General features: G+C 38.3%; 1 protein-coding gene and 1 long non-coding RNA gene across 3 annotated transcripts; one reads left to right on the forward strand and one right to left on the reverse strand.

Annotated features, from left to right (window-relative positions):
• Positions 1-19,088: 19,088 nt before the first annotated feature.
• Positions 19,089-20,419, reverse strand: LOC149788973 (uncharacterized). The gene is made up of 2 exons (XR_016424281.1): positions 19,798-20,419; positions 19,089-19,619 (listed from the first exon to the last, which is right to left on the reverse strand). It is a non-coding gene; the product is annotated as an uncharacterized LOC149788973 (long non-coding RNA).
• A 46-nt stretch (positions 20,420-20,465) lies between these two features.
• Positions 20,466-45,622, forward strand: LOC149788974 (ras-like GTP-binding protein RHO). 2 transcript variants are annotated; one of them, XM_089975130.1, is made up of 3 exons: positions 20,466-20,609; positions 25,489-25,658; positions 38,466-45,622. In XM_089975130.1, exons 2-3 carry the CDS (start codon positions 25,503-25,505, stop codon positions 38,886-38,888), a joined length of 579 nt encoding a protein of 192 aa, XP_089831256.1. In that variant the 5' UTR covers positions 20,466-20,609; positions 25,489-25,502; the 3' UTR covers positions 38,889-45,622. The 2 variants fall into 2 exon arrangements, with proteins under 2 accessions (XP_089831256.1, XP_089831255.1); XM_089975129.1 differs by lacking the exon at positions 38,466-45,622 and adding an exon at positions 29,036-32,796.
• Positions 45,623-72,089: the final 26,467 nt, after the last annotated feature.

Consider the following 72,089-nt stretch of genomic DNA (forward strand, 5'->3'; position numbering starts at 1 on the left):
TGTACCCATATCATCAATAATATTTGAGAGAGAGGGTGGGGGCTGTGCTCACGACGGCAAAGGACATGCATATCCGTACTCATATTTTCAGTATACATGCAAGTTTGTCCCCCAAAATCGATATAAACAATTCCGTATATTAAATGAGAAAATTCACATTCAGCCGTTACTAAAATGAAAAAATAAATAAATGGCGTGATCAAATTTTCATAGTAAAACGTAGTTCCCTCCAAATGCATGTCTCGTTAAAGCATGGTTCTGTTCACGAGCACTTCCATCTATCGGAAGTCAGATGAACTAGATCAAAATATTCCAGAGGCATTTACAACAACAGAACTTGTACCGGCGCTATTCAGCATAAAATCAGGCAAAGCAGCAGGATATGACAACATCCTGCCTGAGTTCCTGAAGCATCTTGGCCCGAAGGAAAGGAATGGTTTGCCACTTTTTACACTCAGGTTGTTTTGGAAAAGTGCATGCAGACTTTGTGTCGACAGGAAAACATTACTGCAATCCCAAAAGCCTGGCAAAGATCCCAACAATGCGGGGAGTTATGGGCCAATATCTTTTCTTTCATTCTGTTTTAAGGTCCTAGAGCACCTGATTCTCCAAAGATTTGGTTCTGATTTGGAGAACATCATAACTGTTGAGCAGGCAGGCTTCAGGCATGATGGCCATAGCACTTGAGATCATGTCCTTGCCATGATTACATTTGTTGGAAACGGGTTTCAGAGGAATCTTAAAACTAGAGTTGTTTTTCTGAACTAACAGCGGCATATGACACGGTCTGGCATGCAGGACTGCTGTTGAAAATTTCCAGAGCATTGCCGTGCTGGATAGTTGAGACTATTGAACTTTTCCTTCGCAACAGGCGCTTCAAAGTACACATCAGAGAGAACTTCAGATCGTGGAGGTATCAGACTAATGGACTCCCACAAGGGTCTGTTTCTTCGCCAAGTTTGCTGAATGTCTATATCAATGATTTACCTGTAGCACAGTCACACAAGTTTATGTATGCAGATGACATTACTCTCATGACCCAAAGTCGCTCATTTGCTGAGCTTGAGGGGGTACTGAACAAGGACCTGGAACACATGACGGGCTTCTTCAAGAAATGGCGCCTACAGCCAAGCACAAGAAAGTCTGCAGCGTCTTCCACCTTAACAATGCAAATGCGAACCGTAAGCTTTGCATCCTCCTCAATGGGCAGCAAATAAAAAACGACCCGATACCAACATACCTTGCTGTTAACCTGGACATATCACTGAATTCTAAAACCGGCTGAAGAAAACTTCAGCAAAATTTAGCACTCAAAGGAACCAACAAACTGGCTGGATCAACCTGGGGCGCTAGTGCTCAGACACTGAAGACGTCAGAACTGGCCCTCTGTTATTCGACAGCCGAGTATTACGCTCCTGTCTGGACTCGATCATCACACACTAGGTTAATCGATGTCCAGCTCAACACAACAATGTGCATAATCTCTGGAATACTACGTCCTACTCCTTCACAATGGCTGCCGGTACTCAGCAACATCAGTAGTGAAGTGGGGCACCCTAGCCTCAATGGAAATTAGCATTACAGGACCCCTTGGGCAACTCTAGCCTCAATGGAAATATGGAAATTTAACATGGGAAAAAATCATGGGCAACTCTAGCCTCAAGGGGAATTTAACATGGGAAAAAATCATGGGTCACTCTAGCCTCAAGGGGAATTGAACATGGGGAAAAATCATGGGTCACTCTAGCCTCAAGGGGAATTGAACATGGAAAAAAAAATCTTGGGTCTGTTGAGCGACAAGGGAAAATGGAACAGGGTCGGGACCCTATTTTAATATGGTCCCCACCTGATGGGTCTATGGAAATGAAACATACGAAAATTGAAACAGGGAGGGGTCTCTATTTTTTTTAAACAAAAAAAAAAATAAAAAAAATGGGATAGGCAATTGAAAGTCTATCTCTTTTCGAGAGATTAGAGTGGTCCTGAAAGGGCCTTTGGGTTTCTTCTTCTTCTTCTAACTCCTTAACTTCTTTATCCAATCCCTTATTTTTTCCATCATTCCTTTCTTCTTCTTCTTTTCTGTTTCCGGTATCCAGTCCGGGTGATCCATGGCTCGGAACTTCTGTTGGATTTTCATCCAGTTAGCATTTAGTTTCTCTAGTTCTTCCTTTTTCCTTCTATTTTCTTCTTCTTTTCTATCTTTTGCCCACCTGTCCTTTATTTTCTCCACTTCTTCATTTATCACCTTTCTCATCTTTTCTTCCCCTTTTTTCAATTGTTCAACACTCCTTTAGACAAAGGGCCACTCTGACCTTTTTTCTATCTCTTCCAAGAACCTTCTTACTTCTTTTACCTTCTCCATGGCCTCTTTTATTGTCCCCACTCTGACATAAGGGGGATTTATCAGCCCTCTCAATCTCTTCACTTCTTCTTCAATTAATCCCTCTATCATCTCCCTGGCTAATTTTAGTTCGTTCACGTAGTGCAGACTTGTTCTTAACCTCCAATCTCTTTCAATCCTTTCAACTCCATATTCACCATCCACCATCCAAAAATAAACATGCCTTAAATCATTAAACAGTTGGGACACTTCCATCTTCTTTTTTTATTCCTTAGAACTTTGTGGGTTCTTACACGAAAAGCGCGGACGTGATGGAAAACATCCCCCTAAGACAAAAGTTATATTACCTAGATCATAACCAAACAACGCGCGTACGTGAAGGAAAACATCCCCTACTTTTCTCATTTTATATTATCTACTATCCACATACGTGAAGCAGCAATTAACAAACCCCAAATCTACTATCCACACACGCAAAGCATTATAATTAAACCCAATAATCTACTATCCCCACAAACGTACGTGAGCGTTTACAAACACACACACAAACACACACACACACACACGGAAAAAAGAGTAAGTGTTTATATTCACACTACTCTACATACACACATTGGCAAATCGATTGTTATTTCTTTTCTAAAGGTTTGGGTAGCCCTGAAAAGGTCTGTTTGTTTTTGAACTCCAGTGACACCTGGTTAATGATGGCACCTTCCAGGCCTGGCACCGCACACACATCTTCTTCCAAAGTCTCATTTTACTTTTTTTCTTGAGAGCGCAGAGGGAGGATGATTGGCTTCAGCACCCCAATCCTCTGCCTCTGGTATCTTGTAAGCCATCCTCTCTCCTATTTTCTTTTCCTCCTCTTCCCTCTGTCTTCTCTCCTCCTCTTCCTTCTTTATTCTTCCCTCTTCTACTATGCCAGTTCATTTAACAGGCGCCAGACATATTCCAGATGTATCTGGAGTTCAATAAGTTTGCTTATTCTGGTATTCATAGTCTTGTTAACGAATGAACAGGGTAGCTAGACTGCCAAGCGATTTTCAATTTATAGTTAAAGCGCGGACGTGAAGGAAAACATCCCCCTAAAACAAAAGTTATATTACCCAGATCATGACCAAACAACGCGCGGACCTAAAAGAAACACTTACTTTTTTATACTACCTATAACTATTCTAAAAAAATTTCATTAAACAAATAATACTATCCACATACGCAAAGCAGTCAAATCAAACCCCAAATCTACTCTCCACGCACGTCAAACAGCAAAAAAAAAACATTATCATAATCTACTATCCACACAAACACATACACTCACACCACAAAAGAGTCAGTGCTTATATTCACACTACTCTACATACACACATTGGCAAATCGATTGTTATTTCTTTTCTAGAGTATTGGGTAGCCCTAAAAAGGGCTGTTTTTTTTTTTTTGTTTGCTATGGCAATCTTTTAGTTTCTAAGAATGCGACGTCCTGTGACGATAGACTTTCTGACGATAGGTCTGCTTCTTTGGAAAGAGAAGAAGAACTCTTTGGTGTCGATACGACAATCGACAAAGCCTCTGTCAGGCTGCTGCTGCTGTTGTTGATCACTTTCACTTTCAAGTACAGGTAACTGCTATTCAGATCGAAGTAATCTTCGGGCTGTCCTTTGATTTCAAACTCGATGGGAGCGGAATCCGTCAAAGAGGAGGCGGGGTGAAATTCCACCCATTGGGATTCTTGCATCGTCATCATGGTGGGGGGCATGGCAAACAGACCCAGTTCCGACTTGGAACAAGCGCAAGACTCTCGGTGCATCATTTTTCTCTGTGTCTCAATAATTTCTTTGCCTTTCTAGCTTTAGAAGTGTGAAGTGAAAAGGTGTTTTCTTCGTCGTCTCTTTCTGCCTTGTCCTGCTGAATGCCTGACTCGGTAGCGTTCAGGGCATTTATAGGTGTTTCTCGTCGGCCCAAAAGGTCTTTGCCCGTTTGCAGCAAGACATTTTTGCCTGCCCTTATGAAGGCTTCTTTGGGGTTTTGTTTGTCGATGATGACATTTTGGAGAAATTCTTTGCCTTGCGTCAGTGCCGCATCTTTCAAGGCGTGCAATCCGCGTGTCACCATCGGTTTCAACACCGGGGCCACCGAACGAAAGGCCGATTTCAGCATATCTCCTAAACCGTGTCCTCGCTGTCGAGCAACCCCTCGGTACACTGGATACATGACTTACGAATCGTGAGAGAACCGTTTTCGAAAATGGAGTTTCACCGTGACTTTTCCTTTGGTGAATGCAATATTTTGTCCCAGATCTCCTTTTATAGCAATGTTGACCGTGTCCAAATACGACTTGCTGACAGGCAAATAGTGAGGATGTACAAATTCGCGGTGAACGTGGTAAGTGTTTCCCCCTTCCTCGTCAGCGTTCGTGGCAGAATCCACTTTGAAAGGAATGACACGCAGTAACGGCACAGAGGTGTGTCCCACCACGTTGTACTCCACCACATCGGATTACACAAACATCAAATTCAGTCCTTGGTTCAGTTATACCGGGGCACGAAATAACTTGCTAAAAGACTCGTTCTCGTAAATGATTGGTAATTCGTTTTTCCTGAGCATGGCCATTCTCATGTCCATGTCTCCGCCCAACATGTCAAACAATTCAGGACAAAATAAAATGGACTCGATTTTACTCCCGTCAAATTTCATCAAGAAGCGACGACCTAATTTGTGGTATTCCATGGTGACACTTTTTTTTACTCTTTCCAAAGCTTTCAGAAACACGACATTAAACCTGGAGCCTATGGTGCTCACCAAATGTTGACCACTAAAATAATAGCCTGGGGGAATGAACAAGTGATAGGTGGTGTACTTTTGATTTTGTGTGCCAGGGGTTTTTATGTTATATTTGCCATGGGTATCCAAGTACTGTTGCGTTTGCTCGTCATGAACTTCCACATCAAAAAAGTTTTGATTGGGAAGGACATTGAGGACTTGGGTCGGGTGAATGATTTCTACTAAAGCCACTTCCCAATGGGCTTCGTGATCTAACTGGTTGGTCTGAGGTAATTTGACCGTTTAACAGCATAACGTGTTCTTGGGAAACACCTCCATGGAACTGTCAGTGGGTAAGGTTAAGTAAAATTGGTTGTTATTGCTCATAATTTTTTGGCTGTCCGATGGGTTACTGGACGTGAGAGGAGTGTATCCGCCCAAAATAGGGTTGTTGTTCTTATTGGAGTGGCGACTGACACTGGCACTGGACACAAGGTTCCCGTTGTTCCCGTTCGAGGAGAATTTCAGGGAGGGATTGGAAAGCAGGTAACCGATGCAGCTGCTCAATAAAATGGTCCACAATTGTTTGTCTCCTTGTTGCAAACTTAAATTGGCGATGGCTGCCCCGATGACACAATACACCACGAAGATTTGGCAGAAAAAGACGATTTGCGTTTTAGGCACACGTTCTCCACACCACACCCATAAAGGTTGTTTTTTAAATCTTGCAGAGAAGAACTAGGTTAAGGAGTGGTCGACGTAGCTGCGTCTGTGTGAAAGGGCATGATGGTCACTTCTTTTTATAGTCGATGACTTGCGAAGCGTCGATCCAAGAATCAAAATTGGGTGGATATCCTTTCCAACGTACTTTGACTTCTTTGACACGTCGTTTGCCCACTTTACGGGTTCTGCTTTCGACAATGCTTTCGATGTCGTACACGTCGTCTTCTTTTTTGGTGACACGTTGTAACTCGGGTAAGTAAAACGTTCCTTTGAGCACTTCTCCGTTCATGTCTTCCAATTTATAGACGGCAGGATCACGGCCATGCACTCGTCCAGTGACACGAAACAATTCGGTCGTCCAGTTAGGTAAGTAACCTTTGTCGAAAGTGCGTTTGGTTTTGCCAATGCGCACCCAATCTCCTACGGTCAACACTCCACTTTTCTTGGGGGCAGCCATCGTCGGGGAAGTACCAAACAGGCGCTCAAACACCAGCACTTCGTTGTCGGAAGTCACTTCTTGCGGGGTACGTCCGATGCTTCGATGGTAAGATTGGTTGTACGCTTGCACCAGGTGCGGTAAGATGTCGATATACTTCATAGTGTGGTGATACGTAAAATATTTCCACATGCGTTCTTTCAAAGTGCGTTGAAAACGTTCCACGATGCTGGCTTTGGTTTCGGGATTCTCGGTAGTAAAAAAATGAATGTCACGTTTCTTTAATTCTTTTTGGAAAGCTTGGTTCAGAAATTCGGTGCCTTTGTCCGTTTGCCATCGAAGAGGGTGACGACCACTTTGTTTCAACACTCGTTGCAGGGCTCGCACTAACTCGCTGCTCGATTTGGAAGTCAAGGGCACGACCCAGGCAAATTTGGAAAAGACGTCGATGACACAAAACAAATATTTGTAGCCGCGATTGTAGCTGGCCAAATGAGAGACATCGGCTAAATCGGCTTGCCATTGATGATCGATGCCTTCCACTCGGGTGCGACTTCTGGAAAACTTGCGTCGAATGGGTTTGTATAAAGTGTAGGTAGCTTGTTCTTGTAACCATCGTTGCACTTGAGGTAAACGGAGACTTTTCAGTTGCGTTTTGGCAGCACGATACAATTTTTGAACTCCTCCGTAACCTGCAGGATGGGAGGGATCGTAGTAAATGCTGGCTAACACTTTTTCCATTTTTTCTTTGTGTGTTAATAAGACACCCACTCTTGGAGGATGCTACTCTTTTTCTCTTGGGGTATTTTCTTGGATTGCAATGGTTTGCGTGTGCGACCAGCAATAGGTGACGAGGAGGAGGATGTCTGAGCGGGGGATATCGGTTCTTGTTTCACTTCTGTCTTCACTTCTGTCTTCACTTTCTTTTTCTCTTCTGATGAAGAAGGAGTGGTCATCATCTTTTTAATCCATCCAATTCTGGAGGTAGGTGGTGTTGTTAACTTGCGTACTTTTTCTGGAGGAGTTTGAAACCCTTCTTCTTCTTCTCCTTTGGGAGGTAAATGCGGGGTGCGTTGTTCTTGCCAACGATGGTATTCCATCCATCGTTTGTAAGGCACTAAAGCTAGTTTTCGTCCTTCCATGGGATGTCAGGGGTCGATTCTGAGATCTTGGGACTTCAGAGGGCCTTTTTATCTTGCTCCCACCAGTCCTCCCAACATGGTTCCCAAGACTCCTTTCAGCAATGGGCCTAGCAAGAGGGGCAAAATTCCTCCACGTTGGACCAACATCTTCTTCTTTTGACGAATGGGAATTTTCTTTTGAACCATTTGGCGACGAACGTGACGATGTTTGCCTAAGCATTGTTTCTGGTGTTTGGACAAAGGGATCGTACCTTTCAAGACGTTCAAACAACATTCGCACACGGTATCAATGACCTCTCTGGAGGCTGATTGAATGAGTTTTTTTCGTAGGGGTGGAGAAGCTTTGGACAGGACAGATAATATGTCCAAATGTTTGACTAAACGTGGTGGTTACTTTGTAACATACCCGATCTTTCTTGGACTTTGATTTTGGGAGAAGGTACTTTGTGAGCAGTAGCCACTGCCACTAAATTGGAGGGTCCTGCCACTGGAGAAGTTCTTGGGGTTATCAACGGAGAAGTTCTTGGTGTGATCAACGTCTCCAAGTACTCTTCAGTTCTTGGTGACATCAACGGAGAAGTGAATGAACCTGAGGCTACCGGAGACGCGGTTACCGCCGTTGCAGGTCGTGGTTTGCGAGTGTAAAGTTGCGTCCTGGCCGAAGTGCCTCTCTTGCGACTAGTTTTTTGTGGACTTTTCTTTTTCTGGGGACTTTTTCTCTGCTTCTTTTTCTGGGGGCTTTTCTTCTTCTTTTTCCGGAGTGGTGTCTGGTAAGAGGAGGGTCCCGCCACTGGAGAAGTTCTTGGAGACACGGGTCTCCTTGGGGACCTGGTCTTTTTCTTCTTCTTATTGGAGCTTCGTTTGACTTTTTTCTTGGGAAGAACTTTGGGGGCTTTAGGATCCATCTTAAGAGAGAGCGAATGATGACCCCTCCTAGAGTACCGCTCCCTCCAGGTTTCAAAATGATTTGTTTTTTGGTTTGAGTGTCGATGCGAGGATCGGCCAGTTGGGTCGAAGTGACTTTGTTTCGATCAAAAAAGAGTTTAGTTTGATGAGGAATCTGAATGATCCCTTGTAGTAATTGACGCGCTGTCACCTTGAACCATCGTAAGACTTCTTTGAGACTAGCTTCTAAGACACGAGCCCGTATTTGTGGATTTTTTCTCGACTGATGCCATACAAGGCACGAATCAATTTGACGGGAAGATACGACTGAAGGGACGTCATGTTCAAACTGTGTGAGACAGACGAAAAGTGTCTGAGGTTTTTATAGATTTTTTGTTGAGTGAAATTAAGTCGAGGACGGAGACGTGTACAGGACAGGCCCTCCGTCTTGGCCCCAGTGGTGAAACAAGTGGGTACGAAATCGCAAATCCTCGGGGGTCGTAGGTTTCAAATCGACGAGTAAATAGGCGTGTGGAGTTTGAGTGGCATCGTCGTACGCCTGAATCAGCCAAGGCGTCCCTAACTGTTTGGCTAAGACTTGCACTTGCGATTTATCTCGAGGGCTTTTAAACAAGACCACGTAATGCGCATTGAGACTGATGGTGCGATGGGCTTTACTTTGTTGAAACAAATTTTGGGTGATGTAAACGACACTGGCATTACAGTGATGCCCTTTGCGCGTAAACCACAGCTTAATTTCTTCTTCGTCTTCTCCTAACATGTCGTCGAAAATGACCAAATGGGTTTGACGGGAGTCAGAGACGATGCCGTCGTCTTCTTTAGGAATGCCTTCCACAAAAACGATGGAATCCCCTTGACTTTCTCGCAAGAGGCTGTACGCCGATTGCCACTCTTTGTAACACCACACGATCCGCTGAGGTGGTCGATCGATCAAATGATGTTTATGTTCGATCAAACGTTTGACGAATTCGGTTTTGCCTGAACCGCTAGGTCCAGCAATGAGCATGTTAAAGAGATGGCGAAGATACAAAGCCTCCCAACTGGCACGATCTAAGTGTTCGTCGATGACTTTGACAGTGGAGGAAGAGGGAGCAGAGACAGCAGAGGTAGCCATAGTGTTAGGAATGTCACTTGTGACATGAAAACAGACAAGACAAGAGTTTATATACTTTTTCAGAACACGTTTATTGAATGTTTTAAACATGAATACGAAAGACAAAAATACATAAAAGCCAAAGGCTTAAGTACAACGATAAAAGGCACATGATAACCATCAACGTGGAATAAAAACAAGTGTCTGTACAACATGTTTTGGGTAATGTTCTGACCAGTTCTATAGGGGGTAAGGTCACACAAGTGTCCTCCCGAAAGGGTCTATGAGGCATGTCCACGACATTCCTGTCCTGGGTGACGGGTTGTTCTGGTACTATCACTAACACAGGTTGAAAAGTAACTTTTTTCTTTGGACGTTGAAAGGAAGGATCACAACTCTCGAGCATACTGGGCCACTTCTTGGGTCCAAGCCTCAAAATCCCATTTTTTCCAGGAACGGACATCTGTCCAATGGGGGTGTAAGTCACAAGCTACACACACATCGTCATACACGTCTTCGGTAGCTAAAAGTTGACGAATCTTTTTTTCCCGTACAGGTCGAGAAGTATCCAGATGAAAACGTAAGGCTTTGAGCAAAATGAGTCTCTCGTGAACATTTAAAGGCACCACTTTCATGTTGAATGGGGTGGTAAATACTGTTCGTAAAGAGTCGACAAGGAATCGGCTGGTAAACGAAATCCCAGAAAACAAGTCACTAAGACACACACTATGCGTCGTCCCAAATTGATTGGATACAGTTCTTGTAATAATTGATGGTAATGATCCACGGTTTGAATATGGTCATTGAGTTCCTGCCACGGAATCTATTCAATCACATGTGAGAAAAACCTCGGCATGACAGCCTGTTTTTATACTCTCTTTTTTCGGATGCAATACAAGTACTTTCTACCCAGACATCTTCGTTCTTCAGTAGGAAATCTAAATCTTGCATACTGTAACCTACACTTCAGAGTTCGTTTAGGAGTTTCCTCTTCCGCTAAGTAGATTCCACGTAAAATATGTTGGTAATCCTTTAACTTGTCTTCCTCAATGCGTTGCTCTAGGTGAATCTCGAAGTAACCAAAATTATGAACATGTCGATCATTGGCGACCTCGAAGTTTTTAACAATGTCTGACCATTGAAACAATTTCTGACGAATCAGTTCTTTTATACCATTCAGGTACCAGTGGTTCAAACACCGGTGACGTAACGGATGCAACTGTTCTTTACGTTTCACTTGTATTTTGACCAGCTCTCGGTAAATGCGTTCTCTCAACTCCACAGGCAAGCCCAAAATGTTCTCTTGTAAAGTATCCATAAGTATATACACTGTTTTTGGAATCCTTGGGTGGTGGCCAATAGCCTCGTTTACCTTTGTGCCTGATGTAATATCCACTCATAATCAGTCTTCTTATACTTTGGAACAGAGCATAATTTAAAAACGGATGAATAACTTTGCGTTTGGGTTTCACTTGTATTTTGATCAGTTCTCGGTAAATGTGTTCTCTCAGCTCCACAGGCAAAGCACGAATGTTCTCTTGTAAAGATTCCATGAATAGGTCAGTCCGTACAATTCACAATCTTCTCCTAGAGCAAAAGTAATCCACATAGTAAGTAATTTCTGACCACTGCCATTCAGGGTAACGTCCAAGAATCTCACTGAACTCTTTTGATGTAAACGGTCTAGAGTGATATAATAGGATGAATGCACACTTGACCCAGAGAAATCTAACACACTGGTTGACTTTTTTCACTTTCCTCTTGTGAATTTTTCGGCACAAAAGTTCTACAGTTACCCATTGAGATTTCACTCTGGCAAACCCCTGCCAAACTTCCTTATAAATCTTCTCTTGCAGTTCTTTAGGTAATGATTCAATATCGTTTTTGAAATGAAGTTTAAATACTGGTATCGGTGATGTCCAACATTTGACTCCTAGCCAATCTGGTTTCTTCTTCAACGACATGGTAAGTTACTTCAATATCTCGGTCCCACTAAGGGTAAGTAATGACAATTCGGTGACCAACGAGCATGTTCTAGGTAGGCCGAATCTTGCGGTTCCTAGTGGTAAAGTGACACACCGCAACTGAAGCACTTGACTTTATCCCCTTCACCCAAGTAGTAAAATAGGGCTCTGGCTAATTCTTCGGGGGTCGGTTCTCCCAGACACTTAGGCCATTTTCCTTTGAACGATTGAAGACGATTTTCAAAGTAGCAGTATTCCGACAAACGCACAGGGAACGAATATTCGTCTTTCACAGGTTCGTTTCGATGAGGGTTGGGTGACATGGGCAGGAGTTTGCTCAGGGCTGGATGACATGCGTAGGGAGGTAGACGTGAAGGTAGACATCCACCTTTAAAATGAAACCCAGTAAAGTGTCCAAGAGGACGAGTGGCATCGCTTTCGCATCCCTCAGGTTTGACACACACAGCATCACTTTCCATGATAGGGGCAGTGAGAACAAAGTTCCCATGATGCTTTACGGCATCGCTAAGGTCACAGCGTACAGCATCGTTCCCATCGCAAGGCTCACAATTGCATTCCACTTCAGAGCCCCCAAACTTGAATTGTACCCTTCTGAACTTGTTTTGTGTTTCTCTGAAAGTATTCATCTTGTTCGCTTGGTCTTAGTAGTCACAATGAACTATCGATCTTGCCTAGGGTTCCTTTTTATATACAGACCAATTCCGACGTGTCCATATGGTAAGGTGAAATGATTGGGAAGTCGCACTCGCTTCTGGTACACGATTTGATAGACTTTTTCCTGGGATCGACTGACGATGTGGTCAGTGGGTAAACGTACAATCTTGTTGGGTTGGTGAGTGGTCACTTTAAAGTGTTGATCCTCTCCAGATTGCAAGGCTTCTTTCAATACCCCAAAGTTCACCACACGACTGGTACGATAATTCAGAGTCAATATTTTCACTTTGCACGTCGTGTGCACTTCTCCTTGTTTGTCCCGGTATTCGTAGCCGTAATATTTTGGACCGCCACTGACGAAATTTAGAATCTTGTCGTCGGGATGCTCGTCTGTCCAGGCTCCTAAACGGTCTCCTTCGATGTCAGGGTGATGTTGACTCGGGTGATGGATGTAAATGCAACTGTCCGTGTCAAAGTACAGGACACGTTCACCTAACAGTTCTAAAGCTTCGTACAATTTTAAGCGAGCATGAGCTGTCACGTAAACAGCAATGATGACATTTCCAAAGGGGTCATCTTGTACAAAGTCCAGATCTTCATCGTAATTGACCAAGATCAAATTGTCGCGAACGACGTCCACGTGTTTCATGAATTTGGTTTTGTCGTGAATCATCTGGAAGTAGCGGGAAGGTTCTGTCAAATATTCCATCTTGGGTAAACACGGTCGTTGTGCCATTTTTCCCCACAAGCAATTTAACATCACTTTGGCAAACGATTGCCTGCCGTCGTTTTTCTCGATGTGGTCTAAAGAGATGCCTTCTTGTGCCCAGTATTTCTCTTTAAATGTCTTTTGATCTTCGAGAGTGTGACACCAGGAAGGATAGCCACTGGCTTCTTGCTTTAGTTTCAAAAAGGCATCCACGTAGTCTGCGAAAATGCCTTTCTGCGTGGGGTCACCCTTGTGGTATTGTTGTGTCTTGGGAAAGTGACAAATTTCGTACACTTCTAACAGTTGGTACCCCATGTCCAAAGCTTTGAACAATTCTACACTGACCCACGTCCCCGTCAAGGCCCGTTCTTCCTGGGTGTGATGACAAGGTTGGTCTTGGTTGCACGTTTCGGCACAAGTACGGCACAAAGGAAACATCAGTTTGCCTTGGCAATGTTGAGGTAAGACGGAATGGTATAGGTTCGTGGGAGGCAAAACTTTGCACTTGATCAAGCCTTCGTATTGTCGAATGTTTTTCAGGTCGATGTGTTCCGTCAACAATTGTGGGTGTCCTGCAGGAAAGCGACAATATTTGCACACGTAGGGATACAGCGAACACACGTCCAAGTATTTGATTTCTTCTCCTTTCTCTTCGTCAGCTTGGTACAGCAAACAGGTGGCATTGGTCCTTCCTCCGTACAAACTATCCCTCGGGTTCAGGGGGTCCATCAGCTTGTAACTTTCCACGAGGCGTTTAAACTCGGGATCGGTTTTCAAACGGTGATCGTACTCGTGTTCCCACATTTCCACCACTTGGTATCCTTCCTGTTCTAACGTTAGGCGTCGCTGACAAGTGGTCTGGTAAAGTCTTCCATGGTTCGTTGTAAAAACTGATTTTTAGTCGCCACGGTCAGGGTAACAGACGGGACACCCGTGAAATAAGCAACCGTTAAGCTCGTACACGATCTTGGGGTTTTCTAAGTCACAGCCATCGACCGAATGCGTTCCGATGGTCTTTTCGCCCCCTCCGTTGCGGGCATGCTGAATCCACTTGTCTTCCTTGTCGCACAAGTAATGTAACCAGCGTAGGGCTTTGACCGAGTATTGACGTTTGACATAGTTGGTCGTTTGAGGACTGATGACAGCCACGGTGTTTTCAGGCATGAATCGTTGGCGGTACACTAAGGAACACGCTTTGGCAATGGTGCAAGCTTCTTTCAAAGGATCGACCCCTCCGTGTTCCATGAACAGTTCTCGAAATTTTCCACAGCAACGCTGTAAAATGTCCACGTCGGAACGACAATACTTTAGCACTTTTTCCTGAAAGTCGAAAGGGTCTGAGGCGTGAGCCTGGTACCAAGCGTAGAAAGTGTCTCGTTTTTCGGTACGCATGTTGTCAGGGTCGTAGTAGTGAGCCTCAGTCAAATGGGGTAGAACGGCATGTTGATTGGCTTCCGTATTGAAAAAGTGTGGAAAGTACCCTTTAGCCATTTCTGTCATTCCAAACGTTTTAGGCATTCGACTCAAAGGCATGGCCAAATAGCTCATCGAATCTTTAAACTTTACTTGTCCCACTTGCATGAGAATGATTTTGGCTCCGTTCAAAGTGACTTTAGGACGCTCGGTGTCTTGTTCTGTATAGTATCTGAGAAGAAACTGTCATTCGTATCCGGACAAATTGTGAGCCACCACCGTGGCATGACGATGACAATCTCCGTAACGTTCGATGTCCTCTTGGCTCCACGTCTTGTCGATGGGTCTAAGACCCATTGTGCAAAATCGGCTAGCGTGTTCGGTCCCCGAAAGATTTGTTGACGCCCTCCAGGAATCTTACTGCAGTAAGGGCAATGACTCACGATAGGTTCTTGAATGCACTTTTCGCACGCTCGATGAGCCACGCAGAAATTAGGAATGTGAATACCAGTCTCTTGGATGCATTCGATATCGAAAAAGATGAAATTGCCTTTCTTCTTGTGTCCATCCTCTTTCTCTGGTTGGGGTTGGTATTTTTGCACGTAGCATTGGTGTTCCAAGTCCACGATGTGATGACAAATGTGACATTTTTTCTTTCCTGAAAATACGTGCCACTTGGCATTATTGGTACATATGCCTTGTCCACACGTGGGGCACAATTTCAGCAGTTGACAAGCGCATTTCTTCTGTGAACCTTGCGTCTTCAAATGCTGTTGGTAACAGGCAGGGCTGACAAACGTGCGCAGACAAGTGAAACAATGCACTGGTTCTTGTCCTTCGCTCTGACAGGGTGGAGAGGCCAAACATCCTGAGCATTTCGATCCACAATGCTTGTGTTGCTCTCGATTGTTATAGCCATAGTCACATTTCTCACAGTAATAACTGTATCCCAGGAATCCGGTGATAATGGTAATGGTATTGAAATGGTCATCGTGATGATAGACGTGAATGTATTTTCTATCCTTAAAGTCTTTCCCTCGAAACAACAGAGGCCCACGCATTTCTTGAGGGTGCACTTTCAAGGTGTAGCGTGGAGCTAGGGCATCTTGGAATTTTTTGCATTTCAGGAATGCCACAGGGTTTGTCTTTGGGCAAGCCAGCTTGTTGTAACAGGAGTTCTACTTCGTTTCGTTGTTTGGCTTGGTCCGATTGTCGAATAGTTTTCCAGGCTCTTTTCCATTCTACCGTGTCGTTATTGTTGACATAGGTTCGTCCCACCACGATGGCCCTGGCTAAACACATGTGGTCTTCAGGGTTGTTAATTCGGACGAGACTTGTTTTGGTGCTGCGAAGCTCGTCCACCAATAACATCTTTTTGCGTCCAGTCCCTTGAGGAGGAGAGACGTGGGTCATGTCCAGTGTGGCTTTTCCATCGGTGATGTCACACTGGTCATTGGATTGTTGTACGTGTTGAATCTTGTCCATGACTTTGGAAGCGGTCAATTCTGCAGAGCTGCTAAACTCGATCCAAACAGGGGATTTCAAGCCGTCGTGTTGTATGGAAAGTCACAAGCGATCGTCTTCTTTGGGTTGACATTGTCGCTTGAGTGTGGTAAGTAAAGAATCCCACACCCAGTGATGAACCCTTCTGCTTCTCCAGCGGTACTTCGGACTTGAAATCTTTAAACTTCACCGTGTATTTGTAAGCCGTGGTTCTAAATTTTCAAGAGGAGCGCTTTTCTGTCTCTCGAATGTCATAGTACTTTTCAGGGTTAACTAAGGGTGGTGAACTTTGTTTAGAGGGTTTGGATTCTGGTTCACTCATGTCCTCTTCAAAATCACTGGCATGAATTTGTGCCAAGACTTCAGCCCTGGTACGAGGCGATAGATCACGTTTCTGCCTCTTACTTTCTTCTTCATTCTTCTCAAATGAATTGGATCGTTTCATCTTGATAGAAAAACGTCAAATGACTACAGTTTAAACACCATGGACTAATTTATAGTCCTAGCAGACCAGCTTATATAAAAGGGTGTGTGTCTTGTCCTTTCACTATTCATTTCACTCTCAAACCGAGCACAACGATGGAAGAGACTACCCAAATCGAACATTTCATCAGAGCTTTGCGAGGGGTCATTAGAAAATTTTCTTCAGACCAGCCGACGGACTACTCTCCTTCCTTGCGAGATAAAAGTCAAGATACTTGCTATATCTGTCAGAAGAAAGGGCATTGGTCTTCAGAGTGTCCAGACCGTCAAAAAAGAAAAAAAAGGGGCTAAAAGAGACAAAAGTCAAGATACCTGTTATTATTGTCAAGAAAAAGGACATTGGTCTCCAGATTGCCCAAAAAAGAAACAACAGGAGTCAGAAGAAGAGAGGGATTCTTCAGAGGAAGAAGAGAGGGATTCTTCAGAGAAAGAAGAGGAAGAAAGAAGACAATTCTATTTACAAGAGGCAAAGAAAAAGAAACAGGAGAAGAAAAGAAGAAGGGAAGAAAGTGAGGAGGAAGAGGAGGAAAAGACTGTGACGGTGAAGAAATTCAAAAAACAGAGAGAGTGAACAATGAGACAGAAGAAGTCTATGAACTTTTTAAAGTGATTTGTTGTGAATTGTGAATTGGATTGTAAATATTTATAAAAGAATAAATTAGATATAAAGGTAAGTGTCTTTGTGTTTTGATTTTAAAATAAGAACGTACACTCACACACTCATACACAGACACGTACTATAGGGGTAAAATGTTTTTTTTTTTTTAGTTATTGGCAACTGAAAGTCTATATCTTTTCGAGAGACGTGGCCCTGAAAAGGGTCTCTTTTTTGGTGTGGGGTTGAGTTTAAGCAATCAACTTTAACTGTCTTAAGCCTTTGCCACGGCCGAGGCCTACTTCTGGACTGCGTACTGTTGATGATGATGATTTGGTTGAAATCGCTAAGGGTGGTACGGTAGGCTTAGTCACAGGGTTGGAGTGTTTAGCTCGGGAAGGTCGAATTCTCCTCGGTCGTGATAAAGAAGTCTCATACATTTGTTTCAGACTTGTTAACTCCGCTAAAATGTCTAACAGTACCGTGACCGTTTGATTTTCACACCCTTGTTTCTTTGCTGCTACTTCTTCTTGTTGTTGTTTTTTTTTTTTTACCTCTTCTTCTTGCTGTAGGAGAAAAGCTTGTTCCGCTTCCTTTTGCTGTTGTATAAATTTCTCCAATTCTTCTTTCTGTCTCTGTCTAAAATTCTCCACGTGCGGTAATGAAGAAGGTGACGAAGGTTCCGGAACAAATTCTTGCGAGGTAAGAAAATCCACAAAATCCCAATTCACCTCTTCTGAAAGTAAGTCCGGGTTCCTTTGGGTAGTCTCCACCGTCGGTGCACCCCAATTTATCGTTTTCTGAGTTTCCGTCATGTTGAAATAACTGTCGCATGGATTGACAGCGCACAGGCGCTAGCGAATCTATATAGACCACGTGACGTCACAGACTGTTCTCTTGGGATTGGATGCGGGCTGACTGAATTTTGTAACGCGTGTTTGGATTGGTCAATGAACTCAATCCGTTTCAATCCTTCCTCCACCTATAAACAAGCGCAGTTCACTGCATTGATTTACCTGTTCTCGGCGCCTCAAGATGTGGACTGACGTAGAATCTTCCACGCTTGTGTCTTCGATGATGTTCCGGACGGACATACCCATGTATGTCCGATCCAACTGGGCTGTTATCCATAGGACAGACACGAGTCTATGGATACGTAGGATCTATGTAGAACGTCAAGGATGTCTCAAAAGAGTGTTAATGTATGGTCATACAGTGAGACGTAGCCTAAGGACAAGAAGAAGACCAATGCGGTGCCCTTTATGTTAAGGGATACATTAACATAAACCCAAAGGCCCTTTTCATGGCCACTCCAATCTCTCGAAAAGAGATAGACTTTCAATTGCCTACCCCATTTTTTTTATTTATTTTTTTTTTGGTTTAAAAAAAATAGAGACCCCTCCCTGTTTCAATTTTCGTATGTTCCATTTCCATAGACCCATCAGGTCGGGACTTTATTAAAATAGGGTCCCGACCCTGTTCCATTTTCCCTTGTCGCTCAACAGACCCAAGATTTTTTTTTTTTCCATGTTCAATTCCCCTTGAGGCTAGAGTGACCCATGATTTTTTCCCATGTTAAATTCCCCTTGAGGCTAGAGTTGCCCATGATTTTTTCCCATGTTAAATTTCCATTGAGGCTAGAGTTGCCCAAGGGGTCCTGTAATGCTAATTTCCATTGAGGCTAGGGTGCCCCACTTCACTACTAACATCCCCCCACATCTGCATCGCCAGGAAGCAGCCACAAAAGTGTTGGCTAAGGTCTATGCCAATGAGAAACTTCACTGTAATGGAGATCACCTCACATTCAGCAGTTCGCTTGACTTCGAGACGCCCAGTCTGGTTAGGTCCGGTACCGAAGAATATGACAGCTATTTCGGCATGGAGTGTCGAGTGGTCTTCATCTGATGTTGTAAACCGCTCCCTCGTAGCTGAGCCATCTGTCTGCCCTCCTAGCTTCAACATTCCACGTCATCTGCAGACCACACTGAATCGCTTTCGGACAGGAGAGGGTCGTTGTAACTTTGTCCGATGGGGCCAGGCCACTGTTGCCGTGGAGCTCTTCAGACCATGTCACACATGGTGAACATATGTCCACTGACAAAGTTCCCCGGTGGACTGCAGGCTCTGCATCTTTCTGACGATGACGTTAATTTATTTTGTTATTGTCCAAGCGTGTAATCAATAAAAACAGGATTTATTCTTTATTTGGTATCCGGCTATTACTATTATACAACTAGTTTGAACTTTTATTTTAGTTATGAAGAAAATTATCAGGAAATGCAAAATTGTCGTCTTTGTGGCAATTCTGGCAAGATTATGACACGCAAGTCAGCGTAAAAAAACAAACAAAACCGAAACTGTTTAATGACAATGCAAATATTTGTCAGAGATAATGAACCGTACTTAATGGAAATACACATCATTTAAACAAAAAAATGGCAAAACATAAAATAAGTTTTAATGGCACTGTCGTTGCGTGCACACTGTTTACAGTTCCCCCAATCACGTGGCAGGCTCGCGCGTGCGTATCCGGCTGTTTCGAAAAAGTTTCTCGGCTGTTAATGAAAAAGACGCATTTAGGTGGTAATTAGATAGCCGTATCTACTGTCCAAGTAAATGAACACGCATCTGGTCTTTACATTGTACATGAATATTTGAACTGAACCCTTTTGGGGCTGCAGCAGATAGATATTGTTTTACAAGAGCATATCTGATTCATCACCATCACCAATACCACAGTTAGAAGTGCTTACTTCCTTTAAAAGGTATAAATGGGGCTACTATTTTCACTTCCACGCGTTCCCTCACCGGTTTTACACAAAAATCCTCTGAATCTGGACATTGAAATAAATGCTTCATATCCTCATTGTTGGGGCAGCCTGCAAAAGAAAAGAAAAAAAGATAACTGTCTTCTCGCCACAGGAACCTTAACGAAATGTCTAAGCTTTCTAAGGTGTATTTTTTTGCATTTTTATATAATTGATGTCGTTTGTGCTTGAAATCGGCATGGGTGTACAAACAAATGTAAATGTGTTTGAATATTATACTACTACAGACATTAATTATATCCCTTCAAAACAGTTCCCACCACATTCATCCTTACTATGACCGCCATCGCTGACCAGCATTTACTGATATATCATTATTATTTATTGTCTCAAAAGTCTATCTACTATACATGTAACTAACAAACCCAACCCACAAACAATAGTACCTTAATCCACGTTATATTTAGCAGCGAGACTTCAATTCAGTTTTCTATCCAATCAGATTCAGGTACTATTAATAGCAGCCATAAATTATTATAAATGGTTTTCATTCAATGAGCTGTGGGTGTAGTTCTATGTGATTATTTTCTTTGGATATGTAACAATCTGTTTCTGTACATAGCCTGAAAGGAAATAACTCTTCATCAACGAACTAAAATAGTTCATGATATGAATTTGATTTGCTGTCACATACAAAGAGGTAAATATCTTGTTTTTCAGCCCTGAAATACCTTTTTTGGTTTTACATTGTCGGTAAAGCTTAAAATTTTACATATGGAAGGAAAGATATAAACAGTATTTAACTACTTCTTATTTACAGTTTAATATGTAAATTATATGTTGTATCCACATATCCATACGTGATTTAAATTTGCTTTCCTGTAAATCAAAATTGACCGATAACCGGAAGTGATAACCGGAAGTGGTAACACAGAAGTCGACTTCTATATCGAGAAGAGTACCAGTCTGCCAGGCTAAAATACCCCTGAATATCTCAATCGAGAGATCCCCCTCTAGGAAGTAATTGAGGTGTGGTCATACATCTCATGAAAAGTCACGGATAAACGGAAGAGAGCGAGTCATAATATCTTATATACTTAAGTAAGTAACAATGAATTAGAAAAGAGAATGATTGTCGAGAATTCATAAATGGCCCTCATGATCATTTTTAAAGGTTAATAAGCATTTATTGCTAGTTGTGATGCACCCCATGTTTTACGTTCCTTTTGTTCACAAGACGATATCGAATCACATTAACTTCCGAATGGAAGAAAGCTTATATTTGCTTTTGTATCGAGGCAAATGCCAAAAAATGCAAAAATCATGTCAAATAACGTATCGTGATAATTTTATGAATGTATAGGATGGTATATTTTGTGGGCAAAAACAATTCTCAAGTCCCAAGGAGCGTTTGAATTCCTTGTCCGCCATCTTGATGACATCATCGCCTGACCATTTGCTTCCTGGCTGTTCCTTGATGTAATATTGGAAAATGTTGATGTGAAATTTATATTTTAAATTTGATCAGTTCGTGATATATCATATATAAGAACTTTCTGCTTAGATAAGATGCATTCTTACCCAGTTACATTTGGTGCAGTGGCATCCATGCTCATTTTACACTCTTCCCTAGCTTAGACAGTGATCTATTTATTTTGCCCGCACGGCTTTTTCATAATGTATGCGAATCAGTACTGTTGAAGAAAGATTGTTATAGCAACATTAGTAATAATTCACTTTAATGTAATATGTTTACCCTGTTTTTTATGGAATTATTTAAGATTTATTTTGTCAAGTTAGACGATATGACAGTCTGAGTTTCCTCTGACCCCTCCCACCACATTATTTGGACATCTGTGTTGGGGTGTAGGGTCAAAGTCAATAACCTTAGAAATATTGGAATTTAGTTGCCACAGTGGTGGTGGCATAGGGTGGCTGCTTATCAACGATGGTTTTGTTGCTTTTGTATCATATGACTATGTTGACGTATTGTATTGATAAATCTCGCTTTGTCCATGTTGTAGCGATAACATAGTAACTAGACGGTGCTTCAGTCGGGCCAAGTGCCACCATTTTTTCTATTTTTGTACAGAAAGGGTACCCCACTTTACGGGGCTTCCATTCTTTTAGCTTTGATTGGATTATTTCCTGAATAGCAGGAACATTTTACGTCATAGTCTGCGCAAAGGAATCAAGTTGGCTTTTCTTTTAAACTATACATTATTAGTAAGAATTTGATGCATCTCAGAGAAAAGTTTCATGAAAAATCCACAAAACGTGTGGATCATGGAGGGTTTCATGTGGGAGAGGTTTTATCTGTTTCTAAATATAGAATGTGCCAAGAATATTTTGGTACTTATCTTCGTTTGGTGGGAATAGAATTGTATCATAACATGCCCTCCATCTCATCTTTAACCAGAAATGTATCAGTTCTCTCTCTTGAGCACCAGGTAGAGGTAGCAACTACACAGTCTGATATATCAATAAAGTAAAACGAAATCTGTGATAACAAGAAATGACCTTATCTGTTTAAGAAATGTACATTAAGATGATTTATTGTAAGGTACATTAATGACAAAATGTTAAACTCCTTTGGTAGCAACTGTATACTCTGTGAATATAAATATAATTGCTACTGCTGATAGTAACCAGCCATTTGTTTTTATTACTGCTACAAAATAGTAGAAAACCTGTTTGATACCTTTGGATATGAAATTAATGTAGTAGTAAAAAAAAAGATTAATATAAATTTATCTATGTATCTTCACAGATGTGATTGTTTTCTGTTTGAAGAAAAAGAATCTCCCCCCCCCTCCGGCCAATAATAATTTAAAAAGAAACTTGTAAGGTTGCTCAAAGCTCAGGCTGTTGTAGCATCCATACCCCCCTGCATAAACATCTTCATTTGTCTGTGATTTCATTATTATTTTACACTGTTTAAAAAATAAGTTAATATTGTTATGACAAAAAATGCCAGCACAAGCCAACTATGCAATAAAGCAACTGCAAAATAAATAAAAAGTATATACAGTACTGTATTTAACTTTTCATAAGAAATAATACAGAAAAGAAAACTATTTTATGTAAACTTGGCCATAAAAACAGTATTTTTAAATGAATTAGTCTAAACAAATCCTCGTACATATAGGCATTTAAAAGGAATACCTGGATTGTCTTCTAACATTGTCCTTAGATTTCTTTTGAAATAAGGAGGCAGATGCTACCAGATCCTTTTGTTAGTTTGCTTTTGGATTGGTCATATACTCCAGACATGATTCCTTTTTTTTTTTTATTATGTCCAATCCAGGGTTTTAAACGGTCTTCTGTCCCATTCCTTCAATGACCCTTGTAATGTATTCGCTCCATATATTAGTTAGTCCACGAAGCTCGTAAAGAGTATTTTGATTGGTCAAAAGTTTAAATTCATCCAGTGAATCTTCGTGTAAATGAAACTGATGGCAATGGAAAGAAGCGTGCTTACAAAAAATGGCGTCCCAAGTTGTTGAGAGAGACCATGACACGAGAAGTTTAGATAAAGGTTTTAAAAAATGTATGGAAATGGGAATGGTTGGAGCGAAAAGTCGATGGAAATTTAGTTGGTCAGTTTATAAGAAAACTAAACGCTCAATGACTGGCATTTTGTGACCTCTGCAATAAGGATATAAATTATGTGGTTGGAAGAGTCTGGAACAGATGTAGCCCTCTGTCAGAATATGTGCACTGCATGTTGCCAACACAAGCTGGAGCTTGAAAGGAAAAAGGCTCTCGTTGAGAAGGAAAAGAAACGATTGCACATTGAGCCAACAATATCATTGGTGACAAAAAGAGCTCGACTGGCATATCAACAGGTTTTGAACAGTTGACAAAAAGACGTGAATATACGGGATTATATGTATATAGGTGATGTACTTGGGTGTTTATTTTACAGATTTGTTATGAAAAGTGTAATATGTTGGCAGCAAAAAAATGCCTAATTATTGACTTAATTATGATGTGAACACTGACATGTATTGGAGAACAAATTCATGTGACAATAAATATTGTAAAATTATACAAGTTGAAAATTTTTGGTAAGTTAATTTTTCAGATGATTATTTTGTTATATATTATGATCATAAGTTGCACCAGGAGCAGCTTTTCATGAGTATAAAATGCGCTGCCCCTCGAAACCCAGTTGGGGGAGGACCCCCCCCCCCCCCCCGCCCTGTTCAGATTTTCAGCTTTTTTTTTTTAATGGAAGACAAAAATCATGTCTGATACTCATAATTGTAAATTCTGAGTAATTAAAGCTGCAAATTCTGGATTGGCCAAGGCACATTTCCCAAAAATATCCTTTTATATACCACATACATTTGTAAATTATGCTTCAAGAACAGTCTGATTATGTGCTCTAGTGACTGTTTCATTAAATAACCATCAGAAACATACCATTACTGGATTTTTTTTTTGTTTGTTTGCAAAAAAATAGTTCAGCATTCTTCTGCAACGTCCCATCTTCAGTTAACTTTGGCCAAATGTCATTAGATTCAAAAGATTGGAAATTTAATTTATGTTTTATGCCACCATTGGTAGTGATTGTTAGCATAATCTTTTTTCTTGCAAACAGGAAACTGTCGAAGCACAATAAGCATGTTCCAATCACTATGGAAAATGGAACAATCAGATTCCGTTCTTTTATTTAAGTTGGTGCTCACACCATTTGGTGACTACTCTAGTGGCTAGAGCGTCTGCCTCAGATGTGGGTGGTCATGGTTTCAATCCCTGGCCAAGTCATACCAAAGACTTACAAAAATGGTACTAACAGCTGCCTCGCTTGGGACTCAGCATTAAGAGGTTGGTGTTAGGACTGGTTGGCCTGGTATCAGGATAATGTGACTTGGTGGGACATCATGCGCCATGTCTGCTTGATTGCATATTGGGCTAAGCGACCAGATTGTTGGCCAGTCATCACAACTCTCACGATAAAACAGGACTGGTATGATTAATTAGCAGTGTTTTTGCTCAACCCAAATACTTAAGTGGATCAACCTTTGATTTTAGTCAACTGAGTCAATGCAGTTAATGAAATGCACCATACTATCAGAAGTGTTGGTTTCCTTTATGAACTTGACAAAATTATTTGCACCTTGTATATACATTGTTTTTATTCTTTTGCATTCATATAGGATGTGCAGTTTATTTTCCCTTTTCACTATTCCCAAAATGTAAATCAGTTGTTTTGTCTGGAATTGATGAAAGATGTGCACTTTAAGCCTTAAAATGAAGAAACAAAAAATGTATTAAACAAATGCTTGAGAAATAAGTTTTCACACAAATATATTATACATTTTGTTACACTAGAGGTTTTCAGTTTTCTTGCTATGATATGATAGTATCATTATTTACATGAGCAATAATGGAAAGGAATGGACTGGAAATCCAGCCTTCTCAAACTTCTTTCAGGGATTGATTGATTGATAGAACCAAATTTCTTGCCTTGAATCTGTTACAATATTAGCACCAAGTTCAACGCCATTCTTCTCCTGGAGTGCACACATCATTCCCATATCATAAAACTCCAAATTTAGGGATATTATGTAAATGCTGGCTAGTGTCATGCACATTACATTGCTGCACAGGTCCTGAGCTGTCCTGAGACTTGGATTTGTTCAATCCAGAATTTGTCAATAACTAAAACATTTTTGCTATTTGTCTATCCTGCCTTCCCACTTTAATTTGTCCCCAAAAGCTCCCTTAGAAAAAATACCCACAAAAATGGAAAATTATGGAGCTTGACAAAATTTTAATGCATTTATCAGTTGGCGTTAAAGAAATGTAGGAAGTAGGGTGCAAGAAAGCCTGGAGGAAGACGATTTGATAGGCACAGGAAAGTATTTTAGTCTCTGTTAGGCATGAAGGTTGCCACATTAGCATTTAGCCAACTGTAAGTTGAAGGAGAAAAAATGGTGACTGTTCTTTTTCATCCACTTAATACTTTCAGAATTTGATGAACCAATGGCGGCTATACGAAAGAAACTGGTTATAGTTGGTGATGGTGCTTGTGGTAAAACCTGTCTGCTGATAGTCTTCAGTAAAGACCAGTTCCCTGAAGTATATGTGCCAACTGTATTTGAAAACTATGTAGCTGATATTGAAGTAGATGGAAAACAGGTATGTGTGATACAGATTGTAATTTACAGCAATACACATATAGCATCAATAGGTTTAGACACTTGACACAAGAAACATTTTGCTTGTAGCTCGTGTTCATTTATCTAAATAATGGATACATAGTTCAAGTCTATCTGCAATCAGCTGATGGTAGAGCAGTTTATTGAAAATTAAATAGCATTGTTTTCTGGCCTGTATTTCATAACTAGTGATCAAAGGAAATGTGTGACATGTTGAGGTTGGTAACTTGTTTATCTTTTTACGAAACTTACTTATCTTCATCCTGGCTTATTTGCTTGTAACCAGACCCATTTAGTCTGTTATGTGATGTTTTCCAATAACTTGATTGTCTCCCAATAAATGCAACTTTTGACAATAGAGAGTACATTGTTTTGGGCAAGAAAATTGTATAACATACTACACAAGTGAGATGTACTTTCATTATTTATTATTATACACAGAGATAAAGTAAGAAGCTAACAACCTCTGCAAGTTGCACACTTCATGGCTCTATATAAAATAAAGGCTCAGAAATACCCCACCCCCTGTTTTTGTTTGCTGAAAATATTTGGTATATGAACAAACAAGTAATCATTTGAACATGTGGTCTAGCAGTGACTGACAGTCAGTCTTGTATAAGCCTAAACCAGATTTTTAACACACATTAAGCAGGCAAATAGCACTGTTTGGACTCTGTTGCTTTAAATGCAAGGAAGATGGTGACTTTTCTGGTTGGACTACTAGCAATCTTGCAACAGGAGCGGTACTGGCTTAGTTGTACTCATGCCAGGATTGGCTACCATGGTCTGTCTTTGGGTAAGGCACTGCAGATGTCTTAGAAACGCTTAATCGCACATATTTGGATGCATTTTTTTAAAAATCTGCAGCGAAGAAAATCTTGTGTGCAGGAGTCTTCTGTATGCATGCAATAGCTGGGTGGCAAATTCAAGGGCTTGCCAGTCCTGCTTCAACCACTTGCTGAGTGGGAAAATGTTGGTCTTTTAAGTATTTTAGCTGTGCTGATATTTACAATGACCGAATTCAGTGGCTGAAAGATTCCTAGTTGTGCATGTTGTCATTATAAGAATACATCAAAAGAACACAATGCAGTAGCTGGGTAGCAAGATCAGAGACTTTGACCAGCCCCTGACTGGTATGAAAAATGTGCTTTTACTTACAGTGAGTGAATTCAGAGGCAGAAAAACCAAGAGATGTACTTGATGTCATTTTTAAGAGTACATCAAATGAACCACTTTAGTTTTCATTATTTGTGTTCATTTTTTAGTGTAGCTGAATAAGTAGAACATGTGACCTTGAAATCAAGACACATCAAGACTACGACACAGTGCCATTTGCAAATTTGGATAAGTATTTTAGAGTTAAACAGCAAATTGATGAAGATTGTAATGAGATTCAGAATAGTGCTAAAGTTGCTATAATTGATAGCTCGGATGGAGCAGTGTCCACATGTAAGAAAGTTTGTGATGCATGTCTTAGTGTTTGGAATAACCCCATTCCTTGGATTGACTAAATTCAGTCTCACTACGATGGACAAACGACGAGCTGTCAGTGGTGTAAAATATACGGAAAATTAAACTCTGTGGCAACCACATGTTCTTCTCATCTGGACATTTGACCACTTTAGGTATGACCAATATGCTTCTGGGAAAGATTGCTGGTGGGTCTTCAGTTTTTAAAAAAAAAACGAACTAGGAGTCGGGGCCCCCAAGTTTTTAAATCCTATCAAGACCTCAGTACTAAATACCAATGGACTTGGCTCTAAATAAACTACATGTGTTGTTCACTAAAACACCAGTCCAAACCAATCTCACAGCTTGTATACATCAGCATCATCCATCAGAGCAAGTCATATTTATTTATCTTTAAACTGAAAACTCATTTCTTACATGAATCTAGAAACTATCATGCTCATTTTTCCCAAAAAGAGGAGATATAACATTATTTATTTTTATGAAACTTGAGGTGCTGACAATTGGCATTACATTCATTCTCAAAATGGGCAGGTTGGTAGCAATGTATCAATATTATATTGCAGTATAGTCATTTTTGTTGCAATATATTAACAGATATGGTATGCAATATCATCACTATCATGGTTGAATTCAATCCTGAGCGACATTCATTGATAGTTTTCATGTAATCATTCATCTCATTGGCTGAGCTTGTATTGTCAAGCTTTTGGTTGTTAGTTACATATATGCGTATTTTTGAGCATCCAGGTTAATCGGATTATGACAGCTGACCTTGACCACTGATCCACTGCTGTATATTGAATTTTGACACAACAATAAAGATTATTAAATGGTCCACAACAATAAAGAATGTCAAATGGGGATATCACATGTTCCTAATTATCTGTGGCTCTACATTATGTCCAGCCATGACAGTGATAGGGCGTGTTTTCCTTGACACCAGTCAATTGTTTGTCACATCGTTATTACATTTTGCATTTAGATCAGCTTGAGACGCTGTGAACGGTGTTCATGTTACATGTACATGTTTCAAATCCATGAATGGAGAAGGGACTTGTACGTTATATAAAAACATTTCTGATTGAAGTGGGTATTAATGATAGAATATTACTCAATTTGTTTTTGTATTCTGTGTATTATTATCTTTCAAAAGAGTTTAATATTGTTTCTGACATCTTAATAGTGAGCAAAATTTAAGTTCAAAATGATTTAATTCATGTGTTTGATAATGGCAGGTGGTCTATGTGCCTTTTTTAAAAAATTTTGCTTCTGTGCAATTGTTATTTAAATTCTAGACTGAAGATAATGGTAAATGATATATTGAGTTTTTAGATTTATCACATTTCATTATACAGTGGCTAGAATTTGTCTTTGCTTATGGGTCATTGTTGTAGATGTCACTGTTGCTTCATTCATTTAAATGAAGTTTGAATATAGCACAGCACATTATTGTCACATCCCATTCATTCAGTGCTAATCAGTGTAAAGATTTGTTCTTATAGTTTCTTTTTCACGGTACACTCCAATCACCGGTCGCGCAGTTTTTCATCAGCTGAAATGGCTTCCTCCTTCCACTGTGTTAAAATATGTTTGATCACATATTTGGCCAGAAGCGGTGAGTTTAATTTAAAGTGTCCGCATGGAATGCACATTTTTAGTTTATATGGAGCGTCCGTCAAGTCCCCTTTTTGTTGTTTTGTTTAGTCATTGAATGCTTTTATATTCATTTTTTTCTCTCTTCTCTCTTCCTGGGTTTGTTGTCTGTTAGGTGCAGTGCATGCATTTTTAGCTTGCTTGATGTTAGTAAAGCATGTCCATATTGAGTACTAGAGAGTTTATAAATTATTTCATTGTTTCTGATAGTTTTATATTCCTGTGTTATAGGTTGAATTAGCCCTTTGGGATACTGCTGGGCAAGAAGATTATGACCGACTTCGACCCCTCTCTTACCCTGATACTGATGTCATATTGATGTGCTTCTCCATTGACAGCCCAGACAGCTTAGAAAACATCCCAGAAAAGTGGACCCCAGAAGTGAGACACTTCTGTCCAAATGTTCCTATAATCCTTGTTGGAAACAAAAAAGATCTACGAAATGATGAGGGCACAAAAAGAGAACTTGCAAAAATGAAACAAGAACCAGTTAAGGTTGAAGATGGTAGAATAATGGCAGAGAAGATTCAGGCTTTTGCCTATCTTGAGTGTTCAGCTAAAACAAAGGATGGAGTGAGAGAAGTATTTGAAACTGCTACAAGAGCAGCATTGCAGGTCAAAAAGAAGAAGAAAGCTCGGTGCACAATGCTGTAAATGGGCCTCTGTGTGCATGAAGTAGACAGATTAAATCATTTGTGGACCAAATTGTAGACTTAGGGAATAACTGACATGCACTATCCATCTGTTGATAATTGTTGTTTATGGGTTTTGAAAAATCATTTATTTAATGACAAGATTTAACACAAGATGTTGATAAGCTCTGCTAATGTAAACCTTTTGTGTGATGCATTTTTGCGCAGCCATATGTGATACTCTATAAAAAAAATTGTCTTTCCATGCCCTTAGATGTAAACAGGATCATATATTATATTGTTTACAGTACTCAAGAATCATCGAAGAGCTATAATAATAATAAAAAAAAGATCCAGTTTGTCATGCAAGTCAGACCAGTTTTTTTTTTTTCCTTCATCCTTGTTGCAGTGGAAAGCAAAATTGGTCCTTGGTTTAAAATGTCATGAACCTTATTTTTAAAATTCCAGAAATAGTTTAATTCCACAAAGTGTTAAATAGGATGCTTTGTAATTTAACTCGGTAATTTGCATTGTTTATCATGTAAAAAAAAACATGTAAAATGTGTCTCATTCAGTATCCTGTTCAGAAACGTTCATTCTACCTGAGATTGCATCAAAATACATGCAAGTAAAAAAAAATGTCATCAGTATTCAAGGTATCTAAAGTGCTGGCAATCAAATATTCCACCAAAGTTACTGAATTAAATATTTGATTAGAATTTGGAATTATTCCCTTTTTCCTGTAACCTCTTATGCTTACAGTGTCCAATATTATTTTGGAATTAAGAAAGAGATGAGTTTTGAGACATTACCTTTTTTAGTCATAAAACATAAGTTTATTTAATTGCATCAGATACAAACACATAAAATGTCCAGCAAGAATTTGTCAAAAGTCCACAACATGATAACAGAGTTATCTAGCTGTTGTCCTTCTACACTAGGAGACAAACTTTCAGCCTCCAGATATTGGGTTCCTTGGAGGAAATATGGGGTCCAACTGAGAAAAGTGCAAAGTCCATAAGTAGGTATAAAATCATTACATTCAATGCAGAGTAATGAATAACTATAATTCTATCATTATTGCTATTTCTTTGTGTCTTAGTTCTTTTGAATATGGGAATTGTTTTTCTGTCAGCTGGTGGTGTTGTTTTTTTCATTCACGTTACTTTTTTGGGAAGACATAATTCATGTTTTCATAAAACTATTCAGGTCTAGTTATTTAATGTCAACAGGATGCACAGTCTAGACTATTGTGACTCCAAGACTAGCATTTGAAGAGTTTGGACTGTTGGTGCATCCTGATTAAAGGGAAATGGAACCTAACTGCATTAAATTAAATGGAAGGAATTAGTCTGTACATTTTATGCTATTCCCTGTATAGCTTGAGAGTTGTAGATGAGTACTAATACACTTATAAATAAGATTTATATAGAACAAAATTTCCGCACATATATAGGCTTTCTTTTACAGTATTCAAACTGATAAAAAAGAAATTGTTCATGTGAGTGGTGTCTTCAGCTTTGTCATGCTTTTTTGTTATTCATAAACTTGAAATTGGTTGTCATTCATGTAATGCACTCCATTTAAGATGAATGCAGATTTATAATTTGCAAGAAAACTTGTCTCAGTACTGAAACCCTTATTCTTGTCAAATGCTGATTTTGAAGAACCTTTGGCTGAAAAAAATGATTTAACTTTAGTGTACACAAATTAAAAAAAGAATTATTGAAATTGGAGCCTAATAAGCAAACTATGGAAGGTAGGGCTTGAATTGTTCAAAAAGTTACATTGGCAGATCTATCACTTTGGTGTCCATATATGTATGTAGGCACATCTTTCCACTCCACACCAAATGTTAAGCTTCAATATTAGTTTTATAGATTAGGCTCAATGTTACCAAAAAATTGTACTTCCTGCATGTGTATGTCTTTTCTTGGTAAATTAATGGTGAGCTGGACAAAAAGGGGGCTTCTGTGTGTATATAAATGTGCGTGTGTTGGTGTGCATGTGTAAAACACTCATTTTTCATCTCTTTTTTAAAAATTCTTTATATTGCAAATGAAGTCCATTGAAAGATGAAACCCAATGAGATCATTAGTAGTTTTTTAAAAAACAACAGTTGTTAGTGAAACATTGGCACTTAAGGATGTGCTCTTCATGCTCAGTTTTGTTTCTTAATTTTTTTTTATTTAAAATACCTTGGCCTATTGTTGTATTTTGTGATCATCATCTGAAGTTCATCCTTTAAAATGTTTTAACATGGTAATTTCAAATCTTAAAGCAATACCCCATGTAAAATTTAACTATTAACAAAATATAGATAGATGTGGTAGTACATTATTACATTATTATATTTTAAACAGTCTGTTGGTGTCTGTGGTGTTCACACTTGGGTATGTTTGATTAAGGGCAAATACTGTACATGATGTAATTAAAGACACTAAACATTTAACAAATGAAAATCACAGACACACAAGAAATCAATTTTCAGTTGCACCAAATGACTTGGCATCAATAATACACACACACACACACACAAAGATCATTTTCAGTAAATCTCTTGGGGACCCCGAGTGGTCTAAAGCGCTCTCCGTTACGGATCACTGCCATCTCACCTCTGTCTGCGCCAATTCAAGTATTCAGATTCAGCCAGTGTGGGTATGTGAGAAAGCTTGCCAGTAGCTTCTCGTGGGTCGGTGGTTCTCCCGGGTTCTTCCTCCACCATTAATACTGGCCGCCATGGTTAGCCTATCGTGTGCTGAAAAATGGCGTTAAACCCCACAACAACAACAACAGTAAATCTCTAGGAATCTATTGCATGTCATGGGAGCAGAAAATTCTCAAAACACAATGAATTAAGCATTTATAGTACATCATAATATACACTATTATGCATGCTTGATGTGATTTTAATTCGATAATGGCACCCATGGATCAAAAATTAACATAACACCCTATGTGTGTGTTGCATGTTGATGGAAAATTGAATAAAGTGATATTGATTGTAGACTCGATGTTCATTACAAAGTGAAAGGTTGGAATAAATTATGAATGTTTAAGCAGCTATCTTTCTAGCGTCTTTCATGTTTATTTATCACCATAGTTAACAATGTAATAATAAAACATCAAGTTGCAAGCCTACAACACAGAAACTAAGTTTGAACAAAAGTTGCATGGAAACTTTTATATATAATTATTTTTCATTCCTTTGAATACAGATTTTTTAAAACTATAACCTTTTATATACCAGTGTAGCTATGCTAATCTCGACCAACTTGATTATGTAAATGATTGTGATCTTGTGTAGACTGAACGGTGTACCAATGTTTATATCTCAATATTAAAAAGGAGATACTGCTATTAAGTCTTATTGTTTTTGTTCTGTTGTTTCTTAATGTTTAAATTTCATGTATTTTGAGTATACGCAGATTTTGAGCTGTAATGGTCATAGACCAGAAGAGCTTGTGGGGTGGTCTGTTTTTTGTTATCTATTGACACAAGTTTGTTTTCACTACTCTTAAACTATGTATAAGATTATCTTCAAACTTTACACAAACGTCTTGTTGTCTAGTTAGTTGAAAATGGCGCCAGCTATACAACCAATATGGCTGTAATGATGACAGTCTCCTTGTGACTAGTTCCCCTGAATATAACGGGAGATTTTCACCAGAAGTCTTCTAATCATGTCTACTTTATGTTAAATGGCGCCAAGCTGAAAACGTCGTGTACCGCAGCAACTAATTAGAAAATCATGTTACTGCTGAAGAACATCAGAGACAGATTGAACATTTGAAATTTTAATGGGAAAAAAATGATCATGTATTGAATTCATGGATATTCTTTTCTCCCAGTAGAGTGTCAGTCCCTCTAAGGGACTCTTGTTAAATTTTCCCATTCTGCATCTGAAGTTAATTTCTCACATATTCATGATTGTGGTGCATACACATTTTCCATTAAATTGTTTCATAAAGTGTTGGGGGGGGGCCCACTTGTTTAATTGTAGTTTTATACTTGTCAGGGTTTAATTCTTGGTTAATTTAGTATGCATCACTGATTAAAAAAACATTATATGCGCTTTGAAGACTCATTTTGAAAAGAAGCATGCTTTAAATGCTTCTGTTATGTTTGGAGAACTTGCATTTTGTGGTATACCATCTTTAGATAAATTGTGCCAAGATTTGGGGATATTGTTATTCTCAACATTTTTAATGATTATTAGCTCTCTTGGTTGTAAAGCCAAGTGAGCTTGTATGGCCCTGCATCTGTCATTCTGGATCAGTCCATCAACAGTTATTGCCACTCTGGAATCCATATTTTTAATCTGATTTATATCAAACTCTGAACATGGATTATATTCTCAGTCTTTGAAGAGTTTGATAATGAGCTAAATCTATGCCTATTATTGAGGTGTTCTTGCACCTGGTTGACTAATCTTGTTACCATTCTGGTGGTCATATTTATGACTTGATTTTGATCAGACTAGCAATATTTGGTTGTGTCATGAAAATCTTGAATCTAGTAATGAGCTTGATCATCTATTCTAGCAAGGTGCTCTTGTGTCCCATTGCCTGAGCCTTTTTACCCATCTGGAAGCCATATTTCATATCACTGATCAAACTTGATATATTGGCTTATGTGATCATGATCTTGGATGTGTTTGCTACTGAGTTGAAATCCACTCATATTGATGAGATAATCTTGCGTCATTTTGAGCTTTTACCATTCTGGAAACTGCATTTCAAATTCAGTTTTGATCAAGCTTCGATGTTACACTTGTATTATTAAAATCTTGTTTGAGTTCAGTGAGTAAGATGCATGCATGTTCATAAGATGTTCTTGCATCTGATTGACCTAGCTTGTTAGCACTCTGGAAACCATAATTTTTATCAGACTTTGAAATATGCATGCTTCAGTCGTCAAGATTGTAGTTTCAATAATGAGTGATATGCATGCATATTTGTAAGGAAATTGAAGAAATGTATTCTAGTCTAACTACAAAACTGATTCAGAGCATATAATGCTGGAAAATGTATTATTTGTTGCAGATGTTAATAAATCCAAACTGCATGTGTCTGTGATGATTTGTGCTTGAATTTCTTTAATAAAAGTAGAAACAGTTCAAGATGTTTGTGACTTCGATGTTTTACTAATAACCCTGCCTTTATTTCTTTTGGGGGAGAGGCTGTTGGGCCCCACACTTGGACCTCTTATTTGTTGGGGATGCAAAAACTCCCATGTTGATCACCATAAACTTGAGTGTTTCAGTGTCATATACAAATATACTTTATTTTTTAAAATGCTTTTTCCCATGGGAACTTTGATACTTGTTGCCAAACGAAAGACTTCTGATGGACCTGATTCATGTTAGATTGGCTCAAAAATCAGTTAAAGTATCTAATTCTAATAAAGAAAACAATACCTGAAAGATGCAAAAATTTGTAGAAAGAATAGGTAAGTGGTATAATTAAAAGTGAAAAGAATGACTTCCAGTTCATTCTAGGAAAATTACTTGCCAGGATGAGTGGAGGATGTATGTTTGACAGTGTGCAGGAGATACTCTGATTGTGAATATTTAAAACAACAAACTCATGACACTGATGAGGTTGATGGAAGGAAGTCCAGAACGAAGGATTTTGATCCTAAGCCTGCAGTGGAGAAGTTTAAGAAAATGAGTAGGCTGAAAAAGGAATAAAAAAGTGAATGGAGTATAGTCATTACAGCATGTTAGCATATTTTGTTGTTGAACTAGAGTTATTAAAGAAATTAATATATAAAAGAAACTACTTGATTCTCATTAGCTACACACAAAATGAAAGAATGGCAGGATTCTTCTTAATGCTGTGAATTCATAACGATCACAATGAAGGATCGTAGTAGCATCCTTTTTGACTGATCTGGTGGCGTAAGTGGTTAGATCATCCAACTTGGATGCTGGAGGATGCTGGTTCAAACCTTGGTTGAGTCGTACCAAAGACTTTTAAAAATAGTAAGAGCATCTGCCTAGCTTGGTGCTCAGTGTTAAGATGTTGGTATTAGGACTGGTAGGCCTGGTGTCAGGATGATATGACTGGGTGAGACATGATGCCACATGTATGTGGCTTAATGCTAAACATCACTGTAAACTGCCAACCTGCAGACTTCATAGCAATATGACTCCGATTGTTAAAGATACTTGAAAAATCCAAAGTACACACAGCATCCCTTTTGTTTGATAGGTGTCTTTTGCTTTATATAGAAAGAATTGATAACATTATCTTTCTTTAAAAATACCTGTGTCTTATCGATCGTGATATCCTTGCCCAGATGAGTTTAAAAAAAAAACAAGGAGCTAAGTTGTCTAGGAACAATGAGTTTATTGATTGGTAAGCAAACTGAGCATAAATGTTTATGAAGTTGGAAAACCACATATTCTTGCTGTATTTAAAAAATGGAATAAAAATTATTTTCACATAATTACTTTGGTGATTTTTAAAAATTAAACATGTAATTCTCAAAAATGTTATGATCTGTGTACCATTCAATAATTCAAACTTAATTCTTTTGGTATTTAGTGGAAGGGATTATGAAACTATTCAGTTTCAATTTTTAAGAGTTTTCTTGTGAGTATTTGTTCATCAGTTTCTGTCTTTTTTATTCTATAAATATTTAGAATAAAAAGAAGTTGCGCATTGTCAGAGTCCAAAATTGTTGAGATCTACTGTTTTTATTAGGTTAGAAAAAGAAGTGAATGACAATTTTAGTGTCTTACAGTGCCAGGACCACAAAAAAATGTGCATCTGTCCTTTTTTGCCAACCCTAGCACCCCCCATCCCAACCATGGTTTTAACAAAAAAAAATTTTTCCCCATGGTTTAAAAAAAAGTAGTTCCCAAAATTGATTTGTGCATCTAATGGAGCTGGCTTAGACCAGTAATTGATGTGCTTTATAATATATATATATATATATATATATATATATATATATATACTAATCATTATAATATAGATGTTTTATTTTTTTTTAAATCTTACCTACCCTTATTTTAAAACCAGTACCATAAAAAACACATTTATCTTTGGTGTGCCTAATGTTGTATATCCTTTGATTCACCTCAGAAATTTTTAAAAAAAAAGACATTTGGTTTCATTGATACATACATTATGAATCTTGCATTCTCTAGGGTAATACAAGAGCTAAAATTTGTTTTGTCAGACAATAAAATCTGAGGAGGAACCAAATATTGGGACCATTTTTTCAGTGGCTTTGCCTAACGGGAAGATACATTGCTACCATCCATTTTTATCACAGTTCTCAGTTGCTTTAGATTTTCGTTTTTTATTTTATTTTTTATAATAACACGGGGGATCATTTTCATTTTTATATTTTTCTGGTATCAACCTGTTCCAGATCCCAAGGAGGTCATTATTACTTTAAAAATACTGTTTAAACTTTTAGGTGCAAGATAAAGTTTCTGTTGTAAAGGCACTAATGTGATATATTGAATTTATGATGGATATTTTAAAAGTCTCTTATTGATAATCATAACACTCAAGAAATGGTTGTATCTTTGATTCCTGGATTTTTTTTCTTCAATCAGTCGAGTGTCAGACGCTTGGAGGATTCTTGTTAGTTCTGCTGGTCATAGACAGGAAGAGCTTATAGGATGGCCTATTGTCCTTCTGTTTGCATTGTTCATTACCATTACTCCAACTCAGGGTGATTGCCATGAAACTGTACACACCAATTCATCCCAAGGTCTTGTTCTAAATGAAAATAATGTTGAAAATTTTTTGTTTTCGTTGTCCTGAATGGATAGTTTCATCAAAATGGGGTTTTCACTAAAAGACTTTTTGTCATGTCTAATTGTCCTAAATGGTACCACGTTGATGTCCAGTCTTCTTTCCTGAACAAAAAGCTGTTCTGCCATGGCATTTTCACCACAAGACTTTTTATGTTGTCTAGTTTGCACATCCCCTATGAACACTATACCAGCTTAAAAATATTGTTGCTACTCCTGTGGATAGATGGTTGTATCAACATAGGCTTTTTACTAGATGGCTTCTTACGATGTTTAGTTGGTGATAAATGAAAATGGTGCTGATCTGACTTCTAATATGACCACCACATATGTCCATCTTAAAATCATCTTCTAGATGGCTGGTCATATTGACATTGTGCTTTTACCAAAAGGATTCTTATGATAACTGGTTGGGACAAAATGATTTTCATTATGGTCATCAATAGCAGACATCTAAAATGTTTATTATTATTACACCTTCAAAACAGAACGTTGTATCGACATGTTGCTTCTTATGATGTCTTTGTTGGTCCAGAAGTTTAAAATAGTGTCAATCTGACATTATGTCTAACCAAATAGCATATTTGCAAATACTGTTATTACAGAAGAGTATTGGAGATGGGTTTTTTTGTGGCATGGCCAGGAACAATAATAATGAGGCAACATCAAGGAGATTAAATCGACACTCTTTGAGTCTGTGTCAAAACCTGGCTGCAACCTTTTACATGGTTTTTTCATGATAAAAAACAATGTATGTACAATATATACCTGCTTATTTAGATTTTATAGGGAATATTTTGCTAGTTTTATTCAGTATGGTTATGAAATTGAAAATTCAGAATAATTAGTCCATTTACAGTCCAACTGCAAACTGCCGAGACCCAGATCTGCTGTTGTGTAATGTATCAGCAGATCTTGGTCTACAGGTGCATTATGATGCAGCCGATTAGGATCTTTGTTCTTTGCAGTTTGACTTATAAGTGAGTATATATGGTATTGTTTTAAACTTGTATCATGGCACAGGTTTTGAAGAACCATTACTAGATGCTCTCAATGACACTGATGGTGCTGAAAGATGATTTTCAAGGTAGACGAAACCAAAGGACCAAGAAAAAAATAGTTTGGTGTCCATTTATATTTAGACTTGCCTTATGTGGCATTTAACTTGTGATTCTTGAAGTGTGAAGTAGGAACATATAATTTAACTATTGTCCCATCTTCATTTGATCAGTTTCAAATTGTTACTTTTCAGGTTGAATTAGCCCTTTGGGATACTGCAGGGCAGGAAGACTATGACCGACTTCGACCCCTCTCTTACCCTGACACTGATGTTATCTTGATGTGCTTCTCAATTGACAGCCCAGACAGCTTAGAAAACATCCCAGAAAAATGGACCCCAGAAGTCAAGCACTTTTGTCCCAATGTTCCAATAATCTTGGTTGGAAATAAGAAGGATCTCCGCAATGATGAAAACACCAAGCGAGAACTGATGAAAATGAAGCAGGAGCCAGTTCGACCAGAAGAAGGGAGGGCTATGGCAGAAAAAATCAATGCATTTAGTTATTTAGAATGCTCAGCCAAAACCAAAGAGGGAGTTCGAGAGGTTTTTGAAACGGCCACACGTGCTGCCTTGCAGGTCAAGAAAAAGAAAAAGGGTGCTTGTATCCTGTTGTAATGATGCTAGGGAAGTTGTATTTAATTCTTCTTTTTAATTGGTTGGTCAGGGTTACATTTCCAAGACCAGTTTTTTGTATGTGCACATGAGGTACATGCATATTTTGTGTTAATGTCATTCTTTCTGCTGTCAAAGCATAAACTTAAACTGGCCAGAGAGTAAGCACAATCAAGTTGAGTTGAAACTGTATGTACAGAAATACAGCGGCATGTAACTTCCTACTGCAGGTGTAAAAGACACTTTAGAATCCTTTGCATGAATGTCGTTTCAGATCAAACTTTTTGTATTCGTTACATCATTTCTGAAAGGAAAAAGGAAGAATGGCTTGTTTTGTAACAGCATAGCTGTGCAAAACATCTATGGGCACTGCATAAGGAACTTTTAATTTAGTTTTTATTGTCTGCAGTACATTCTGTACTTGCTTATACAGTCTGTACTTGCCTATAGCGTCTGTACTTGATTATAGTCTGTACTTGCTTATACGTAGAGTCCAGTTGCAAACAACAAAGGCCATAATCTGCAGTAGATCAATTCTGTGCTGTTTGTACTACTGATTACCCTAACAAACTGCACAGACCCAGATTTGCTGGCGCATTATGCAAAAACAGATCTGGGTCTCTGCAGTTTTCAGTTGGAATTATATTATTAGCATGTATGTAGGGTGCGTTAGAAATCTACAAGCATTATTTCATCTACAAGTCCACAATAGTCACTCTGCAGCGTGTTGAAAACTTGGCAAATGTTTTCAGCTAGTAAAGTTTTAAATCACAAATGTGTACACTGTTTATCCTTGAAATAAATTAAAATTTTGTAGATTTATAAATAAGACAACACTTTTTTCAGCACATATACAAAAAGTTAATTCAGCTTTGAAAATATTTAGAATAAATATATAAAAGGATGTTTTTTTCAGACATTTGAAACCAAGGACAGTTGCTTATTTCTGCTACCAAAAGAAAATGCATGAAACATAAAGGAATTAAATTAATACAGAAAAAATACCAGTTTTCTTTGACCGTGTGCCCTAGATATTTGTTTATGCATTTCCTGGTCAGTTTAGGTTTTTGTTCTTAGCAGTTGAAATGAAATTGAGACACAGGCATTTGCAGTGGAAACAAAAGAACTCCCCTACAAGTTGATGGAGACAAGCCTATTATATGGATTATGTCTTATATTGCTATGATATTTGTATAGTATCTTGTGAGACTGGAAAAGATAACAAATATTGTTATTGAAAAGCATTTTTCATCCATAATATTTACTATCAGACCCTTGCTGCTGAGTAGCCATGGCAGTGAACAGCATAGTGAAAAGCCTGACCTCATAAATTAATTTTCTTTTTCTTTAAGTTGCTGTAGTCTGATATGTGTTTTTCTATTTCTGATGGTCATAGACCAGAATAGCTTAATTAAGGTATGGTTTGTTGTCCATCATCTATCAGTTAGCACAAATTTTTATCACTAATTTTCCTAAACTTCTTGGAGGATTGCTTCAGCCCGTGGTCTTTGTTCCTACACGATAATGGTGCTGCTCAGGTATCCAATATGGCAGTCATGACAGGCATCTTGAAAATCTTCTGTCACTACTCATCCTGAATGGATGGTCATATCAACATGGGGTTTTCACTGAAAGACTTGTATGATATTTATCTGATTCTAAGTAAAGATGGTGCCATTCTGAAATCCAATATGGCCACCATGGAAGCCATAAAAGATCTTGACTCTCCTTGAACATAAAGTCATTTTTATGTGGAGTTTTCACCAGAAGCTTTCTTATGGTGTCCATTTGGTCTTAAATAAGACTTGCTTGCTGTCTGTCTGATTCTTAATAAAAATTGTTCCGATTTGACATCCAGAATGGCCATCATGCAGTGGCCATCTTGAAAATCATGTTATCGCTGTTCCTTCTGAAAGAATAATTGTATCAACCTGAGGTTTTTAATGAAAAACTATTAATGATATCTGGTTGATCTTAAATGAAAATGGTGCAGATCGGATGTCCAATATGGCCACCATAAGTGGCTACCTTGAAAATCTTATTTCTGCTCCTGAATGAAAAGTTGTATCTTGAAAATAAAAGTCTTGCTGTCACTACTCCAGAATGGATGATCAGTATGACTGGGTGTTTTCACCAAAAGACTTCTAATAATGTCTACTTTGTCCTACGTGAAAATTATGCCAAGCTGACATCCAATATGCAGACAACAGCTGCTAATTTGAAGAAAAAAATGTATTGCAGAAGGGTTTTAGATAGTTCAACAGTTGACAGTTAAAAAGAATAAATAGTCTTAACTTGAATTCCTTGAAATTATTGTCACCAAGTAGAATGTCAGTCCCTTTGAGGAACTTATTTTACATGTGCTTTTAGTCTGTAAAATTGACTCTGCCTGATACAATACTTTGATCAGGCTTAGTACAAATAAGTGAGATGATTCTGCTAAATGAATAAATGTCTCCCAACAAAGTTCCAACTTAATACAGATCTGACTTTGTCTTCTAATTCTGTCTGCCTTGATGTTGATGTTAGATTAGTTGCACTTTAGACTTCACATCTGGTTTGTCAGTTGAAAAATGATTCTGGAATTGCAGTAGTTTTTTGGGGATTGCTTTTTTATGCCTCATACTGACCACCACTCATTTTATAAGTACATGGAAACCATTATTGGAAAAAGAAGCACATATAAATTGATTTTGAGAGAAACATTTTTGGATGTACATGCATGTTCTTTATTTTGTTTACATTGGGGGAGGGGTTATAGACTATTTCCCAGGCTTTTAAGTTATTTTGATGTTGCCCGTCACAAAGACGAGGCTGATTAAAAGCATGGTATCAGGATACTAAAGAGATAACATGCACAGGGTTATAACTGCATTTTTTTTTTGTTGCTGTTGCTGTAAATAGACAACTATAGAATCATGAAAATGTGATTTACCATGTGTTTTCATCCAGTTTTATTTTTAGTATTTTATTTGGAGGTCACCTTAGTGGAAAACTAGACTAAGTCACAGCAATCACTTTTCTTCTGCTGTAAGCATCATCATCAACAGTTAAAGGTTTAAAAGTTTTTAGCAGTGCTTTAATCATGTGCTTGGCATGCAGGCCCATGACTTGTTTTGTAAAATAACCATAGTTCATAATTTGATTAGAAGAGAAATTCTGGTTTGGAGAGCAGTAGATTATTTACCAGGCTTGAATGAACATTGGATAAATACATGCAGTTACAAATAGATGAAACTTTTGTGAACATTGTTTTTGTGTTATATGGGTTTTGACCCATCATGTGTTTACATTATAACAGTTGCATGGTGTAAATGAGCAGTGAGTGCTGTTAAAGTCATTTTTTTGAAACTGCCTCTGAAGGTTTTTTCTTGTATTTCAATTTATTTCAAAGTTGTTACAAAAACATCAATATACCTTAATAAACCAGTGTATTATCAACAATGTTTTATCAGATGCTAAAGCAGTTTTGAGTATCATTCTCCGACATAAAGGCTAATGCAAATAGCTTCATTGAAAAGACATTATTTTAGAGAAGATGCGTTTGAATGAAAAATACTGATTGTGTTTTTGTAAACGGTTTTCATTTCTACATTTTTCTTTCACTAAAACAAGGCACAGAAATATTCAAGTATTTAAGCTGTTTGTACATTATCAGGGTCCAACAGATTTCAAATTGGGTAGTAGCGCATGAAAAGGGTCTGGTAGGCCAGCATGAATTCATTAGCCCAGAGAATGGATATTAATGTGTAATTTGCTATGAAACTTTGTTACATTGTTTCCTAATTTCATTGATAATAGTTGTTTCTACTTATTTTCCAGTATATGTTTTACTGCTTACATTTAAATTGTGAATCAGTTTATTATATCATCTAGCAATGCACTAGGATACCTAAATTCCCCATTGTTCTGGGCACAACATTTGTATGACATCATTAAATTTATGCAGAAGTAATGATGCAATTTAAACTGTGAATGCATGAATGAATCTTACTCTACATCTGCTGGCAAAAGGGATCCTTTAAAAAAACTTTTAGTTATACCTATTGATACTATTAGTCTTGGATTAGATTTACATCAGTCTTTCCAGATGCTATCATCAGGACATCATTAACACCTTTAATTAAAAATTAGGTGACTGAGACCTCATTGTTGAGTATTCTTGGTAGAGGCATGTCTCAGTAATGAAATGTATCTATATTGTTGTAAAGGCTGATTGTGCTGATTAATTCGCCTCCTCTTCCCTCTTCCCCCCCCCCCCATCTTAGCTGTCTGATGGGTTGGTTTTTTTTCCTTCATAATTTCAGGTTAGCTGCAATGGCTGATTTTATTTCTTGTCTTTTGAAGCAAGGATAGTATTATTTCTTGGTTGTACATTGGCAGCTTCTGACCATCTGTTCTTTCATGTATGTTAATTAAAAAGTTTGTCACCCTCAGATTTTAAAGAAGAGATACAGTTTATATTCTGTGAGCACTGAAAAGGTTTTGAAAGATTGTATGATTATCTAGTCTTGAGACAGAGATTTATTTAGTGTAATGAATTAATGTTTGATAAATAATTACATAGGTACATTTTACTAGTACAGTTTAGTGTTGTTAATTTTCTTGTGCATATTATTAGCTGTTTTGGGCATTCGCTATTGCTTATACCATTTGATTTCTTTTGTATTCGCTTTGTAAACTGTAGTGTTATATTTCTGCTGGAATTTGGTGTGTAATATTTTAACACCTAATTCTTGATACAATTTTAGTAATTTTCAAATCCAGTTAAATTCTAGCTTTTTGTTTCATGCATTTCATCATTAGACTCATGGTGCAGTTATAATAATGTCTGAATGGTATGTATGCATTTGATACTTAATTGAACTGTGTAGTTTTTACTTGCATGCTAAATAAGGGTGCTTCAGAATTTCTAGAAACTCCATAAAAGATGATTCTAAGTTTTTGTAATGATCAAACAAAAGTTGAAAACCTGGAAAATTAGTTCAACTGTCATAAGAATTTTTTAGTCCAAAAGTGAACAGTAATGCAAATTTTGCAACTCTTCAGTTTGAAAAAAAGCTTGAACAAATAAAGCCTAATGCAGTCTTTGTATTGGAAGACAGACAAGTGATAACATTTGGTCTTTCAGATGAACTCGAACTCAGATGTTTTAATTAAAGTAACATATTGCATTCACCCTTTACATAATGCACCTTTCTGATAAAGATGTAAGCCTCAACCTTCCATTGCATAAAGTGTCTTCAGATTAAGGTTTACACTGTTGTCTGAAATTACAAGTAGAGTGAATACTGTAAACTCTCATCCACTAGTGCCTTCTTGAATGGCAAGTAGGAGTCATAGGTATACAGGCATTATTTAGAAGCAAATTGGTAACTGACACATGAAAAGACACACTTGCACTGATGCAGATCCATCAGAAAGACTTTTAGAAAGAAACTCTAAATATAGGAGCACTATTAAAAAAAATTCTTATTGTAAGGAAAATGAAAATAAATGATTTACCTGCATAATTAACCTATTGTTTTGTCATACAGGCCCTAATGCACCCCCGTTTCCTGTGATCAGTTAATGAATACTACAATTGCAAAACATGAGAAGCTTTACCTGTTTTTCAGGCACACTGGATGCTTGTTGGATATTTAGGCCTAATGTCCATCATCAAGCTGACTGCCACTGTATTCAAAATGATCGCAACTTGAACATTATTAAGATATTTTTCATGAAATTTTTGTTATATACTAAAATAATAACACAAATTCACATGGGTTAAGTCGAATAAAATGCTCTGATTTTGTATGATATTCGATGCCAGGGAGCTGGCATGGTTATTTTGGCTAAGATGATGGATCATTTCACTGGTGTTTCATCTTCCTCTGAGGAGTCTCTCTGTTCAAAGTTCTTTCTAGCAGTAGGAGCAATTTCCAGCATGTGATTCCTTTTTAGAGTACATTTTTTTGACCCAATAAAGCATAGTTGGCATCAGAAAAGTTGGTACTTTGGTAATATAAAATTGCTGAATTTTCATCTGTGTCATAAGCATCATGTGGTCTGTTGTCAGCTTTATGATTTTAGAAATTGGCAGGAGAGGAATAAAATGTATATACCTCTGCTTGACATGCTCAATGGTAAACACAAATTGTACTAGATCAAATCAATACAGAATGCAAAGAAACTACTTTCTTTTACATTTAACAATTAGCATTCATTCAGTCAATATGAAATTTGTCATTATAATTACTCTTTCAATCAACCAAAACTTTTTGTTAAAAAGATGAGTGTCGTTTAACAGACTGACAATCAACAGACTGGAGTATCCTAGTGCTGTTTGATTTTGTCTAAGTAGTCTACCATTGTCTGAATACTTTGATCGTGTTATACATTAGTTGTTCAAACCTTTATGCAAAGTACTTTAGAAGTATGATTTATTGATTCACTGTTTCATTATGGACTTCTGTTTGATTTTGATAATTTATTTGTAAAAAAAATAACTTTTTATTCCATTTAGAATGTATTTAAATTGATTATTAAACTGCATCATTTACTTTGTAAGGAAATAAATTTCAGATCTGATTTCTATACATTTATGCTTCTGTGGGTTTTTTTAAAGTTTTTTTTCTTTTTCTAAAATAACATAATATATAATAAAATAACATAATAAATATAATTTGAACTTTGGAAAAATACCATTGTAACTTTGGTTTGCTATAAGATGAATAAAGACTTACATGGTAAAATTTTGACTTGAATGATTTCAGCCTAATGTGAAACTGGTTTGTACTCTCCGTGGTGTAATATGGGGGTGGGGCTGGTCGTGGATATAGTTATTATAGCTAATTCTGCAAGTCATCATGAATGATATTAACACTGTTTGAATTGACATAGAGTTTAGAGCATCTCATTAGCACATTATGATTAACCCCTAGCGACGAGTTAACGTGGCAGGAGGTAGTAACCTACTGCCGAGCTCTGTAGCATCATGGTCATGCATGATACACTAAAGTGGGTGGTATTATAGAAAGTTAGACAGATGTAGCTCTACAATGATTCCAAATAATCTGGAATATCTAGTTGCACTACAAAAATAAAGATTTTAAAAAAACCTTATTTTTTGGGCCCAACTTTTTTTCTACCCAAAATTTGCCCATTGTCGTAATCCAATTTTGTGTCTGGATTTTAGACTTTTTGGTCTCAGATCTAAGGCAAACTGGTATGAACTGTAAACACAGATGAACCTTTGCGAAAAGAACTACAACTTTTACCCTTCTGCTCATGCGCAGGCCAAATAGCCAATGAAAAACGACATTTCTAACACAACTAGGCAGTATATTTTTGAAAGTTCACCTGGGATTTGGTGTTTTCGGATCTATTCAGAAATAGCTTTCAAAATGTGTTTCCTACTCGATTTTCAGGCAAAAATGGCAAAAACCTCCAGGGGTTACTGTGTTAAGTACATCCTAAAGGAGGGTGATCTGTTTATCTTGCATCAAAGTTTTTGATGTGCCATGACCTATGAAGGATTTGATTTGTCTATTTAGGAAATAGCTTTCAAAATGTGTTTCCTACTCGATTTTCAGGCGAAAATGACAAAAACTTCCAGGGGTTAATGTGTTAAATACATCCTAAAGGAGGGTGATCTGTTTATCTTCAATCAATGTTTTTGATGTGCCATGACCTATGAAGGATTTGATTTGTCTGTTTAGGAGTGATCAGCTTTATATTCAGCCACAATGTAGTTGCCTTTTGATTTCTATGCAGTTTCAAATATGGACTTGTCCAAAACAAACATGGCAGATTCACTGTATAAAGACAAGTATTTTTCCGCATATATCAAATGAATAGTTTTGTGCAGTATCTCAATACTGTATGAATTATGTTTAAATCATTTGTGCATGAATTGAATATGGTAATTTTAGTTACATTTCAAGATGCTGACTTAAAAATTCAATGAGAAACAGATGCGGATGTAATTCACAATTCTGTGTGGAATTAACTTGTCATATTCCTATTCCATATGTCTGTCTGTAAGCATTTTTATCTCCAGAATATAAATCTCAAAGCTTTAAAAGTATTTCAACCAGATTTGGTACACATGTAAAGCAACTTGTGTAGAGGCACCTTGTAAGAAGAGAACTTTCTGCATCCATTATTATTTACATTACCAGGGAAACAAAGTATAACATAGTTTTAAAATTGACAGTGTTAGACCATATGGTTGTATTTGAGCATTATAAAAAGCAAGAGTAATGTATCATTGGAAACTTCCATTAGGAATTTTAAGTTTGAGACAGGCATTTGTAGATGATTTGTTTGCCTCAAGTGAACAATTGTACCCAGAGAACTGCCTTTTTTAGTGCCCTCCCCAAATCACTCAGAGAAAAAAACAATAAATCAAAAACCCACCATGCCTTCCTAAAAATTTTTATGTGTATTTGAGACATTTTAAAGATGAGAGACTCTTTCAAGGGCATAATCATAGTTCAACTTGAAAAATCCTTGAAATTGATGAGATGCAGTGAAATCTTGAATTTAACATGTTTTATCAATTTCATTTAATGCACTATTTAATATCACTAACAACATAGCCTGTCATGGTTGTTTAGCTTACTCTCTCCACAATGGTAAAACCCTATCTGCACTAGATACACCATTGTCATGTTCTGGAAATTCTTAGAACACGTGTATTGACCCAGTCTGCTTGGCATCATCAGCCCATGTCCTCATTCTTTTATGGATGACATCTTAAGTCAGTACATGGAGAGAAAAAATGCTCACTTATAGAAATGATAAACTGTGATGTTAATGCTATATCATGAACTAATACATGTACAGTGTATTCATATCTGTTTATTTGTGAAATGCTATCCCTCAATCCTTAATTAATCCAAAGGTTAATTTTGGTTGTCCAATGATAATGTTTGAGCACTTCATGCACGACAAGCTATTTACCACCTATTCATCATGGGTTCAAGAATGACTTGTATGAATATGTATAAATTTCTAATGGATTGTCATAATTAATTACATGTACCCATTCATTTTGTGTGAATTAGTTATTTTCTTACAGAAATCTTTTGGATATTTTACTGGAGTGAAATATCAATATCTTTTCACTGCCCATCAATAGATATTGATAACTTTATGGCCAAGAAATAGATGAATGTCTGAATGTCACCATTTTCATTTACAACTATCAAGACATAAGAAGCTGTTTAGTAAAAGAAAAAGAGAAAGAAAAAAACATGTTGATCTGATCATCAATTTAGATGGAGTATTGATAACAATATTTACAAGATAGCCATTGGGGTGGCCATGTTAACCATCAGGTCCGCACCATTTTCATTTGGGACCAACCAGACATCGTAAAAAGTCTTTTTGTGACAACCCCATGTTGATATGGCCATCCATTAAGCAACATTATTTGATGATGTTCATTTCTTTACAACTCATTTACTAAAGAGAAACATGTATAAACTTGTAGGTTTCTTCAATTACAAATAAATATAAAAAGTATAACAATAAGGCTGATGCTACCCATGTTATTATTGTACATCATCAGTTGTTTTGGTCATCAAAAAATCCCTTGGGCATAAGAAGGCCCCATTGGACACTCTTACCACGTGTGTTTCGTATACATGAATGGACAGATGTCCAGTTTGTTGTGATGTTCTAACAATACAGTCATAATAAAAGGAGGAAAGAAATGCGTTCTTCCGCTCCTTCTGAATATGTAAAAATTCTTTTGAGTGTACATACCATAACTGGAATCAACAGTGTCTCCCCGATTAAAAGAGGCAGGCACAGCATATTGTAGGAGAAAACTACTGTTACCACCCTTGAGGATGTGACAGCTACTTATGATTGATTCCACTCTCCTCAATAAAAGAGGATCAGCAGCAGCATTCCTGATAGTGCATCTTGTAAGACATGGCAGCAATTATCGTTTTGGGCTATAAGCTTGCAGGGATCAAGTATCCCTACACACACGCACAATAAGAGGAAGGAAAAGTGTCATCAAGGTCTGGGAACGGATCAACCAACCCAACTCACCCACCTCCCTGCCTACACAGTCTTAAATACGAAACTATAATGTCAGAGTCTGCATTTATGTATGCCACTAGGAAAGAAGATCGAACCTATGTTGCCGACTTCACCAATATCCCTTTCAACCTACAGTATTTGGAATGTGAAGTTTCCCCTTTCAAAGGAGAGATCATCCTGTACCATCATGGACGTATTCTATATATGATTCTTTCAAGCTCAGAAAGACTTTCGAGGGCAATGCCTATAAAATACTGCCCTTGTTTTCTCATTCATCTATGGACAAAGAACTTGTGCAGAGTTTGGGAAAAGGACACGGATTGGCGAGGCAAAATAAGGCGTTGTCAATTCTCCTTTGTGCTTTGAGACTTTTAATATCGGCCAGGATTCGCTTTAATAGCGACTTTTCTCTACCACATCTTGTAGTTGTAACATCATGACAGTATGTTAATGGGAGTTCTGTGCATGTACCGAACTCCACTCATGTCTGTACTTGGACACGCCAGATTCACAGATGGAAGACTTTATTTAGGCCCTCCCCTGTTGGCGGCTAAAAAAAACATATACGGATTCGCTGTCAGATCGAATTTCTCCAGGGTGTCATTCCATGTAGTGATACAGTGGAGACAAGATGCTGATAGGAGTCCTATGCATGTCCATCTCAAGTGATATACCAAGCGAAATCTTCAAGCAAGGATGCCCACTGCATCTTCCAGGTGCTGAGACGATCTACATCTAAGGTCTATTTTGCAAAGTTGAGAGTCTTTTGTGATTTGTGCACTAGGAAACGATAATCCTAGCCCCCCTCCCATGGCTTCTGTAGCAGATTTGTATTCATCCCTTCTTCTTTTTTTAGGAGAGATCTTGTTCGGTCTTCACAACTGAAGTTAGAGGCTGACCTTCAAATATTCTTAAATTTTCCAAAGGTCAGTCCTTTGGCTTAGATCCTCCTTTGACGGAACATTTTAGGTACTTCAAGATTTAGAGACTGGTGATTCCCTCATTGGTACCAAGACTGAATTTCTCGCTTGTTTTGTGGATTTTTACCAACATCAATACCTTTGAACCTCTGAGTGAAGCTTCATTGGAAAATCTTACACTCAAAACAATCTTTCTTCTAGCTTTAGTTTCATCGAGGAGAAGAATAGTAGGTGTTATAAAGGAGTTTCTATTACAGTAACCCTAAAAACCGTCCAAACAAATACAAAGTCACCATCGGCCGCCACCCCCTGCCAGTGTCTGGCTGAGATTTATCATTGTGCTGACTGCACATATGGAGACTTACGCTAAAGTATTTGTTTGGGCGATTTCCAGTGTTACTTCGCCAGAAACACCCCTTTATAACTACTACTGTAACGATATCATCTGATTTTTTATTTAATATTTTTAAAGTTTAGATAAAAATTTATGTTTCTTCTTCTATCGTCAGTGTTTCAACTGTTGATATCAGAAATATTTCATCATCGTGATGATCAAGACAAAACTTTATTGTTCCACTATCTCGTTACCGACCCTAAAATAAATCTTTTATCGCGATCCTGTTCATTCTGTACTTACTATCGGCAGAAAATACTTTTGATCCATCAAAATCTATTGTAAGTTAACTGATCGGATCATGCAGTTATTATATCTCGTTGACAGTTCTGATTGTAACTGCTCGAGATATCTGAAATATTCTGATTCTGCTGATTTTATAAGTGAAAGTTTCATTTTATAAAACTTTGAAAAACAATTTCCGGAAATTTCATTGTTTCAAATGTCAACGGCTTATTGTCAACTATACGATTTTTAATCTTGCGGCTGCTGATATCTATCAACTGTTAATGTTTCGAACATTTTATTTACTATTTTTAAATTGAATTTAATACCTTATCATGACAACAACATATCAAGAAGATTCCATTGACGTGTTTGATAATGTACAAGCGCTAGCGTGTCAATTCCGTTCTCACAGTAACCTTTGTCATCAAAATTTGACAGACCTCGTTTAACAGTAACGTTTGTTTCAAGTTTATGATAATTTATTCTAAATGCCATTGTTCTGATGAAACTAACAGTTCCATCAAGCGCGTATTTATAATCGTCGAAGTTAATACAATTTTTTTTTTTGCATATCCTCGAGGAATGCCTTTTGCTATTTTGGCTAACATTGTTAGTAGCACCGCGTATATTTTACTTAGTAATCCAGCAAACTCGGATATTAAAGCGAAGTTTGTTTCATTTTTTAATTTACCAATTACTTTTTTGTTGGCGCTGTCCTGAAACCCACTGTCACGAGGATAATCTGACAGATCAAGCAGCGGCCGATTATTATAAATTTCTTGATAAATATCTTTACCTGTTACATCGTAAACTAACGAGTCTGTTTCGGTAAACAATAATTTACTTGACGGACATTGTGTCTGGACAAAATTGTAATGAAAATCGTACATCAGCCATTTTGATAAATCAAGTAAAGCCGCACCAACGTAAATTGGCTTATTCAACTTTAGATTTATTTTTCTTCGTAGTATCGCAACAAGGTTTTAATTAAATATTTTCATGCTGACAAAATCATCGTCGGCGACAAGTTTATTTCGCCGATCAACATCATTAACAATTTCGATGTTGACGCGTTTTAGTATATTCTCCATCGTCTTTCCAGAGACAGTTATTCATCAACTTGAATAGTTCTGCAGCTAGTGTTAGAATCAATATAACCTTTCAACCACATAGACTGATTAAATTTTAGCACGCGATGGACTTTGCGTAAAATCAAACTCGCATTTACTGCTTGTTTCAGGTTTGTTTAATGAATAACGTATTTTTCTTATCAAACAAATTAGGTACTAACTTACTTACCATTGAATTCTTTCTGTCACCAGCTATAATTTAATGTTTTTCTGACAATAAATTATAATCGATAACCATTGATTCTGCACAAAAAGGATAATCGTTGTGTAAATCGTGCAAAGAAATCGGATAATCCAAATTGACTTCAATAAAATAACTTACATCGTCGGGTATTTGTTTCTCTGTTTCTCATAGAAATTGATCAACGCCGATCCAATGAAATCCACTTAGCGGCATCGGTTCTAACATTGCGTAGCCATGCAAATTATTTGCGTAAAGGTAAATAATTTATTTTGACGGAATTTTAGGATTAAGTTCACTCATGCACTTGTTATTCGCTTCCGCATGCTCGTTTGTGATAACACTTATTCCGCCGCGGATACCGCGTTCGATAAAGTTAAACATATCAACGTCGGTCAAGAACTCTGGTTTTACCTATGTTTCAGTAAAGCGTTCCAGCTAAAGCCATGCGCAGAGTAATACCAACAAGGATCTAGTCCGTAATTGTTATAACGGACTTTTATAAAACTTTCAGATACATCAGCGAGTAACAGAACATCTGTCATCAAATCATGATAGTCACAAAATGTGTTACAATTGAATTTATTCCAGATTGACTTTGCCTACTCGTTTTCGCTCTTGGTAAAAAAAAAATTTAAGTGTGGATTAAAACGCAAATAGATCAGGTAACTGCGTCTCATCAAACTTTGATCAATCATCGAGATACTTATACGAAAATACGCTCTTTTGTTTGAACAATCTTGCTGATAGACGGAACAATTCGTGGCATTCACAACGCGAAGCTAGAAATCACAAATTGTGCATTAGCTCCACCAAATCGAATCAAACAATTGTTTTGTTCGGCTCGATCTAAAATAAGTGTATGACTGATTCCACGAAATAGTTTGTTGTAATCACGGCAAAATCCAAAGATTGTGCTCAATGGAAGCATCATTGTAATTCTTTTTATTCTGCTCCAAGCGCCTTTCGTTTAGCATAACCTTTGCTGTAGTTTGACCGTCGTGCATTACCAAATGCACTTCTTATTGCTGCTGAAACAAGATCTTGGCCAGCCTGGTTTGATATTAGTGCTCCAACAGTGTGCTGCACTGTTGCATCAGCACCACTTGATGTTATAAATAGGCCATTTCCAACAGCAGCTGCAGTATCGTCTCCTCTTTTAAATTCATTTTCAATGGCAATTCTGGTTCTAGTGTCCTTGAACCACAGACAGATCTCGGAAAATCATCACTGAACGAGACATTGTTAAGAATAGCACTTACAACAGGAAAGTGCATTGAAATATCTTCTACAGTCTGACTGGCTAACATATATATTGCGCTTCTAAACAAGCTTCAGCCATTATTGACCAACGCCACATCACAGCTGCTATATCACCACCAGCCGCGTTTAATATATGTACTTCGAGTACTGCCTTGTGCGGCAACAGAAACACGTCTTCATTTCGTGTGTTAAATGTGCAGACGCCAGTTTTATTTGGTTGGTTGTTTTTTTCGTTAGGATACTCAACGTATTAGAATTCAGTTGATGCGTCATTAGTATCAAATTTCTAACTGACATGTTTTATGGGTAATCAATGGACAAAATTTTGTCTAGAACGACGCAATATCTGACTGAATCGGTTTTGTTGACGATACTAGTTTTCGTTTAATGTGTTCTTCGCGTGACGATAGCAGTTTCTTAGTCGTGTCTATCAACGCCTGCGTTATATCTTCTATTGTTGCGATAGTCGAAATTATATGTGCAATATCCTGCGCTGTCGGAGTTGTCTTTCACTTGATTTTGTCGGCGATCTTTTGGCCAACTGCAGTGCCTGCTGAAGATGCGGCGCCCGTCACAAAGGCTTTTGATGCGTCCACGGCAATTGGTACAAATTTATTTGCGATACCCGGAGCGCTTCAATAAGTTTTGGTAAATATATTTCCAAAGAATCCGCCCACGATCTTTCTTCGATACATTTTTCTTTGTTTCATCTTGTTGTTCAATGATGTCTCACAAAATTCGTTTTCAATTGACCGAGCGCAGATGCAAATAGTAAGCAACTATTTCATTGTTAAGATCAAGTTGCCGCCCAGATTGATCTGTCAGTTGCATGTTGATAGAAGATATTTGATTTTCCAAGTTAAGCGGGTAATATATTACCTGTAGAGGATTAATTTGCATCAGCGAACCAGGTGGAATGTCTAGCGAGAAACTATAAATTGTGTGACTTTGCCCCGTGCGGAATAAGATCCGTATGCGATAGAACAATTAATCAAAATGGTATTTATCTGCGCTATGTTTACTGGAACATCGCCGTCGTTCGATATTGTTAGTGCGGCAACTGAACCCTATTGTTTATTTTTAAAACCTGACAGCAACGCAATACTTGTCGCTGATGAAAATCAATAGTAAATTGTTTTTTAACGTGATTCTGGCACGTAACGTATTATAGTTAGGCGTCAACTCATAATTTGACAGCAGCGACAGAGCCGCCACCGCCGCTTTTGGTGATAAGTTCCTTTATCATCTTATTGAGATCAGTGACGTTGTAAACGCCTTGTGATATTTTAAACGATGTCCAAGCACCTGGATTAAACTTAAAGTCGTCGTTGATACCTGTTTTAACATTAGCCATCTGATTGTCATGCTTTTGAGGAAATTAATCCAACTTCGTATTGTCGCGCCTGATCAAATTGGATTGGAAGATTATAATTGATGGAACAGTTTGCGCTGTCCGCGGTTGATTGTGTGATGAATCAAGCAATAGTGCGGTTGACATACTGTTTTATTTTTTACGATAACATATCGTAAAACTTAGAGAAGATGTCAATGTTAAATCTCATATTCACCAGCTGTCAAGATTCTTGTGTTTGTTTAGTTAATTCTGAAATCAAATTTATTATATTGTCTAATCCGGCAGTCGACTTCCTTAGTTCTTGCTGAAGCGCAACTGGATCATTGGTCAACCTCGTTAATTCTTGCTCTTTGATAGCAGGATCAACAACATTTTCGACAAGTTTCTCTCCGAGCAATCCTAACAAATCCTTCTTCTGATATTTTTTTAAAACTCATCTGCGGATAACGTTGACTAATCAGGTTGTTTGCCAAGTACTACTTCGGTAACTGGTCTAAAAAGTTTTGCCATTTATTCTGCTTCGGCTATTTGTTCTTCGGTTCTTATTTAACATTTTCCTTATACTTTATTTTGTCCATTGTTATTCTACATTGTCAGATAAAACTAGTTATTTTACAGAAATCTATCAATACAACAACGAAACATTTTCGCCAGATCTAGTGCAAGTTTATCAAATAAGAAAAAGTTGTATTTGTTGCTGGTTGCTTCATGATAAAGCATAATAAACTTATCATCGGTCACGTCGCCGCATTGCTCATTTGCGATATTGCGCACATCAACATTGTCTAGTCCGGGAACAATATAAACAAGCCGTATTTCGTCTGATAAATCTATAGACGTTATAAAAGCCCTAAGCAAGATAAACCGCATTACATTTTCTGTTTCTCGATAACGAAACATAAGATCCTATTTTATTTATCTCGCTGTTATTCAACGGAATATCGTCAAATACAATTATTTTTTGTTCGTCGGGATCGAGCTTTTTTTAAAACCGAAATAAGAGCTTCCAGTTGTCTGATCATGAATATATCTTCGCTAGCACCAAATGCATCGCTTAGTGTTTCATTGTAATCGTTTAACAAATCGTATCTATCCTGCTGTGTATTTTTTGTGTACATGTAAACCCGATTGTAGATGAAGTGGTTGTTGAGCAGAAGGTTCATCAGTAAGTTTGTTTTGCCAGAACCCGTCTGACCCACGATCAGGTAATGACAATTGGATAGTTCGTTGTTGTTTGTGTTTAATTAGCCGCTCTGTATCAAAGATAAGTATGCTCATTCTCTTTTATTCAAACAGGTTAGCGTAATTTTATCCGCGGTAAGAATAAACAATGAGTTATTGCACAAACTTCGGAACAGCAATGACAGGCTCCGTTTCTTCTGATACGGTAACGACAAACGGACCATTTGATTTATCAGCATATCTCAGGAAAACCGGCGGTGATATGTCCGGCAAATTAAACATGAAGAACCAACGTGTACTTGGTTTAGAGACGAACTACCCAGCAGATAGCGTAACCAGACACAAAGCGGTAAGTTATGCTCAACTGAAAATTGTTGAGGACGCTAAATTTCCGCTTGTTGGCCAACGATAACTGGTTGGCGAATGTTAAGTTCGTTAAAGCAAATTTCATAAAAATAAGCGGCGACACTATGTCGGACACGTTAAATATGGATGCCAACAAAATAGCATTGTTGTCTGCGCCTACCGATGATGCGGATCTAACAGATAAAGCGTATGTTGATTCAAAAGTTTCGACTGTTATCGGTGGTGGTGTAAAAAGAACAAAAACACAATTTGGGTTATATGCAGACAGTCGTCGAGGCATTTTATAACTGAATTAGGTTTGTTGCAACAGCATCAAAAAATACGCGGGCAATAATCCAGATCTTGCTTTTCCTTTTAGTTTTTGCTGTTGTTGGTGGTTAAAAGTGGATAACTAACGAGGAAACCGCAAACTTCTGATTTCAATATTAAATGTCATGTTCCGGTAACTATTTGGCATTCTGATATGCGTGGCCGATTAAATTCGGTGTTGGATGTATTTATAACTGGAGGCTGGAAGGATCGTGCAACAAACATATATTTCAACAGCAGCGTAGTTTCAAATTCTAACCGAAAACATGATCGTTGATAGCTTTTACGTAAAATACCAGTATTTTCGAATTTACTTTATTTCAACGGTAACTACATTTCCTGGTCTAACCGCGTTTCAAATATATACTGATGAACCGATCAAATTTAATAAACTCTAAAGCACATGGCGGTAAGAAACCAGATCAAAAGCGAATAAGGCGACTACATGATGAGCGTAATAAGTTAGCCATAAATATAAAAGTAAAATTGAACAGAAAAACAGCGCTGAGAGATCAATTTTTAAAGCTTCGAATATTTCAGGAGTTGGGTATGGATTATCACGATAAAAAAAAAACATTGCTCGAACTCTTTGATAACAGAGAAGATGCTGAGCTATTTGTGAAAGCACACGCTAATGCAATTTTTGCCAATGTTAATGCCTGAAACAATTGTTGATGGTGTCAAACGTGTTATTAACATTGATCCTATCATTGTTAATAAGTCACTAAAATAAATGAGGACTTGTTTTTTACAGCAACAGTTACAGCGTGGAAGAAGGAAATTTTTTCATCGACATTGTAATCAAAGTAAATATGGAAGGAAATTTATACAAGTACTGTGATCTAAGTGAAGCAGAAGTTGCTCCATTACCGTCGTTAGAACGATCTAGAATTTTAATGTTAAGAGATTATTACGATGAAATCAAACCACTACTTTATATTAATTTTGTAAACCTTGACTGTACGATTAAAATGAACAAATATTTTGGAACTATGATTGACAGTTTTTAAGTTAGAAAATGTATGTTGCAAACTTTTGCGACAGCATATGCGATTCTACGACAGCAGTACACGAAATATAGGGTTAGTAGTTAGTTTTATTGATAAAACCGAGAGCGACTACGCTGATCTTGTCAGTGATGTTGTGGAAGTAAAAACCAATTTTGATTCGTATAGCTGGTTAATGAAAAATTAAACATATATGGATAGGCTATATGATGATACAACATCAGCTGTCTATAACAAGTATAGAACTTTTCTCGCTGATCCTATCAACAGTGAGTTTCGTCAGTTAGTTGATTCAGTAGTTTGTACAAAAACGTTTACCGTAGCATAAGCAATAATGAAAACGAAAAAGCAAATCATCGACTTCAGTCACGTGTCGGGAGATATTCCAAAAACCGAACCTGATGCGTTAAGTCAATATAATAATAATAATAATACGGACTTTGTATAGCGCCTAATCTTTAGAAGCTCTAACCGCTTTACAACATTAGACAACACCTATAAGATAAAAACATATAATGGTATGATTACAAAAACAAACACCATGAAATTAGAAAACATTAAAAAAAACATACTGAGAATATTTAAGGTAGGAGACCTTATTAGGTCTTTAAGTTTGTTCTTGCAGTCGAAATAAGTGAGTTTTGAGAGCCCTCTTGAATGTGATCACTATGTCTTTGTGTCTAAGTTCAGTGGGCAATTCATTCCACGTTGCTGTGCCCTGGTATGCAAAAGAACGCTTTCCATATGACTTTGTTTTCATAGTGGGAATAATGAGTATACGATTGTCAGAAGAGGAGCGTAAGTATCTTGCTAGTGTTTACACACGGGTGAGGTCGGATAGGTATGTTGGACTAGAGTCTGACAGTGAAACGTAGCACAGAGAACAAATTTTGTGTTTGATTCTGGATCGAATGGATAGCCAGTGTAGGGTACAGAGCAGTGGGGAGGTGTGCTCTGATCGTGGTACTCTAAATATGATCCGAGCAGCTGTGTTTTGAACTTTTTGAAGTTTCTGGAGTAGATAATGAGATGAACCAGACAGAATTGAGTTACAATAATCCAGTCTTGAAAGTACTAATGAACACCAAAGTGTTTTAGTTGAATCAACTGAAAGATATTTGCGAATTGAGCTGATGCATCTCAGCTCGTGATATGCAGCCTTGCATATGTTCATGACATGTTGGTGCAATGTGAGAGTACTGTCCAGAGTAACACCTAGGTTTCGTACTGATTGTGTGAATTTAATGTTGGTGCTGCTGATATTTATTGTTTGAGGCAAAGGATGTGAATGAGAAAGTCTTTGTGTTGTGATCAGAATGGCCTCAGTTTTATCATCATTCATCTGCAGCTTGTTACATGTCATCCATGATTTCACATCAGAAATGCATCTCTCTACCAGTTGGGTGGCTATAATTGTATATTTGGGTGTCATCAGCGTACAGTTGGTGAGACACTGGATAACGATCTATGACACTTGAGAGCGACTGAGTGTACAGAATGAAGAGAACAGATCCAAGAACAGACCCCTGTGGAACACCACAACATAGATCAACTGGGCTGGAGTGTATTCCATTTGCAGATACAATTTGTGTCCTGTTGACCAAGTAGGACTTGAACCACAGTAAAGCTGTATCATGAATGCTAAATACATGCTGGAGACGGTGAAGTAATATATCATGGTCTATTGTGTAAAATGCTGCAGACAAATCAAGGAGGGTGAGGACTGTAATCTTTCCGCTATCCAACGCAGAGAGAATGTCATTAACTACTTTTAGAAGAGTAGTTTCAGTACTGTAGCAAGGGCGATATGCAGATTGTACATTGCTAAAAAGACTGTTTGAATTTAGATGAGATACAAGCTGGGATAGAACAACCTTTTCTAACAAATTTTTATATGAATGGGAGATTAGAAACTGGGCGGTAGTTCTTTAAATCGTTATGGTCTAGTGTTGGTTTCTTCAGCAGAGGCTTTACAATGGCAGTTTTGAAAAATGATGGGAATCCCCCGGATGAGAGAGAGGTATTAATAACATCAGTTAGTGAAGGCAATACTGGATCTAAGTACTCAATCAGCAGTGATATTGGAATGGGATAAAGTTCACATGACTTTGGTGCACTCTTCATCACGATTGTACGTACGAAATCCATAGAGACAGGTTCAAATGCTACTAATCGTTGCCGCTCAAATTCTGTATCCCAACTGTATGGTGACGACGAGTCAATTGAAATTGTGGTGTCAAGCTTATTTCTACTGGTTTGTGCTTTGTCACGCAAGAAATTTGCAATCATGTCCGGTTGTCGACTAGAGAGAAGGTAGTTGGAAGTGGTGTAGATTTGTTTCTTGACATTGGCTTGTTAGTAATCTCGAAGAGCTCTTTGCAGCTGGAACTTTCCATGATCTTAGTAGTGTAGTGGGCTGATTTCGCTGCATGGACTATATTTGTGACATTCTTCTTAGCGACTTCATAGAGTTGCTTATGAATAGTGAGTCTGGTGGAAAGCCAGAGCCTCTCAGCTTTACAGCGGTCTCTTTTAGCAGTGTGAAGCTGGTCCCTAATACTGCTGTACCATGGAGAACACTTTTGAATTGATACTCTGCACTTGGTAGCTGGGGCATGTTTGTCAAGCAATGAACGCAGGCAGTTGTCGAGTTGTTCTGCGGTAGGATGTAAGCAAGATGTTAGGTTAGGTTGGATATCGTGCATTAGTTTGGTTCTATTTATCATACGGAGGTTTCTCTTTGTAGCAGATAAAGGTGGAGGGTTAGGGACTGATACGTCAAGATGGCATATAATGCAGAGGTGATCTGATGCAAGGTCATGGGATACCAGGGAGGACCGTAGAATGTTATCATCAGGTCTATGAAGAATCCAGTCTAAAATGTGACCGTGTTTATGGGTGGGTTGGTTAACAAATAATACCACACAACAACAACAACAACAAAAAACGGTGTGCAAACCGATGATACAAATACTACAAAAGAATCTTGTAAGCAATTTGATAGTCTCTGTTTGCGTTGACGGGCTCTGGTATTATCTCCAGCGGAGCAGCATTAAATCTGTTTCTTTTGATAATATCCGTCGTAGGTGTTTCTCTTGGAACCGAGTGCAAGAAAATAGAGCTCCGATTTGAGACAACAAAATAAGTGCGTGTAAAACCGCAAGTGTGACTTACAAAAAGTTGCTTGATCAAATCCGATCTTACTTGCGTGGATCTAAATACGTTATGGACGATTTAATACGTGAATTCCGTATCAGCAACAGTACGTTAATCGATATCCTCCCAATGAGAATCGGCAAGTATGTAAACTTGTATCAGAAAACTTATCAAATAGAATGTATCAGTGACAGTCAAGCTGACATTGATAAGGTTATGTCAATTTGATCTAAAGCAGTAATATATAAATCGGATTTACTACAGATATCAATCATTGCTTCGATAAATAATACTGGATCCACAATCCAACATCTTATTTTTGGATCGTCATCCCTAGCAAGCAACCATGTTGATTCATATTTATTGGATCGACAACATTTAGTTTCTTTGATACAATCACTAATCATTTTCGAGCTTATTATGGTGTATCTTGATGCTCGATTAATTGATTTAAATCCTTTAAAAATCTTATCTGTTAGATTAAAACCAACATTTTTTTTATATATAAACGTATCCGAAAATTCCATTTTCTTATTGTTTATTCTAATGTTTAATATACTATTTTCAATTCTTATTTAAAACAGTAATATATCAATCATAAATTTCATCAAGTATATATTTTATCTAAACTTTAAACATATCAAATAAAAAATCCGATGATATCGTTACAGTAGTAGTTATAAAGGTGTTTCTGGCGAAGTAACCCTGAAAATCGCCCAAACAAATACTTTCGTGTAAGTCTCCATATACGCAGTCAGCACAATGATAACCCTCAGCCAGACACTGGTAGGAGTGTTCTTATGGGGTGACGGCCGATGGCAACTTTGTATTAGTTTGGACGATTTTTAGGGTTACTGTACTAGAAAACCCCTTTTAAAAACTACTATTAGAATCGAAAGGGATGTTTGATTCTTTTTTTCTTTTTTTTTGGGGGGGGTCAATAGAGAAGGGATGTTGTAGTTCTATGAAAATTACGATTATGTTTCAGTGGTTATAACGCTAATGTTTCCTTGCGAAACATAAAGAAAAAAAGAAAAAAACAAAGAAGAACAACAACAAAACTCAAAGGAAAAACATCTTCCATCGGTACTTCCGTCACTGTTAGAAATCGCAGTCTCAGTCGCATCTGTGCTGAAGACGATCTAGGCAGACTTCTTTGCCCATTTAGGGCACTTAAGTTCTGCCTAGGAGTTGGAGAAGGAAACATAAGAAGTAGATTTTTGCCGGCTAATATTTCAGCATCCGTCATATCTAGATGGAATTCTCTCAAACATTCAAGAGTATTTATAGGTCTCTCACTAAGACAGTCTCTGCAAGACATTATGAAGGCCTTGTTTTGGCGATCACACACACGGCCTTCTCTTTTTGCCTTCGGTCATTATGAAACCAAGGCCAGTGTATTATTTCTCCGGTTCAATTGTTGCTGCACAATCCGTGATACGGACTGTTGCTTATAAATGCGCTTGAGTGGCTGGACTAAAAGTTTTTTTGTATATCAGTTTTTACTCCCTTAAGTTCAACAGCGTCCCACCTCACTGACAAATTCAGCTCAACAACAGTGATTTGTGACTTACTAATGATATTAAAATATAATTATTTCTTCTTTGTTGTGGGTGTGGGGTAGTAAACTGTTTAATTTTATAATACTTACCTGTCACTATTATATAACATCCTCCCACCCCACTCTTCGTTGGGGGACTCTGGGTTGCCTAGTGGTCTAAGGCGCTCGCCTTTACAGATCACTCACATCTCACCTCTGTCCGCACGGATTCTAGTCCAGGCTTGACCAATCAGAGTATGTAAGAAAACTTGCCAGTAGCTTCCCGTGGGTCGGTGGTTCTTCCCGGTGTCTTCCTCCATCAAGTATATTGGCTTCCAGGTATAGACTATCATGTGCTGAAAAATGTCGTTAAACCCCACAAAAGCGAACCCCAAACAGTCCTCTCTGATTTCCTTTATTAGTAAGTGTCTTAGAGAATAATGTCAGCAAGACAGACTTGGTCGATACATGTATTCTGAGAATATCTAGAACTGGAGGATGGTACATCTGGCATGAGTGCTGTTTTTCCACATCATATACTTTCTATTGTTTTCAGAGTTTAGATTTACTCTTGTATGGATTGTAAATGCGATGCTTTAACGGTCTTCCCGCTATTTTTTTGTTTTTTTTTTTTTGTTTTTTTTTTTGTTTTGTGCACAATATTGCATTACAGTTTATATGAGTTAGTTGTCTGTTGTGTGTTTACGGTTTACGTTTAATTAACTTTCTCAAGCACCATGTGTGCGTGTGTGTGTGATTTGGATTTTTAACATAGCTTTAACAATTTTTTTCAGTCATATCGCTACGATGTCTGCAGTGTGACAGTTTATAGTGATGTCTTGCACTGGGGCATCATGCTGCAGACACGTAGCATGATGTCCCACCCAGCCACATTATCCTGACACCAGGCCGACCAGTCCTAACACTAACCTCTTAATGCTGAGCGCCAAGCGAGACAGCGGTTAGTGCCATTTTTGTAAGTCTTTGGTATGACTCGACCGGGGATCGAACCCACGACCTCCCACATCCGACTCAAGTACCATTAACTGTCTTGTAACTTGAATATGAACGCATCATGAAAATGAATAAATCGTGAAGTCAAATACTAGTCACTGTGACCTGTATTTCATGTTCCGGTGACTTACATTAACCGTTAGATGTAGCTCAATTTCACGTACATAATGGATTATTAACCTTCATGTAAAGCTCAGTTTCTTGGAGGGGCCCCGAGTGGCCGAGTTGTCTAAAGCACTTTCCTTTACGGATCACTGCCATCTCACATCTGCGTGGGTTCGAGTCTCGGATTCGGCTAATGTGGGTATGTGAGAAAGCTTGCCAGTAGCTTCTCGTGGGTCGGTGGTTCTTTCCGGGGTTTTTCCGGGTTCTTCCTTCACCATTATTACTGGCCGCCATGTATAGCCTATCGTGTGCTGAAAATGGCGTTAAACCCTACAACAACAACAGTTTCTTGGACACTATGGTCTCCAGAGTCAAGTAGCTTCGTATGTTGATGTGTTACGGGGAGTAAAACACCATTCAGTCAGAATTAGGTTACTCTGAGCTATCATTTTGAAATGTGCTGCTCTTGTTTGATTAGACAAGCAGCATAAACAGCAACGACCCTGACCTGTCCGCAAATTATGTGATTAATTTTGTTATGCAGCTGGATGAGCATAATAAAGATTGATATGGCATGTTTTGAATCATGTTAATGTATCAGCATTGAAACTAATAATGACCCTGACCTCGAATTATTAGACTGTTATTCATGTTTTGTTCCTATATCATCAAAACAGTCAAAAAGTCATTAATTAAATCTGTGTTATATGGCAATCATCACCCGTCAGATAACTTACAATCATGGTCTGACAAATAAATGGAAAGTCATAATGGGAACATCATGCTTTGATTTAATGCATTCTATATTCATTATCATTTTCTTGCACATACCAATTAAGGATACAGGTCAATAAAGCGACTGCAATTGTATTAGAAATTTATAATAAAATGAGCAGAAAAATGCCTGACAATAATGGCCATATTTTATGAGGAGTACTCGTACTATTACTGCTGCTTTTTAGGACAACGACTTCTTACACGTTTATCTTGTACATATAATTCATAAAAATCTATTTTGTAGAATTAATGTATGTTTTCGTAAAAACATTTAAGAGATTTTAATATTCGTTAACACATTTCAGCGGGGATTGATCAAGTGAGCATTGCTGGGGTGGGAGTACTGTAGAAGCATGAGAGAACGTCGTATCTAACAGACTTCAGAGCATAACATCGTTAACGAACATTTTTTTTTAATAGCTGAGTTTACTTGTAAGGATTTTTTAGCTCTGCTAGTCATAGACTAGAAAAGCGTATGTGATGGTCTGATGTCCGTCCGTCCGTCTATTAGCACAAGTTTTCTATCTCTACTTCTCCTAAACTAATTCGATGATTATTAATCCCATATCAGAATGATGCAGCTCTGACAACCAATATGGCCACCATAGCAGCCATATTGAAAATCTTGTTATTGCTACTCGTGCTTAATGGATGGTCATAACTATATGGGGTTTTCACAAAAAGACTTTTTACTATGTCTGATTGGTCCGAAATGAAAATGGTGCCGATCTGTTGGTTAACATGGCCACCGCAATGGCTATCTTGTAAATATTGTAATCAATACTCCATATAAATTGATTGTCATATCAACATGTTTTTTATCTTTTTGTTTTAATAAACAATTTCTTATGGTGTATTGATGGTTCTAAATAAAAAAATAGTGTCATTCAGGCATTCAATATGCCTGCAACAATGACCATCTTGAAAATATTGTTATCAATTCCTCTTTGTAATGAATTGTCATATCAGCAATGGGTATCCACTGAAACACTTATTGTAGTGCCCATTTGGTTGCAAATGAAAATAGTGACTCTTATTTTGGCTGACACAATTTAAAATCTTGCTGTCACTACTTCTCCTAGAAATGCTGGTCACATCGACCTAAAAACGTATTATGACGTCTCCTTGGTATTAAATGGAAATGGTGCATTGACACCATGACACCCACCTTGAAAATCTTGTTATCGTTACTCCTCCAAAACAGAAAGTGATCTCATTTTGGAGTTTCCATCAGAAGACTTCTTATTATGTATTTTTGGTTCTAAACGAAAATAGTGCCATTCTGACATCCTGTATGTCCACAAAAGATTAATTGAAAATCGTGTTATTGATGAAAAAATATCAAAGATGGTTTCAATGCTAAGCACGAAGGAAGGAAAAATGGACTTATGTTGAAGGCGTGTGTCCGTCTGTGCAAGTGTGTATACAGTCTTGTTGTGAATGTATTTCCTATTCATGCACAAGGAAATGCATTTCTGGAAGGTTTCAGACCTGAAATTGTTTTGATTTCTCTGTTTCATAATCGAATTAAATAGTATACAGGCCGTGTACTTATATTCAAAGATTGGTTGTGTTGCCATGTCAATTTCAAATTCAACATCATTAGACCAAGTGTTTCTTTTAAAGTACACGAGTTTGGTAACGTGGACTAGATGATAATAAATTAAAAATCAATATATTGCATTTTGGGATATTCATAATCGATCAACTTTATGTTCCTAATCATTTAATATAAAATGAAATAAAGGATTATTAAATGAAGAAAATCGGGGAAATATACGTATAAATACGAAAATAAATTTATTCGAAGCCAAAATATGGCACCATTTGACGATAATATTGACCACTGATATGAACATTATGGATAAAGACCATATAAAGGGGATGATGACGACTTTGATCAATTAAGTCACAGTAATGACATCGGAAAAAAGAAGAATGAGCGAAGTAAAAAAAATTACACTGATACATGTTTAATAATTTGTCTGTTATTTTATTTCTATTTTGCTTTCATTCATTTCGGAGAACTATTTGATAGACAATAACAAACTGGTGCCTGTCCACTTGTCCACTTGTTTTGACAATAAATATATCCAATCTGACATGGTATATTTCTGCTGTAACAAAGCATGCTGTACATAATGCACAATGCCCTCACGTGCCACATTGTTTAAAGCAAACGAATAGTACTCTCTCTCTCTCTTTCTCTCTCTCTCTCTCTTACATATAAAAAAAAATAACAACAAAAACCCCAAAAATGCTAGAAAGGTAAAGGTAATCTCTTTATTTCATACATTACACGCATTATTTCACAAAAGACAAAAATATTGTTATTTAAGATGCTAGAGCTTTTAACTATATATTAATATTCAAATTATATACAAATTGCCCCCCCCCCCAATTGTTGTTCTAGTTAACTTATGTATATCCCGTACATAATATCAACTTGTTTGTTGAACAAGACAAACTTGTTTCTCTTATTTATTTATTTTTTTTGGGGGGAGGGGGCAAACCATTATCATAGTTGCATTGTTAAGTAGGGCCGAATCGTCTTTGCAATTGGGCATAATTTTCTTTCAAGTTGAGCCGCATATATATATATAAGTAGTTAAGGGGGGTACTTTACGGACAATGGGAATTAGCATTACAGACCCCCCCCGGGTTAGATTACGGACAATGGAAATTTAACATGGCGAAAAATCGTGGGTCAGATTACGGACAAGGGGAATTAACATGGCGATAAATTGTGGGTCACTCTACGGACAAGGGGAATTTAACATGGGGAATAGTTTGGGCTTGTTTAGGGACAAGGGGAATGGAACATGGGATTTTTTTTTAAAAAAAAAATTTTAAAAAAGGGGTAGGCAATTCAAAGACTATCTCTTTTCGAGAAATATGGCTGGCCCTGAAAAGGGCCTTTGGTTTATGTTAATATGCCCTTAACATAAAGGGCATTTGCGACATCTTCTTGTCCTCAAACTTCGTCTTACAGCAGGGCCGTACATCAGAGTCCTCTTGAGGCAACCTTGTCTCTCTATATAGACTCTTCTTATCCACAGGCTGCTGCTGGTCCTGTGGACAACGGTCCACTTGGATCGGACATACATGAGCATGTCCGTCCTGAACATCATTGTTGACACAAGGGTTGAATATTCAACGTCGGTCCACATGTTGAGGCTCCTACAATAGGTGAATCAATGCAGTGAACTGCGCTTATTTATAGGGACAGAAAGGATTGAAACGGATTGAGTTCATTCACCAATCCGAACACGCGTTACAGAATTCAGTCAGCCCGCATCCAATCCGAAGAGAGCAGTCTGTGACGTCACGTAGTCTATATAGATTCGCTAGCGCTTGTGTGCAGTCAATCTATGCGACAGTGATTCAACATGACGGAAACTCAGAAAACGATCCAATGGGGTGCACCAGCAGGGGAGACCGCCCAAGGGAACCCGGACTTACTTTCAGAAGAGGTGAATTGGGATTTTGTCGATTTTCTCTCCTCGCAAGAATTTGTTCCGGAACCTTCGTTACCTTCTTCATTACCGCAAGTGGAGAATTTTAGACAGAGACAGAAAGAAGAATTGGAGAAATTTATGCAACGACAAAAGGAAGCGGAACAGGCTTTTCTCTTACAGCAACAGCAACAAGAAGAAGAGGTAAGAAAAAAACAACAGCAAGAAGAAGTAGCAGCAAAGAAACAAGAGGGTGAAAATCAAACGGTCACGGTACTGTTGGACATTTTAGCGGAGTTAAGAAGTCTGAAACAAATGTATCAGACTTCTTTATCACGACCGAAGAGAATACGACCTTCCCGAGCTAAACACGTCAACCCTGTGACTAAGCCTACCGTACCACCCTTAGTGATTTCAACCCAATCATTATCATCATTACGCAGTCCAGAAGTAGGCCTTGGCCGTGGCAAAGGCTTAAGGCAGTTAAAATTGATTGCTTAAACTCACCCCTGCACCATAAAGAAAAAAGGCCCTTTTCAGGGCCACCCACATTTCTCGAAAAGAAATACAATTTCAATTTGCCAATAACTCAGAAATAAACCCCACCCATTTTACCCTTATAGTACGTGTCTATGTATGAGTGCGTGAGTGTAGCTTCTTATTTTAAAATCAAAACTCAAAGACTCTTACCTTATATCATTCATTTATTCTTTTCTCCATTTTTTACAATCCAATTCACAATTTACATCACAACACTTTAATAAAAAGTTCATTGATTTCTTCTTTTCTCCTTGTTTAGTCTCTCTGTTTTTTGAATTTCTTCACCGTCACACTCTTTTCCTCTTCTTCCTCCTCGCTTTCTTCCCTTCTTCTTTTTTTCTCCTGTTTCTTTTTCTTCACCTGTCTTCTTTCTTCCTCAGAAGAATCCCTCTCTTCCTCTGAAGAATTCCTCTCTTCTTCTGAAGAATCCTTCTTTTCTTCTGACTCCTCTTGTTTCTTTTTTGGGCAATCTGGAGACCAATGTCCTTTTTCTTTACAATAATAACAGGTATCTTGACTTTTGTCTTTTTTAGTCCCTGTTTTTGTTCTTTTTTCACGGTCTGGACACTCTGAAGACCAATGCCCTTTCTTCTGACAGATATAGCAAGTATCTTGACTTTTATCTCTAAAGGAAGGAGAGTAGTCCGTAGGCTGGTCTGAAGAGAATTTTCTAATGACCCCTCGCAAAGCTCTGACGAAACGTTCCATCTGGTTAGTCTCTTCCATCGTTGTGCTCGGCTTGAGAGTGAAATGAATAGTGAAAGGACAAGACACACACCCTTTTATATACGCTGGTCTGCTATGACTATAAAGTAGCTTATGGTGTTTGAACTTGAGTCATTTGACTTTTTGCTTTCAAGATGAAACGATCCCATTCATTCGAGAAGAAAGAAGAAGAAAGAAGTAAGAGGCAGAAACGTGATCTATCGCCTCGTACCAGGGCTGAAATCTTGGCACAAATTCATGCCAGTGATTTTGAAGAGGACATGAGTGAACCAGAATTTGAAACCTCTAAACCAAGTTCACCACCCTTAGTTAATCCTGAAAAATACTATTCCATTCGAGAGACGGAAAAGCGCTCCTCTAGAAAATTTAGAACCACGGCTTACAAATACACGGTGAAGTTTAAAGATTTCAAGTCCGAAGTGCCGTTAGAGAAAGCAGAAGGGTTCATCACCGGAGTGTGGGATTCTCTGCTCACTGCACTTAAGCGACAATGTCAACCCAAAGAAGACGATCGCTTGAGACTTTCCATACAACACGACGGTTTGAAATCCCCTGTTTGGATCGAGTTTAGCACCCCTGCAGAATTGACCGCTTCCAAAGTCATGGACAAGATTCAACACGTGCAACAATCTAATGATCAGTTTGACATCACCGATGGTAAAGCCACACTGGACATGACCCACGTCTCTCCTCCTCAAGGGACAGGACACAAAAAGATGTTATTGGTGGACGACCTTCGCAACACCAAAAAGAGTCTCGTCCGAATTGACAACCCTCATGACCAGATGTGCTTAGCCCGTGCCATCGTGGTGGGACGAACCTATGCCAACAAGAACGACACGGTAGAATGGAAAAGAACCTGGGACACTATTCAACGTTCCGACCGAGCCAAACAACGAAATGAAGCAGAACTCCTGTTACAACAAGCCGGACTGCCCAAAGACACACCCTGTGGCATTCCTGAGATGCAAAAATTGCAAGATGTCCTAGCTCCACGATACACCTTGAAAGTGCACCCTCAAGAAGTGCGTGGACCTCTGTTGTTTCGAGGGCAAGACTTTAAGGACGGAAAATACATTCACCTTTATTATCACGATGACCATTTCGATACGATTACCACTATCACTGGATTCCTGGGATACAGTTATTACTGTGAGAAATGTGACCATGGTTATAACAATCGAGAGCAACACAAGCATTGCGGATCGAAATGCACAGGATGTTTGGCCTCTCCACCCTGTCTGAGCGAAGAACCAGTGCCTTGTTCAACTTGTCTGCGCACGTTTGTCAGCCCTACCTGTTACCAACAACATTTGAAGACGCAAGGTTCACAGAAGAAATGCGCTTGTCAACTGCTGAGATTGTGCTCTACGTGTGGACAAGGCATACGTACCAATAATACCAAGGCACACGTATGTTCAGGAAAGAAAAAATGTCACATTTGTCACCACATCGTGGACTTGGAACACCAATGTTACGTGCAAAAATACCAACCCCCACCAGAGAAAGAGGACGGTCACAAGAAGAAAGGCAATTTCATCTTTTTCGATTTCGAATGCATGCAAGAGACTGGCATTCACATTCCTAATTTCTGCGTGGCTCATCGAGCGTGCGAGAAGTGCATTCAAGAACCTATCTTCAGTCATTGCTCTCACTGCAGCAAGATTCCCGGAGGACGTGAAAAAATCTTTCGGGGGCCAAACACGTTAGCCGATTTTGCCCAATGGGTCTTAGACCCCGTCGACAAGACGTGGAGCCAAGAGGATATCGAACGTTACGGAGATTGTCATCGTCATGCCACGGTGATGGCTCACAATTTCTCCGGATACGATGGACAGTTTCTTTTGAGGTACTATACGGAACAAGGCACCGAGCGTCCTAAAGTGACTTTGAACGGAGCCAAAATCATTTTCATGCAAGTGGGACAAGTACAGTTTAAAGATTCGATGAGTTACTTGGCCATGCCTTTGAGTCGAATGCCTAAAACGTTTGGAATGACAGAAATGGCTAAAGGGTACTTTCCACACTTTTTCAATACGGAAGCCAATCAACACGCCGTTCTACCCCATTTACCTGAGGCTCACTATTACGACCCCGACAACATGCGTACCGAACAACGAGAAGCTTTCTACGCTTGGTACCAGGCTCACGCCTCGGACCCTTTCGACTTTCAGGAAGAAATGCTAAAGTATTGTCGTTCCGACGTGGACATTTTACGGCGTTGCTGTGGAAAATTTCGAGAACTGTTCATGGAACACGGAGGGGTCGATCCTTTGAAAGAAGCTTGCACCATTGCCAAAGCGTGTTCCTTAGTGTACCGCCAACGATTCATGCCTGAAAACACCGTGGCTGTCATCAGCCCTCAAACGACCCACTTTGTCAAACGTCAATACTCGGTCAAAGCCTTACGCTGGTTACATTACTTGTGTGACAAGGAAGACAAGTGGATTCAGCATGCTCGCAATGGAGGGGGCGAAAAGACCATCGGAACGTATTCGGTCGATGGCTGGGACTTAGAAAACCCCAAGATCGTGTACGAGTTTAACGGTTGCTTATTTCACGGATGTCCCGTCTGTTACCCTGACCGTGGCACTAAAAATCAGTTTTTGCAACGAACCATGGAAGACTTGTACCAGGACACTTGTCAGCGGCGCCTAAAGTTAGAACAGCAAGGATACCAAGTGGTGGAAATGTGGGAACACGAATACGATCACCGTTTGAAAACCGATCCCGAGTTTAAACGCCTCGTGGAAAGTTACCAGTTCATGGACCCGCTGAACCCGAGGGATAGTTTGTACGGAGGAAGGACCAATGCCACCTGTTTGCTGTACCAAGCCGACGAAGAGAAAGGAGAAGAAATCAAATACTTGGACGTGTGTTCGCTGTATCCCTACGTGTGCAAATATTGTCGCTTTCCTGTAGGGCACCCGCAATTGTTCACGGAACACATCGACCTGAAAAACATTCGACAATACGAAGGCTTGATCAAGTGCAAAGTTTTGCCTCCCACGAACCTCTACCATCCCGTCTTACCTCACCATTGTCAAGGCAAACTGATGTTTCCCTTGTGCCGTACTTGTGCCGAAACGTGCAACCAAGACCAACCTTGTCAGCACAGCCAGGAAGAACGGGCCTTGACGGGAACCTGGGTCAGCGTAGAATTGTTCAAAGCTCTGGACATGGGATACCAACTGTTAGAAGTATACGAAATTTGCCACTTTCCCAAGACACAACATTACCACAAGGGTGACCCCACGCAGAAAGGCATTTTCGCCGACTACGTGGATGCCTTTTTGAAACTGAAGCAAGAAGCCAGCGGCTATCCTTCCTGGTGTCACACTCCCGAAGACCAAATACAATTCAAAGAGAAATACTATGAACAAGAAGGCATCTCTTTAGACCACATCGAGAAAAACGAAGGCAGGCGATCGTTTGCCAAAGTGATGTTAAATTGCTTGTGGGGTAAAATGGCACAACGACCGTGTTTACCCAAGACGGAATATTTGACAGAACCTT

This window comes from Sinohyriopsis cumingii, chromosome 11 (genome assembly GCF_028554795.1).
Source record: "Sinohyriopsis cumingii isolate HCF-2022 chromosome 11, ASM2855479v2, whole genome shotgun sequence".
Classification (NCBI taxonomy): domain Eukaryota; kingdom Metazoa; phylum Mollusca; class Bivalvia; order Unionida; family Unionidae; genus Sinohyriopsis; species Sinohyriopsis cumingii.

Excerpts from the sequence above, each read along its gene's own strand:
- LOC149788974 (XM_089975130.1), top strand. The coding sequence starts at position 25,503 with ATGGCGGCTATACGAAAGAAACTGGTTATAGTTGGTGATGGTGCTTGT. Across the intron at positions 25,659-38,465 it reads TTGAAGTAGATGGAAAACAG|GTTGAATTAGCCCTTTGGGA; the intron begins GTATGTGTGATA and ends GTTACTTTTCAG.